This window comes from Amyelois transitella, chromosome 7 (genome assembly GCF_032362555.1).
Source record: "Amyelois transitella isolate CPQ chromosome 7, ilAmyTran1.1, whole genome shotgun sequence".
Taxonomy (NCBI): domain Eukaryota; kingdom Metazoa; phylum Arthropoda; class Insecta; order Lepidoptera; family Pyralidae; genus Amyelois; species Amyelois transitella.
Window position 1 is genome coordinate 9285368 of NC_083510.1, and position 60948 is coordinate 9346315.

Here is a 60948-nt window from a genome sequence, read left to right on the forward strand (position 1 = left end):
ATTTCAAAGAAAGAACGCCGAATTGATTATAAGCCGCGTAAAAATAAGGTTTAGTTCGACAGACTTTGTTATACGGCCACCTCAATTTCATCATAAACCCTTTTCGCATTGGCCTTCGATTTTGTGCCTATTGGACCTTCGTTCTCCGTAAAGGCATGTTATATATAGTGTGTTTTAATGCCTCTTTACTCCTATCTAATGATTTGTCACCTTTTATGGTATGTTAAATTTTTCATTTTAATGCTACAATGCTTGTAGCGACATGCTAAATACTTACACATTATCAAATACAGTGTTTTACGGATACTGATGTGATGAAATATGTCGCAATAATAAACTTCTTTTTGTTATAATTCTGTGCTAATATAATCAATCAATACGTATGGAACTCCTTTGTTACTAAGTGAGTTAGTGACTGACAGACATAGCTTGGCCTACGTATTTAGAATACACAAAGTGATTATCTTAAAACACAAACTAAAATAATAAATAATAAAGTTCATCTAAGTTATTTAGAACTCGGTTCTTTGATCAATTCATTCATTCATATAAATATATCTATATCTCTTGCGGAGTAGACTGAGCCAGAAGATTTGACTGATAGGCCATGTTCAGCTGTTAGGTTTAATGATAGAACTGAGATTTAAATAGTGACAGGTTGCTAGCCAATCGCCTAAAAGAGGAATCCCAAATTTATAAGCCATTCCCATAGTCGCATTTTACATTCATGAGAAAGAGATGGAGTGGTTCTATTGTTTTTTATATTGGTGGCGGGAACAATCCGGTGAAATGTCAAAGTCAAAGTCCAGGGTACCCTAAACGTAAAGTGTTCTAACCCTAAGCTACTGTCTCTCACCCTAAACTTAAGGGAAAATATTCAAAATAGGTAAGTAACATGGTAAAGGTAATTATATGGACAATGACGCTGAAATCCTGTCCCAGGACTTACGTAAATATTAAAGGTCGTTGCGGTGCATTCATGCGGAAATGAAACCTTTTGATCAACTTTTAAGTTTTGCGGAACCCAAGTTTGTTTACATACGCGCAAGTTTATTTACAACAAGTTATTGTACACGACTTTGTCCCCTCAAATTTCAAAAAATTTATCTTTTTTATTATGTTAATCTTTAGACGTAAGAATAATAAAAAGATAAATTTACCGCAAAGTTTTGTGAAAATTCTTTCAGTGAAATAAGTAGTGAAAAGCGTGAAAGAGTAACAAACTCACGTATTCTTACAAAATTTCGCATTTATTGTTAGGAATAACATGATTATAGTAAATACAATATCAATTAATTCATGATTATGGAGAAGGAAAAACATTTTAAGCGAACCTGCACAGTTAAGCTAATTGATGTTTTACAGTGATACAATATGTAACATCATACGTGGATAGCTTTTATGTGGCAAAGTTTTCTTCTATTCCATAACGTATACTTACTATTAGCTTAAGGTCCTTAATTTTTTTATTATACACCAAATATCTTACAAGCATATCAAATTAAAATAAATGAGGCAGGAGAAATCCTAAATAGGCTTTAAATCAGGTAACATCGATTGAAAATGACAGAATTTATAAACAGACATCTGAGGGCTTCCCATTGACGTAATAATGGATTTGGATACGTTTCGTGTTATATTTGAGAAGAATAAAACCTAATAACTGATCAAACTCGTTTATCGTCAAAAATGGGGAAAGTTTTATCGTGCTGGCATTTGTCCCGGATGTAATTATTTGCATTATGGATTATAAAAACAAATTGTATATATGTAGGTACATGCTGTACCAAAATCTCTATTGTATTTCTACGTATTATGTTATTACAATGTCTAAGCTATATTAATTCAAAATTTCATAAAAATCCGTTTGGTAATTTTACGTGGAAGAGTTTAAAACACACAGACATCCACATATCCTTGAAATCTTCCTCATTGATAATATTACTAGTATTAAGTAAGATAATAAAGGAAGGATAAACTCAATAGGTCAGACGGAAGTCGCTACTTGTAAAAACCTGACTCGCATATTCCAGGATCCATGGTCAAGGGCTTACCCTAGGCTCCTCTCCAAAGTGGATGCAACTGGGCATATAGCCACGAAAAAGGAAACTCAGTACAATCACCACCAATATTTTGACGAAGGAGTACACAAGACTACATCTTAACTCGGCCGTTTCAAGATGTATGTATGACTCTGTTCTGAATTATATCCATTAGTTCAATTGATTTTTAATTCAATTTTATTAATTTTATTTCAAGTTCGATGTCAATATTTTTGATACTTACCATAACGGAAGGAGGACCTTATATATATAAACAAATATACCAATAAATAACACATATATACCTATATAATCACATCCATATTCCGTGCGGGGTAGACAGCAGTTTGAAAGGCCATGTTCCGCTTCATTATTGAATTGAGATACATGCAATATATGTATAAAATACTAGCTGTGCCTGCGACTTTGTCCTTGTGTAATAGTTATTTTGGGCATCATTGAAGCCCTCAAGGATGAATAATTTTCCCCGTATTTTTCACGTGCGTGCATCGTGCTGTTACTCGTATATAGCCTAAAGCCTTCCTCGATAAATTATCTATTCAACGCAAAAATAATTTTTAAATTCGAACCAGTAGTTCCTGAGAATAGCGCGTTCAAATAAACAACCAAACAAACAAACTCTTTAGCTTTATAATATTAGTATAGATGATATCATTATTTTGTGTGGCTTTTAGTTTAGTTGATATTTCAAAAACAAAAAAGATGCATGAAACTTAAAACACTGTTTAAAAGTTAACACCTTAGAGAACCTTGTAAAACAGGTTAATTTAAACTCATTTGTTGATTTTTATGATTTAGTAAAGTTTGTATTGACTTATCTGATTAGTTCTGATGACTGTGCAATTTTGGTTAATGCCAAAATAATGAACTTATAAAAACATTCTCAATAAAGCACGCTCACAAACTCTTGCGCAAGCAATGTCAAGTGCAAGTTGATGCGCAGTGGTCGTCAATGTATTGGACTTACTCATAAAATAAGAAATACTCGTACTATACTTACTACTTATTTTTTTACGATGTCGTAAAAGGCGACTAAGGGATTGTCTTATAAACATGGGTTTCTTTTCAAAACGATAGGCTACCAACCTGTCACTATTACCATACGCTATACCTGAACGTGGCCTTCCAGTCTTTGCGAGATTGTTGGCTTTATCTACCCCCGTAAGGGTGAAGACGTGATTAAATGTTTGTATGATAAACACTTAACAATTTAGTAGAAATAAAAAGCCATAATAGTTACCGCACCACAGATGAGGGCTGGAGAAAGGTACAAATGGGGTGGAGACCGCAAACTGGGGCAGAAATATGGATGAGCAACGTACCATATAGACGAATGATCTGGTCAAGATTACTGGAAATAATTGGATGAGTTTAGCTCAAGACCGAGAAGAGTGACGTTGCTGGAGGCCTACATCCTACTACTATTATAAAGGCGAAAGTTTGTATGGATGTTTGTTACTCTTTCACGCAAAAACTACTGAACCGATTACCATGAAATTTGGTATGTAGGTAGCTGAAGACCCAGAATAACACATAGGCTACTTTTTATCCCAGAGTTCCCGCGGGATTGATAGGGTTTCCATGCGGACGAAGTCGCGGGCGGCCTCTAGTTCATTAATAAATGGTAACGGGTAAAGAAGAAAAAGAAAGAAATTACTTTACCAAGTCAATCTTATGTCAGTCAGTAAAAAAAATTATTTGTAGTGATCTCTCTCATCTCTGCGTGGTTGCACCTCCCATAAATATATTTCAGGGACCGGGGTCCGCCTTCAGACTTTTTCTCTTAACTTGGTCCGGTTTTCGGCGTCCTCAATTTTTTGTCCATTGACTCGCATATCATCTTTTGCGACGTCCAACCATTTTATTTGTAGTGATATCGAAAATTATTCACGGATGTAGAATTTAGAGCGCCTTATTTATTAGCGCAAAAAGTCGTAATTGATTTTCGATGGAAGTTGATCCACGTGTAAGTTAAATTAGTTTTGATATACAAAGAGAAAAACTTGTTTATGGAAGATCTTATTTTAAACATATGTATATACCTACACATTATATATGTATTGTTACAAGTATCCAAGACTGTGAATTCAGTGTAAATATCAATAACAAAGATCATAACATCGGTCACGCAGTGATGCACATTTTGGTAAGATGTATTCTATTCAAAAGAACCCTACGGAAGAACCCGTTACCCAAAGAATGACAGTATTGCCAAAAGGTTTGTTAAGCCTGACATTAGAACTAAGCCGCCCATTTAGCGTGTCTATAATGACAGTGGACAATAGCCTTGTGACCACGTGATCACCTCTTGCAAAATTTCACTAACATATGCTTCGGTGCGCAACAATTAGACTATTGTTAACAAATTAAGTCTACGTTTTCATGTATCTTAGAGCATCAGTTGTAATACCAGACTCAAAAAGCGTGATGAGTTTCGAATTCAACCCTGAAAATTTACCAATTACTTTTCTGCTCGGCAAGGTACACTCAGCTTACCTTTCCTGCCATCATGTTAACACACTCTAAGTAGGTCACATCATATTCTTTTTCCTCCTGTCATAAATCCGGGTTACGCTTCACGTCTCTGAAGATAAATAATAAATAAATTTATACGGGACAAATTACACTGATTGAGTTAGCCTCGAAGTAAGTTCGAGACCCAGGCCAATCAGAAAAAGTTATTTTCTCATCATGCGATGGCCGGGATTCGAACCTGGGATCTCCGGTGTCACAGACAAGCGTACTACCGCTGCGCCATAGAGGCCGGCAAGAAGAAAAACCAAGTGCGCCTTTAAACCATGATCTCAATTGAATAAGTAAGGTTTGTACACGAAGCAAATTGTCAAACCTCCGATACCCTCACTCACATCGAATTACGTTAAAACCTACATGGTTATGCCTGTTCCCTTAGTTGCCTTATGCGACATCCATTGGAAAGATCAAAAGCAGTCGTATTCTGTATAGGAAAACCAAAGGGAACCAACACTATATAGGTATCATTAGTAAAATCAAACTCACCAGTTCCATTAAATATAAAACACATAGTACGTCTAAGGTCAAACGAATCTAAAAACTAACGTTAATAATATCTCTTACTCTATCTCCAAAACTAAGTCTCAATCAAATTATAATACCTTTGTAATATCCTCGTATAGGGAATTCAAGGATAGGATGGTGTTAGTACACTAACTATTGTGATATCTGGAATGCTAGTTATCTAGATTTTTATGAGTTTTTTGCCTGTAGGCATGGGAAGTAAGCAGTTTTCATCTTTGATTATTATAACTGATATTTTTTTTTTGTACAATCGATTTACAATTTTTAATTTCTATAATTGTATGGATTTTTATTTATTACGAATGACCTCAAAGACTAATTTTAATAAAAGTCACTCTAATAGAATGAACTGGAAAATAATTCAGTAAGATGCGTAATCTAAATCTTATTTAAAAACATACTTACATATAGTCCATATAGTCACGTCTATATCCCTAGCGGGGTAGACAGAGCCAACGTGAAAGGGCACGTTCGCATGTATTGCTTTATAATGGAATTGAGATTCAAACAGTAACAGGTTGCTAGCCCATCGCATACAAGAGAAATCCCAAAGTTATTCTAAAGTGCTGGAAACCACATGGCAATTTTAATTTTAGTATATTTGTAGTAAACCAAGTTTTTGATAAGTAGTAGATAAAAAATTATAATAAAAGATAATCTATACTCCATTGTATAAATATACGAGTATGTATAGATCTGAGGTAACTAGTACAAACAGCATAACTGATAAATGATGATACAACTTTTGTATCGATAAAACATTACAATCGCACGTCCATTCAGAGCTGTAGGTCTTAAGGCCATCGCACACTTCTAGCTATACATGCCGTACTATAAATAATACCTTGGTGACCGATCGTAGTCGACAAAGTGAAGCAAAACAGTTTTTCTTTTTATTAATTGTTTCAAATGACATCTAAGTTTTTAGTTGTTAATAGTAAAAAATTATGGAATCCTGGAACACCTGATTGTCAATCACATTGACTACTGGGTCAAGAGTTTCGCTGGAGAAATCATGGTAGCCTAGCAATTGATTTTTATAATGAGCACGGGAAGAGCTAGCTCTAGATGAATGTGTCTATTCCCTTAGTCGCCTTTTGTGTCATCCATGAGAAAGAGATGAACTGGTCGTATTCTCAAGTGCCGAGGACCATACTGTATATAAAATAATTAATAATTCTTGCTATGAAATATATTAATATACATTATAGCTAAGTCTGTGACTGGCTTTATCGTCGTCACTGAGGCTGCGTGTAATTGTTTATTATCACTGCGCACGCGCAATCCTGCCGCATTTAGCAAGAGACAAACGAAAGGAGCACTGGCTGGCGCAGCCTCCCGCGCTATTTGAATTCAGAATTCGAATTTCGATTTAAAAAATCGAGTTCGATTTTAAATTGAAAATTTAGCCGCGAGAATTACCTAAATTTGAACATTCTATGTCAAATTTTACTTGTGTTTTTATTTTTTAATTTCGGTTTTGTGCTTGTGTTAATAATTTTATAGATAGTGCTGTTGTGGTTATTCCGGTGTTGAAAGAGGACTTCTTTTCTTCTGAAATATGAACGGTAAGATTCTAATTATGACGCTTAGGTATAGAAAATACTTGTAGCGATTAAGACGATGATTAAGTCATGCATCCTTTGTTGAGAGTTTTTCCGCGTACTACCTGAGGTTTTCTTGGTATTATGAAATAGCTTATTAACTTATGTCATAATCTTGATATATTCATTTAAATGTAAATTTTATTTTATTTTTTTATGATTTATTTATTAGACCCGATACTTTTTTCTGACTATACCATATAAGTACTTAATTTCTTAATTAGAAGACATTAAGTGTTAATAATATCAGGAATCTTAATGGTAATATCCGGTATGTTTTTCTCAAGTCACTTCTCACATTTGCACGTAATATTGAAATTTATATTTGCTATCAAAATGTTCTCACACACGTAGATACGTGAAAACTATTTGAACATTATTACTACACGCGATAGAATCTGACACCTGATTTATGCTGAAGGCACAAAAATTTTACTTACTCAAAAAGTTATGCATCATTATTATTTATATATTTAACAAAATAGTAATTTTATATTTGCGTCAGTAAAAATGGCTTAATTTTTCATTCGGTCATATAAGAAAAATATTGTAAAAGATTTCCTTACGTTTAACTAAAACTAAAATTACAGTGTTAGTGAAACTATTTAAGTGTTACTCTGTCGACATATTGGTGAAACTTTTTTTTTACAGACTTAGCCCGCCGTATAGAATAATATACAGGGTGACAGAAATATTCCGTCTCACAAATAGTAAAAGTATAGGAATATACAAAAAAAAAGAATACATTAACATATTCAATGCTTTTGCTTCAGTAGCAACTTTATAAAAAAGGCATTTCAGATATTTTATATAAAATTAATAAATTACATAAAATAAAGAATTTTTGGAAATCTTAGTGCTTTCCCTAAGTTTCTCAAAGAACCTACTTTTTACGTTCACAAATATCAATGGAAATTTCTAACGGAAGAGTTTTGTATTGATTGTGAAGGCCGAACGGATCTTATAAGTAAATAAAATTTTTATCAACATCTTTTTTTATAATTACTGCCTAAACATCAAAACACTTAATCGTGTTCCCAGTCACACACTTAGCCCCAGAGCCTTCTATAAATGTTGTAAATATGCTGTTAGCATATTTACAACATTGCAAATAACAAAAAAAATTATCATATTTCGAAGAAAACTCTATGAGTACAGCAAAAAACTAATCTCGCACTCATAAAAACATAGTTGATTAGATATTGACCATGATCACGTCTCGTGTGCAAATTCAAATTTGAACAGAACAGGTAGGTACTGCAAATTAATGCCTTACTCCACGAGATTGACGTCATCAAATTTTGTGGATATCAAAAAATCAAATCAATAATGAATAGGATCAAAGGTTAACAAAACGGACATGATTAAACTTGACCGTGATGTAAAAAGGTTCATTGACTTTATTTTGGAAAGCCCATAAAATTATTAGTAGATAACTGTTAAGTTACTAATACTGTTTTTTTTTTTTATATACGGATACAAGTTTGCTTAATATATAAACCCGCGAAGTCTATTGACACGGATTTATGAACCGTTAATTTAAAGTTAATTCGCATGTTTTCAAAATCAACGTTGGATGATACCGTTTGGTTTCTTGTTTAATTTATACTTGATAAAAAAAACCTCCACTCCACTCCTCCACATAATCAGTTTTTTCAAATCATTTTATTTGGTCACATAATAAATCAAAGTAAGGGTAAATTATGAAACACATAAAGAGGACAATATTTTGTTAAACATAACTTTTTTGAAAATTAAATTAATTAAAAAAAAATGCAACCCTTTAGCAACCCTTTATTGCAACATAAATTCTTTCAGGGATTGATTTCCAACCCCTGTTATTGAAGTTCTGTACATAGGCGAAAAATGGTTGCTTCGGGAGAGGCATGTTTAATTTTACTCGAGGCATTAAAAGGGCTGATTACATCAATCAATTACTTTCTGTTCATTATTTAATAATATTTACAAACTAGCCATCCTAGATATGTCAAGTTATATAAAAAAAACTCGTGTGGAAGTGATATTTACGTCATTATTCAATTAAAACCCATGATCGACGCAATTAAAGCCATTATTCCAGTTGAAATGGTTATATTATTACAAATAGTTTACAATTTTCCATAATACACAAGTATTTTTTACGGCTGATAAATATGAGATTTTTTTTATAAATACTATAAAATATAAACATCTTTAATAAAATCAACAATACCTAAGAAATAGATTAAGAATCTACTAGCCTACTTCATTAAGATTTAAAATTAAATGTGATTAGAAATTTACAGTGTGGGTTATTCACACAACGATATAAAGATTTATATCGAAGTTTACAAGTTGTATATAGTCTTATTTACATAGAAATAAAGCCCATTCTAACAACAGGCATGTAAATATTGCTTACACGTGCGCAGGCCAAATACCAGTTAAACATCAAAGTAGGTAGACAGCTATATATATTATTACGAGTATTAATAATTGAAATACTTCCTTTATTTACTATCTCTTAAACTAGGTGGTAAATTTTGTAAATTAAAAAAGTCAAGAAAATAATTATTAAAATAATTTTTCGATGAAAAAAAAATCACGCTACAAGAACATATAAAATTATGACTCAGTAAAAGCATAAAATAAAAGTTAATAAGTAGTATATTAAAAAATAGGAATAGAATAAAATTTCAAGTACTTTAATTATATTTTACTTATAATTTAGCTGTTTGTTAATAATTTTATAACTATTAAGTAATGTACTATCTATACTGACATTATAAAGCTGAAGAGTTTGTTTGTTTGTTTGTTTGAACGCGTTAATTTCAGGAATTACTGTTTCGAATTGAAAAATTTGAAAAGTTTGTGTTAAAAAGAGCATTTATCGAGGAAGGCTTTAGGCTATATAACATCTCGCTGCAACTAATAGGAGCGAAGAAATAATGGAGAATATATAAAAAAGGGGAAATTATTCATCCTTGAGGGCTTCAATGTTGCCCAAAATAACTTTTCCACGCGGACGAAGTCGCGAGCACAGCTAGTTAAGTAATAAAATTAAATAATTATTTACAAAGTAAACAACCACTTACATAAAAAAAAAATAACAACAAATATGACGTAAAAAGAAACTATTTTCGTAAACAAAAAATAAACTTCTTACTAAAATTAGACTAATATAGTCGGCCATCCTAACACACCAAACCGGTTCGCGGACCCTCCAAGCCATCTGGAACCTTCGTGCCTTATAAATTGCAAACATATTACGTCAAATGTTAATGACATTGTCTTTATGTAATAACCTGATCAAGACCTACTTACGATTCACGCTATTTATAAGGGCTACTGCCGTACACTTAAAGTCAATTCTTTTATTGTATTACTTGCAGTTGTCTGCGTCTTCGTATGCGTGGAAGAGTCGCAAATCCCACAGGAATTATATTGTAGTCTTTTTGGCATTTATGAAAAGTACCCGACGTCATTTTCCAAACTGTTCTTAGTCCACGCAAATAATAAAGAGAAAATATTTGTATTTTTGTATGTTTGTAACGAATATACTCAAAAGCTACTGGACTTCGCTAAATTTGGCGCATATATAGAATGGACCTTCGAAAGTGACATAGGTATTTTTTCTAGAATTTTCACGAAAATAAAGCCCTGCCCTAAAGCAAGTTATATATCTATACACAAAATTTCAAGAATATTGCTTCAGTAGATAACGCGTGAAGAGAGATAAAATTTAACCTTAAGAGACAACAAACAAAAAAATATTTGCATGCAGTATTAGTTGAGATTCACAAAACAAAAAAAAAAGTACATACATACATACATACATATTGTCACGTCTATATCCCTTGCGGGGTAGACAGAGCCAACAGTCTTGAAAAGACTAAATGGCCACGTTCAGCTATTTGGCTTTATGATAGAATTGAGATTCAAATAGTGACAGGTTGCTAGCCCATCGCCTAAAAAAAAAAGAATCCCATTTGTGTAAGCCTATCCCTTAGTCGCCTTTTACGACATCCATGGGAAAGATATGGAGTGGTCCTATTCTTTTTTCATTGGTGCCGGGAACCACACGGCAAAAAAAAAAAAAAGTAGAATAACTATAACGAAAAATATAAAACATTTGAGTCGCGCGGCGTGGTAGGTACCGCGCAAACCACGCCTCTTCCTTACAGCGTCATGTTTTGCACTTCATACGGCGCGGGTGAATTTTATATCGGTGTTATTTTTAAATTGTTATATCTTCTAAGATGTTCATTGAAATTAAGTGATGTCAAAGACAATTATGTTCACAATTAAATACTCTTAATCAACAACACATTTATTTGGATAAAGATTAATATTATTACGTTGATACAACTCTTAACAAATAATGCTTTAATAACGATCAAATTTGATTACCATAAAAACGGTTCTAGTGAATTAATCTTACAAGATAGACATATACAGTCGTGGACATTTTTTTAGATTATTTCAAGAAGAATAACTTTCTTAACTCTTTCATACATATATTTTTGGTATCTTGAACCGTTTTCGCAACGCACGCAACGAATTTCACATTTTCTTTTATTTCTTCGCCCCTTATAGTTGCAGCGTGATGTTATATAATTATGTACATAGCCTAAAGCTTTCCTCGATAAATGGTCTATTCAACGCAAAATAGTAAATTTTTCAATTCGAACCAATAGTTCCTGAGATTAGCACGTTAAAAAAATTTCTGGTGTTCGTCCCGCTTGTGTCCTGTTGAGGTTTCGCGTGAGACCACGATCATGTTTTGTTATACCTACATTGTTTGATAAGTGAAACCTCAAGGAAACGAAAAGATTTAAATTCTGCTACATATTATGTGCCAATTATAAAATTGTATATAAAATTTAACCTTTAAATTTAAAATTTAATTTTTTTGTATGTATGTATGAAACTAATTTATATCTAGAAAAAAAGGAGGCGTGCATATATGTATGCAATACGCAATCGAACTTAAAATAACATAGATAAATTTCAGATATCTGAGTTAGAAATAGCATCATTTAAAATAAACGCGAATATATCTCGAACTTTTCCGATTGTATCTTTATAAAAACTTGATTTAAATTTATGAACTAATACTAGGTTTTTTCCGAATAATTTGAAAATGGTCACTACAAAGAACAACATTCTAATAAGTTTTTTTCATGACGCAAATTGATCAATATTTTTAAATTGTTTTATAAAAATTCGGCCAAACCCGTTCCATTGCTGCGCCACGACCAAAAAAAAAATTAATGTAAGTATATAAATTTTAAACGCAATTTCTTGTTCGGACTTTAGTCTGGGGTTTTTGTGCATATTTTGCGTCATCGTTTTTATTATAATCCAATAAAGCGAGCTCATATCTATAGAATAAATCATATTGGAAAAGTTAGACCCGAAAAAACGTGATACAAAATGCTATTCGAAAATAAGTCTTATTCAGTCTAGACAAAAAATGAACGCAAAACGTATGAATTTTGATACAGTTTTCAATGTTTTGACAAATTAGTCCGGAAGGCTTTTACATACAAAACATTTTAAATAAGTAGATACCCCAAACGAAGCCGGCCGCGAAACTAGTATGTATGTTACAATTTGTTTCAGGTTTTAAATTTGGAACGGCCGAATTAACATCAATACAATATACACGGAACAATGACTGATTTCACTTATTGTATAGTTGCGACAGAAATCGTTTGTATTATGTTCTGAACGCTTTGCGCAATATAAACTTCACCCATGACCGCCAATGCGTAAGATTTGATGTAATTTTTGCACTGACATTGAATCTTGTGAAGCCATTCCCTTTACTGAAATTTCCGATATTAATTTATAATAATTTGGATTCTCGCATTAGCTTGACCAACAACAAAGTTTTTTGTACAAATTTTTACGGCGCTGACATTGAATCTTGTGTTGCGCCATTCCATTTTCTGATGTTTCCGATATCAATTTATCATATTGTACAATTTAACATTTTTAGATTCATAGATATATTACATTGAGCAACAGTCATACTTATTGTGTTTTTGTACAGATTCACTGACCGTTCTCTGTTTCAACTTTTTATAAATCCATCAAATTATTAGTAAAAAGACATGATGATAATTACGTTATCAAAGATAAATTCTCGTAGAATTGGAATAAAAAAATAAAATAAAAAGCAAATGTTTTTTGATTTTTTTTTTTGCCCTTCCCCTGTAGCATGCTTTTTATCGCACGAAAAACTATAGATATAAAGACTATACAAATATACGTGAAACGGACCATGAAAGCCATAATTTCTCATGCGACGAAAAATTAAGTGTCGTAAATTTGTTTTAAATGAATATAACGGAATCTGAATTTAGCATGAACCTACAAGTATCTACGCAACTAGAGGAGTGTAGGGAATTACCTAGAAAAGAATGTCCCGATATTCCACGGGAAGGGAAATTATATAAGTTTATTTGTTTTATTAGAGTTATGAATGTGGATGAAGCAAAGGAAATATGCAGAGATCGTGGCAAGTGGAAAGAGGTAGTCTCTGCCTACCCCTCCGGGAAAGAGGCGTGATTTTATGTATGTATGTATGTTTATTTGTTTGTTTGTTGTCTCTTAACGCCTAAGCCAATCTTCTTAAAATTACCGAATACATAATTAAGAGTCTGAAGAGGGACATAGGGTACATCCTGGTAAAAACTCTAGCTTCCTTAGGATCAGCGAAATACCATTATTTTTTGTTGGTGGCGCCGGAGATGCTGCAGGCAAATGCTGTTTTGCAATTCAAACTTTAACCGTGACATTTTATCGCAATCTGTCAAGTCTTTATGCTACAGTCAAAGTGTTGTAGATGAACAATTTGTCATCTCATGCAAATTGTATGTAGTTGCACTAGAGTAATACAATTTTATGGAGGCATCACAATTTTGACGTGACCATTCAAGTGACTAAGTCTTGTATTATAATATGCTAGTTAGCTTATTTAATCGGTTTTATCAAAGAAAATTAATAGTATTCGAAGTGCTTAAATATACAATGTTTATGATGTCTAATGCAATGATTTTCATGAAACTAAATTTGTTATTACATACATACATATAATGACGCCTATATCCCTTGGGGTAGACAGAGGTAAAAGTCTCGATAAGACTGATAGTCTACGTTTGGCTTAATGATACTCGTAGAATTGAGACAAAATATGGCAAAAGTTTTTAAATAATTTTGTAGCAGAATAAACAGTGCAGTGTGGTTCCCGACCCTTTTGAGTGTCACTCCATACCTTTCTAGTGGATGTCGTAAATGGCGACAAAAGGAAGGCTAAAAAACTTGGGATTCTTCTTGTAGGCGATGGGTTAGCAACCTGTCACTATTTGAAACCTTAATTCTACCAGTCTTTTCAAAACTGTTGGCTCTGTCTACCCCGCCAAGGATACAAACGACTATATGTATGTAGGTTAAACATACATACTAATTATCTCTTACGGGGTAGACAGAGCCAATAGTCTCGCAATGACTAAAAAGCCATGTTTAGCTGTATGAACGTCATGTGGGATATAATGACCGTACTTTGATAAATGACAAGCTTATTATATCATCGATCAAGTAGTAAGTAAACAACTCGACATGAATTACTTATAAATAAGTTAGAATGATATTGATGCTCTATAAAGATAAAAAGCATGTATCCTTTTTACATTATTAAATAGAATCAATTTTATTCTCATTTATCATATTGAAACTGAATCAAAATCGAGTAGAGCATTTTTTGTCATCTGTTATTAGCAATGGTATTTCTAAAATCTACTAACATACATTTATTAATCACGTTTATCACATATGGGGTAGACAGAGTCAACAGTCTCACAATGACTGAAAGGCCACGTTCAACTGTATGGCTCAAAGTTCAAAGTTGGAATTGAAAGCCAAAAATGACAGGTTGCTAGCCCATCTCCTAAAAGAAGAATTCCAATTTTTACATAAATACATAAAATCACCTCTTTATCCTTGCGAGGTAGTTAAGTCGACTTTTACGACATCCATGGAAATGAGATGGAGTGGCCCTATTCTTTTTTTATTGTTGTCGGGAACCACACGGCACCTCGATCTTTAAACAGGACTTAAACTTCTTAAATCCAAATTTTATTTGCTTCTCCCTTGATTGAATTTTACTACCTGCATGGGACGCGAAGAAACTGGCACACACTTCAATTAATACACGCGAAAACAATTAGTCATTCGTCTTAAAGATTTGTTTCATTTCAGTTGTGTTTTGACTGACAGTTTTATTCCCATGATGAAAAGGAAAAATCCTAATAACAGAGCATAGTGTTAGTTCATACGTCATTATGTCTTGTCACATACAAAACAAAGCCTGTATTTTGACGTGGTGGAAACCCGTGTAGCCACACCCATACAATAGTAGGCAGGTCTCAATTCATTTTACGGCAGTCTTCAAACTGAATATTACCTGCTCCTTGGCTTTATAAATAGAGGTTGCTACTCCATTGTCAGAAGCTATTCTTTTGATATCTTTAATAATTGTAAAATTATTTATTAATTAAGCCAGGTGAAAAATTTGTGTTTTTAAAAGCAAAGGAGATGGAAATCTATTGAAGTACATTCAAAACTTAAACCAAACACATTGAAATGACACTCAAATTAAGTATTTTCCAAATCTGCCGCCTGAGCAAAATCTCAGACAATAGCTAGTAGGTCAATACCTAAAAGGCGATATAAATTCTAAGCTGTATTTTTAACATAGTTCGTACTAATTCTTTAATTGCACGACTATGTATGTATGTTTTACTTTTTTACATAAAATATTTAAATGAATGAATCTTAATTCTATCATCAAGCCAAACAGCTAAAGGTGGCATATTAGTCTTTTCAAGACTGTAAGCTGTGTCTACCCTGACTGACAACTATAATTATTTATAAATTTAACAAGTTTGATACGATTGATACCAATAAAAATTAAAAATATTATAGTCGATAATTAATGTACAAAATTCCTAAATATTTTTCGTGATCGAAGTCACGTACACGTGATTTAAAAATAATTATATTTCCATTAAATATCGCAGAAGAAATTCCTCCATTGTATCGCTTTTCATGTAATGAGCGCTTAATAGCTCTGTGTTGAAATAATGAAAAGTTATTTATTTAGACTTGCGGAGCACTTTGTAGAGTGCACCGCTAAAATTAAATACACTCAGCCTCTAATTTTCTGTTAAGCAATCTTCAGATTAAATCAAGTAGTCTATCATCTTTCTGTTGCGAAAAAGGTTCCATCGCTTTTGCTATTTAATCGCTTCGAAAATTTATTTTAAAAGCTCAAAATAATGACACATAATTTATATATATAAAATTCTCATGTCACAATTTTCGTTCCCGTAGGTACTCCTCCAAAACCGCTTGACCGATTCTCACGAAATTTTGTTGGTGTGAGAATCGGCCAACATCTATTTTTCATACCCCTTAGTAATAAGGGTTGTCCACCCAAAAATATTTATATGGCAAAACACCGTTTGCCGGGGCAGCTAGTAATTAAAAAGATATTTTCTAAAGCTGGTTCTTTCTAAAAAAAATTACTTTCATAGTACGTACAAATTTTGGATTTAGAAATAATGGACATTAAATTATGGATCCTTAAAGAAATCTGTATTATAGGAGCCACATTAACATGTTCAGTTGCATTTTTTGTACCATTTTAAGAGAGAACAATCAGACAGTTGTATTAAATCAAAAATAAAAAAGAAAACTTTCCACTATGGATTCAACAGAGAATTGTCATCACATTTAAGAATACACTTATCAAGTGATAACATTGAAAATGATGCGGGGCATTTTCCATTAAATCATTTCCTAACTGCAGCCATAATCTGCCCAAATAATTAACCCAATTAACAAGTGAAGATTAAGCACGTCTTTTAAAACAATAAAGTCGTGTCAGTGACAGTAACACAATTAATACGTACCAAATTAAGATGTCACGCCTTACATGTACCGTCCTCGATATAAACGACCTTGCCATTTTATAGTATAGTAATCATATTGCCGCTACGTAGGGAGGATAGCATAAGACCTACAGGTCAAACACCTAGTGACACTTCTGTTTTAATATCTGTAGGTAGGTATTTGACATTTAACATGAAAAATATTAACGGTCAAATATTGCGCTTATGCTGCTGCAAGTAATGTAATAAAAATGGTATGGGTCGGTCAAAAAACCACAAAAATATTGTCTTTATTACTCTTAATTTTTCCAACCATCTCCGCGAAAGCGATAAAAATAAATGTATGTATATTTCAAATTATGGATAGCTTTATGCGTTTTTTATCTATGTAATGTCAATATTTCAATAATATTTTTATTATCATTCCAGTTATTTCTCATTCAATAATTATTTACCATTTTAAGACGATTGTCTTAAACTGGTAATTATCTAGGAGCTATTGAAAGACTGCCCGTGTTGGTGTATTCTAATGCTTACAATAGGAGCAAGTAAAGATGAACTAGAACCGTCTCACAATTTAATTTCAATAAACTAAAACACTCTTTCTATTGACTTGATGTATAGTCACGCCTTCTCAGCTGAGTAGGCAGAGACTATATCTTTCCACTTGCCACGATACCACTTCCTACAATTATGACTCCATTTTATTTACATTTTTAGGGCTCTTTACATTAAGGACACATGCACTCATTATAAAATCATAGCAAAGAGATAATGCCTTAAAGAAATGACCTTTAGAATAATAACACATAATTTTCATAACATGTGATCTTCACTTCGGCCTTTAGGTTTTAATTATGGCGTATTATGTAGCATTTTACACCTTATGCATGCGTCATGTACTTAACGAAGCCAATTTTCAAATTAGAGTACCGTTCTGTTAGATGTGAGATAACAATTTGCCTTTTACCGCAACTGTATGAATCGTCCATATGTTCAACATATTTAAATTTGGGAAAATTATATTAAATCGTACACATACGCAGCATAATTATTATTTGTAAACTAATACCTATTTTACGTTTGGAATGTATAGCGTGGCCCTTCAATTTTTTTTCATAACTGTTGGTTTGTCTACACCGTAAGCGATAAAGATGTAATTATATGCAGAAATGTAATTTCCTGTCGAAACATTAATTTTTTTACCGTGGGAGCAAATGTCATTAGTGTGATCTTAAATCGAATTGTAGTTGACGAATTCACATCATTTTATAACTTTTTGCAGTGAAACATTGCACTATATCGAATGCGAGCAGAAAAACTTGACAATGCATTTCCATTGACATTTCCACATAATTATCTGTTTAACAATCTTTTCAGTGTAATCAAAGTGATTAAACACTTAATTTCAATGAGCATTATGGTGATTTTTATTTGTTTTTTATCAGATGCTTATTTTAATGATGCTGTGTTTTTACCGTGAGAATAGTCATAGTGTACGAGTTAAATGGATCCTAGTACATTTAAAATTAGTTGGAAGTTAAAGATTTTTCACGAATCAATTTAAAAAAATAATGTCAGGAGGAAATTTAACTCACTCAAAAAAACAACGTTTTAAGAAATTTCTTAAAAAAAACCAGCCTTTTGAATTCAAAAGGTTGGTTTTTTTTTCTTAAAAATATTCAAATACTACTTAAAAAGATATCACGTGGAACAAGTCTTGAGCTAGACATGAATCAACAGAAGGTAAGGGAACTTACTCGTATATGATATTTTGTAGAATATTCAGTCATATAAGGATATCAAGATCGCCGGAACCTTTTGCAGTTTATAAGGAAAAAAGGTTATTCTTGAAGCGCATTCATTAAAAACAGTGAGTTGAGCGAATGTCAAATTTTAAAATTTACAACATTTTGTATGAAATCTCCTTCGCCGTTACCTCTTATTAATTACACTAAACAATAAAATCAACATTATCGATGATCATTACTTTTATAAACAAAAAGTCTTTTCGCGTGACCTCTCAAAAGTTAGCACTTACGTCATGGCTTCATTTTAAAATTAAAAGTTGCTTTGAGGCTATGCTTGTACGTTAAAAGGCATAATTTTCCGCTTTTTCTATATCATTGATAATTCTCAGGGAAAAATGTATTTAAAATTGTTTTTCGTATGTTCGTTTACGAATACTATTACTAATCTATGTATAAATTGTAACTGTTCATTCGACAATATATATTTTTTCTATCTAAAAAAAAACTCGAATCCGTTCACGATGCAAATGTGCTGTGTTAGAAAACTCTGGTGTTCTTTGTTAAACCAAATAAAAATTAAAGACAAAAATCATGTTCAATTCGCAAAATTTTGCAAACTTTGTATTAATGCAAATGAACCGCGCCACCGACGCTAAATCTATACTAATATCATAAAGCTGAAGTTTGTTTGTTTGTTTGAACGCGCTAATCTCAGGAACTACTGGTTCGAATTGAAAAAATCTTTTTGCGTTGAATTGACCATTTATCGAGGAAGGCTTTAGGCTATATACGAGTAACATCACGCTGCAACTATAAGGAGCAAAGAAATAAAGGAATATGTGAAAAAAATAAACGGGGAAAATTATCCATCTTGAGAGCTTTAATGATGCTTAAAATAACTATACCACGCGGACGAAGTCGCGGGCACAGCTAGTGAATCATATTAGGTAAGTTCTACAACTACAGGAAATAAGATGACATTGAATATGCCGATATGTGCTTAATATGCATACTACTTTGTTTTTTACACATCGCTTATACTTAACAAACAACAATCAAGTTTTCTTTAATTAAGTGGATACTCTAAGGTTTTCTTCCATAATGGAGATAATTTCTGCGCAGTTTAGCGAATAATATGCAATGGCTTTGTTTACTAATTATACAGTTACAGACGTTGTATAAAAAATAACAGCATCAATTTATATTCTTTAGAGAAAAAAGTGCCGTGTGGCACCAATATAAAAAAGAATAGGGCCACTCCATCTCGTTCCCATTGATGTCGTAATAGGCGACTAAGGGATAGGCTTATAAACTTGGGATTCTTCTTTTAGGCGATGGGCTAGCAATTGTCACTATTTGAATCCCAATTCCATCATAAAGCCAAACTGAACGTGGCTTATCAGTCTTTTCAAGACTATTGGCTCTGTCTACCCCGCAAGGGATATAGACTAGCTTATATGTATGATGTATGTATGTATGTAGACAAAAAAAATTATAATAACTTTAATTTATTTATTACATATAACATTATACATATAGTCACGTCTATATCCCTTCCGGTGTATACAGAGCCGACAGTTTTGAAAAGACTAAAAGGTTCACCTGTATGGAATAAAGATGTAATGATGGAGTCTGAACAATTACTCAACTTTACTATAGGACTTACAAATATATTTAATAACTACTGTAAGTAATGTATAGACATACAAAACTTAAAGTAAGTAAAAAATACAGAATCACTTAATGATGAGATTATGATATGATGAACCCTTATTACTAATAATATTTTTTAACAAATCACACCTATTTCTGAATGTCTCTTTTTGATTTAATGTGTTTATGCAATGTTTGATCTGTGTATTAATATTGGTAAAGAATATATAATATAAAACATATTTGGCCAAATAAACGGCAAAAACATTGACTCTGTCTATATTTCCTGCCGACTTATGCATAATCGTTTCCTAAAACTAATATTTTTAGCACCTTCAGATCGGAAGTGAACTCTATTAATATCTAAACAGACATTCTAAACAACTCGTATTTTATAAAAGCTTTATTATGAAAAAAAAAACTCATGTAAATAAGAATTTAATACGTACATGCATACATATGATCACGTCTTTATCCCTTACGGGGTAGACAGAGCCAACAGTCTTGAAAAGACTGATAGGCCACGTTCAGCTGTTTGGCTTAATGACAGAATTGAGATTCAAATAGTGACAGGTTGCTAGCCCATCGCCTAAAAGAAGAATCCCAAGTTTATAAGCCTATCCCTTAGTCGCCTTTTACGACATCCATGGGAACGAGATGGAGTGGTCCTATTCTTTTTTTTTTATTGGTGCCGGGAACCACACGGCACATTTAAGAATTTAATCACTCCAATTTTTCCTGCATAATAGGCGTGCGAGAAGTTTATCTCTCTTCTTTTATCTCTAAGGTTAACCCAAGAGATAGAGTGTTGATGAGTGAGTGTGATGTGAGTTAATGATTTAACAACGTTCAAGAATAGACCCCCAAATACTAAATGTAGTCTAGTACATACTAAAGAGACCTCCATTTGATTCTTACCTCCACGAACCTGTAAACAGGTTCAGAATCTGCAGGTATCCTAAAGATTTTTTGGTCACCTTTAAATCATCAAAAAGTATATAAGTAACTGAAAAAAAATAATTGCAGATACATTGTTCCAATATTTTATTATATACCCATGCAACTAGGAAGTATGCTAAACATTATGCTAGTTAACTGACAAAAGATCACTTGTTGCCTCTTTGCAATGTCAATGGCACCTACAAAACTGAATGACTCATTGATTAACTCGCAATTTAATAAGTTAGCGCCATTAAATTAATAATTTAGAAAGTTCAGTTATTACTGTCGAATTCCAATGACATAATTTTGTCATTATATTATTAGAACAATTAATACTTAATGGGTTTCCGAATTAGAATATAATAATTCACTTAGAGGCGGATTGTCTTTTAGTGTCACAGTTATCGGTTGGGAATACTCGGAGTCTTTCGTTTTTCTGGTATATAACCAGTAGTGTGTTACTTACACTTTGGTGGATCAGTGTGCTGTCCTATTAAGGTTTGTTTTATTTTAATAACTAACTTTTTCCTGTGGTTTTTTTAAGTTATATATAGTGGAAGAAATAATAATGTTTGCTGAATTGTGTACTTGGAAAAGACTAAAAATAAAATATAAATTTTGGCAATGTCCTTTAAAAAATGTAAAGAAACACCTATAGAAAATGTCCCGAAATTTCCACAAGAATGGGACATAAGTTAGATTATTCCTTTTGAGCCGGCAAATGTTTTACAATATATTTTTTGTTTGACAAAAACTTGTTATGTTACTAGAAAACATTAATACGGATGTGCATATTATTGATTCATATTGATGATATAAAAATGCCGTCATGGGAGATGACGAGGGTTTTTCCATGCGGTAAATTTTATTAAATACTTAATGTATCAAATTGCACTAACAAAAAGTTAAAACGTTTAGGTAAACTTTTAACTTCATATGGCTTCAAAAAAATACTCTTCTTTTCGGATGGAAAGAGTTAAGAATGTGGATGAAGAAAAAGAAGTATGCAGTAATCATGACATGCAAAAATGTAATCGCTGTCTAACTTCCCTTCTGGAAGAGAGACATAGTTTTGTATATACATCTAACCAATGTCCGAAATATAGCTAAAGCAATTCTCCTTATTTAAGAAGTATGGATTAAGTTTTTTTTTATAAGCTAACTTCTATAAGAAAATTTAGGTATATATTCTGTTAATTCAGGTGTACTTCTGACTCTTAGGCAGGACGAAATTAGTTACACCGATTAAAAAAAGGAGCGTGATAAATGTGGATCGTGACAAGAAGAAATATATAGTCTATCACATTTTTAGTGTAGTACCTAAATTTATTCATTCATTCTTGTTACAGGAGCAAACTCAACATTCGACATGTCTATCGTAGACTCCTACAAGCGGTTCATGGAGCGCAATAGCGGTGAGTACTGGTTTGCTGATAAAAAGAAATAGTCTGGTCATTAGTGGATTGAAAAAAGACCTCCTTGAGGTCAACAAAACATGACCAGCAGGAGTAGACAAGTGATTTTCTTTTTATTTATAGCTTAACTTAGAAACTACACACAACTTAGTACACTACATGCTAACTCGTAAAAAAATTGCGAATTTCTTTAAAACAGACTTGTATTTGTGACAATGACATAATTTTAAGACAAAAATATCAGTATTTATGTTCATTTAAACATTAAAGACCGATCTGCATCTATTAATTTAGTAGGCCGTAGTATCCGATAAAATCATGCCCCATACCCAGACGAGTTGCTAAAGACTTGCCATAATGCACAGTCCTTTCGGTTCATCTATTCCTGTCACTATATCTTGTTTTACATCACACTGTTACTCATCCTGTCACTCAATTTATACAGATCCTAAAATAATCTTCAAAGATGCATTTTTTCTTTAAATAAAAGAAACAAGATTTTTGCGCTTGTCCGTTGATGCTCTTTTAGATTCATCTCGAACATTGCTCGTATTTATATCAAAACTGGTTCCGGAGTCATTCACCGGGTTTATAATGGAATATTCTTTAGGTATCTTTTTCAAATTATACTGGCAATAATTTGAAACACCTTTTGACAGAGCACTGAAGCTGTGCGCTCGGGTAGTGGTCTAAGTTCTGTGTTATAATTGGCTAGTTAAGCAAATGAGAATCGAGAATGACCTTCCAAAGTTACTTGTGTGAGCATTAAGTCCTTTTTTTTTGTAAACTTTTCTTTATAATGTTTATTGCTTTCATTTAATTTTTATTTTTAAAAATATTGTTTGAGTTACACAAGTGACATCATTAGAAGGTAGATTATTGCCTTACATAGGATTGGTTTTGTAGGTGACTATAAATGGAAAACCCAAAAAGTACTAGTCATCAGTCAGTCATATAGTCACGTCTATCTCTTGTGGGGAAGACAGAGTCAACAGTCTTGAAGAGACTGAAAAGGCCACGTTCAGGTGTTTGGCTTTATGATATTATTGAGATTCAAATAGTGACAGGTTGCTAGCCCACCGCATAAAATAAGAATTCCAAGTTTATAAGCCTATCCCTTAGTCGCCAGTGGCCAGTCGAATGAGATGGAGTAGTCCTATTCTTTTTTATATTGGTGCTGAGAACCACACTTCACAAAAAGTACTAGTCCTACAAACATTAATCCATCCAAGCAAGGCAAGCCGCCTAGTGAAAAAAATGCCTAATCTTGTCACTGCAAGTATGGGCTTCTTAACGTACTTACAGCTTTGAAACCAATATCTGAGAATGTAACCAGAAAATCGCAATGACGAGTAAAAGAAAGAGATATTGAGCCTCCTTTCCATAGAGGAAGGGAGACACAAAATAATTTCCACTTCCCACGATCCATGCCTTCTTCTTTTGCTTCTTGCGTATTTATGAAACCGAAGTCGTTCTAGTGAAATGTCTCGTTAAGAACACCCTAAACCGAGGTTCAATGAAAATAAAAGTCTTACAACCAGTAGGTCCTTTTAAAATAGGTATATAGGAGTTCAAACAAAATAATTACGAAGTAGCCCTTTTAATAACAAGGGAAATATAATGGTGTGTAAACAAAACGCAAATTAAAATTGTGTAAAAACGCCATGAATTGTGAGTCAGAATTATATAACCACATACATTATCATACTGGTCGGAATAAAAACTGTCAGATATCAATGCAAAAGTTACTTTAAAAAAATTATGAATAATGACTTAACACACGAATAATATTAGTCCAATAAGCATCGATCATATATTTTGTTAATAAGACATGCGACTTAAAATAATAAATTCAGGTTATGTGTTCAATACTAAAATTTAATTTTAATTTACAAAAAATACACCGACACAAATATTACTTATGCCACAGACAGAAGACGCGTCAAACTTATAACACCCCTCTTATTATATCCCCTATTATTCAAATGGCAATATGGCACGTGCTTTACCTAAGCCGTAGATAAATCAAACGCATAATTACATTTAATATTTATGTAGACATTTATTAATGATTATGATACAACATTAAACCGCCATATGTAAAACGCAGATTATGACAGTAACAAAAAATGGTGAGCAAGAAGCAGGTATGGGAATTAAAAACAAAAACATAACCAAGGTCGGTGAGATTTGCAAAAATAAACATTGATCTAGAAAATTACAGGTGGAAAAATTACTACTTATGTAATATGCGTTTAAAAATATGTTTATGTTTGATAGAGTGCCGATGACCACACGGCACATTCTATTTATTTCTATTTATTAAGTTATATTATATAATAAATATTTACTCTGATTGTCACTGTGATACACACGATTGTACTTAAATGTGCGCATGGGAAATAAAAAATATTCACAAGTATGTGGTTGTGTCTATGGGAATAATTTATAAAAAAAAATCCTAATGGCACAACACGAGGAAAACGTGATATGGAGGTAGTTAAAGTAATTTTTGCCTGAATCTCGGCTTCTGTAAATAGAAAATGCACGCTTTTTCATTCCCGTAAGAATTTTAGGAGATTTCTCCCTAGCAGTTTTCCATACTCAACATAGATGGCCGATTTCATTTTATTTCGCAAATGATTACCTCAGAAATTAAGCTTTTAAGGTAGTCCATTTTGACAACAGTGCCATCACACACTAATTGAATATTCTACCAATTAGATGTTATGTTAATTTTAATAAGGCGTATGATGATTTTTTACTTCAATATTTGATCGGCGTGCGTGTGCGCGCCACCCGCAAAATATGACAAACTTTTACGCACTAGAAATAAGACGTGTTTTGAATAAATATTTACATTGGTTTAGGATCAACCTGAAAATACCCAGGCCGATCAGAATTTAACTCTAACTTCATTCGTAGTCGGTTAAAACATCTTACAACGAGATTCTCTACAACGTGTTAGAGTGACAAGAAACGTCGAAGGAAGATAAATCTATTTATTATTATAATGCACCGGTGCATTTCTGCGATTTTATTGCGACATCGCATGCACTTTATACACAACCTCCTACCATTATGTGAGAAATTATACATACATACGTATGATCACGCCAAATAATCTGATTAACCCTATCCAGGATTATGTCCAAAAAGCATACCCCGGGCTTCTTCAGAGAGGTACGGATACAACCAGGGTTGATGCCAGGAGCTCTTCCTGATGTCACCGATTTGATCAAGGGACGTATAATATTATGACGAATAATTGTCAGTACAGATATTTTTAGTGACGTTTTTAAAATCGATAGGTCAAACATAGAAACTTGTTTGAAAATAGAATCAATTATTTACGAAGCAGACACGTGTAATCCAAATTTAAAAATCTTTATTTTTTAACCTATGCTTAATTCTGGCCAAGGCGTAATCTTTTTTTTTTTAAGAATGACCACTTGAATAATTGTTGTTTAGTAAATTTTACTATGTACTTTTAGCTTCGACTATCATGGGGTTGGGTCGGAAGTTATATATATATATTTTTATATTTTAATAACTCTGCTTCTATCTTTTAGGATTTAGCTTTTCTGTGACGTATAAAGACGTCGTCACTAAAATGAAGATTGTTTAGTATGGAAATTTTTTGAGCGATAGTCACGCAAATGCTCCTATTATATTCTCCGATCAATGATTAAGGTCAACTTTGACATTATTGTGTTAAACGTGAATATAATTATCCCCATTCGTACTGTAACAATCTAAATATTATTCGGATTGCTGTATTAGTGACAAAAATTATGATCAAATTATGATTATCAAAAATGGTCCCTCTATAAAACTTAAACCTGGAGTAATAATCTGCGGCGTATCCCTTGCGTGGTAGACAGAGCCAAAAGTCTTGAAAAGACTGATAGTTCATGTTTAGCTATTTAATCTGCATAATTTTTGAAATCGTAACGTAATTATGTTATTCTTCTCGGTAATTTTATTTTATATTATTGCTAACTTTGAAGCTAACTCAACCTGTGATTTTGTCTCGTATATATATTTATTATTCGTACTTACACACCCAAGTTATTATAATAAAATAAATATAAATAGTAATTTTATAACTCACTTAACTACCTTATTTTTTCATTTAAATAATATGTGTCTGGTTTGTTATTTAATAAGAGTACTCGTATTTTACAATCTTAATTACATGACTAATGACTTGATTATAACCAAATGACATTCACAAATCACATGATTTACGAACATGCGTAAATCGCATCTGTAAATATTAAAGCTTGAATGATCGATTAAGTAGTTTTGATATTAACTTACTTTGTAAGTCAGATTGTATCAAAAACACATGATCATGATCGTTCTAAGTACATACTTAACTAGTTAACCGTGACTCGAATCGAATCCTGACCCAGGTCAAATGTGTTAAACCTAGGTATCTCATGGCGTGAATATGTAATTACTGCAAATTTTAAATAATTATTTCAAATTGTTTACAATAAAGCCTCATTGCAGAATCTGTGATTGAAGTTACATTATTACGTAGAATATGTTATGATGAGAATATTTTTAAGCTGCTTAAAGCCCGTTAAATGATGTATTATGTATATTACTGACTAGAAACAGCGAAATTTTCGGAGATTTCTTAGAAATCTGATTATCGCATCAAATGAGTTTTGTCCTAAATAAATAATAATATAAATCTGAGGCACTTTAATAGAATAGGACCACTCCATTTCTTACCCGCGAATGTCGTAAAAGGCGACTAGGGGAGCTAATTAACTTGAGATTCATCTTTTAGGCGATGGGCTAGCAACCTGTGACTATTTGAATTTCAATTCCATCACTAAGCTATACAGAACGTGGCCTTTAAGTCTTTTAAAAACTGTTGGCTCTGTCTAACCCAGAAAGGATACAGACGTAACCATATGTATGTATAATTCTGAGTATCATATAGGTAGAGAATTTTCCTGTTGCTTACTCCCAACTAAATATTTTATCTACTTTTCTTTGACAGATCCAAGGACCGAAAACTGGTGGTTAATGTCCGGCCCTGGGCCCCTCCTCACGATCCTGGCTACGTACCTGTACTTCTGCAACTCAGTGGGCCCCCGGTACATGAGAGATAGGAAGCCGTACGATCTTAAAAACGTCATTGCTGTGTACAATATATCGCAAATTCTTATGAGTATCTTCCTGGTTTACGAGGTAATTAAATGTGAATAAAAATATATTTTTTTTTAAACAGGTTTTGATACTAAAATGTCATATGTGACGTATTTGAGAGAGTGACTCTTGAATAAAGTATTGACCAGGAGTATGCGATTAAACGGTTTCATAAATTTTAATAGCAATGTTTTCAGAGTGCACATCTAAAGGATGCCTGCACATTCAGGCAACTAAATCTGTGACAATGGGGACCAACTCCAAATGAACTTGTATGTTTAACATACAGTTACATTTTAACCTGACTAGCCCAATTCAGGATCGTGATCATTGGCGCACCTTAGGTTTATTTCTAGTAATGAAAACTTACAGGATCATTATGACCTTAAAGACAGTATGTAAAACGTTCTTAAGGTATGGATTGCATTACTATTACCTCCTCTTGCAGTTAAATATGCTTTGTGGTTCCGGGCACTAAAGAAGATTACTAATACTCTATCTCATCCCAAGGATGGCGTGAAAGGCGTCTAAGGATAAGCTGATAAACTTAGGATTCTTTTTGTAGGCGATTAACTAGCAACCTGTCACGTCACTACTTGAAATTAAACTCCATTATGAAGCGATACAGCTTATTGTGGCCTTCTGGTCTTTTCAAGACTGTTGGCTCTGTCTTCCCCGCAAGGGATATAATCGTTATATGTAATTATGTATACTTACTTTTTTTAAATTATTTTGAAGATGAAAACAAGATGATTGATTATATTCTCCAGGGATTAGCATCAGGATGGTGGAACGACTACAGTTTCTCCTGTCAACCAGTGGACTATTCGGACAATCCCAAAGCGCGTAGGGTGAGTAAAAAAACACCAAAGTAAAAGCTACGTTAATAACAAAACCAGCTAATTTCAATGATAACTGTTTGAAATAAAAAAAATAAACTTTATTTCAAACTCCAATTGACATAAGCAAACAAAAAAAAAGTTTTGAATTTTGACCAATTTGCGATTACTTTATTGCGATATGTCTAAGATAAAGAACTTTACCAAGGTTAATAGAAAGAAAAAAAACGAAACCACAATATAATAACCGGTTTCTAATTTATTTACTTATGGTATGTATTATCTCACACAATATTCATATGATTGGTTTGCGGTCATCGCTTTTTACATAAACACATAATACATTATCGTTATGGAATGATGTAACAAATTATAATCTTTCCTTCTATGCCGAAAATTCCCGGGTAAAATCCCCAGTACTTTGCCTCATTGCCAAGTAAATGCGTAAAAGCTTACGTAAATTTTGGAACAAAGTTCTTTCAAGCACACCTTTTGCAAACTGTGTTTAAAATTGATGAGTATCAGTGTTATTTGTCTCGTATATATATTTATAATTTTACTTCAAAGTAACTAAGTATAAAGTTAACTAACAGTTTTTAAACTTAAATTAATTTGTGAAATTGTTAATTAAAATCAAACGAAAATAAGTTTGTTATAAAAATTCCAAAGCTTTTATTCAGATTTATTTTATTTTAACACCGAGCTTGATAACATGAAATATTTTTTCTTGTACGAATTTTTGTATTATTAATAGTTCAAACTTGTAATTATCATAAGCCAGACAAAACTGAAAGAAAACTATGACTGAATTAGACGAAAAATCGAGGGATTTGTTTAGAAAAAATATGCAAATCTGTCACAACAACGACTTTGTTTTTATATCATATTGTAGACCTTGAAAACTATGTTTCATTTGTCATATACCTACTTGCTAAATATGTTCAAACAACTCCTTTAGAAGGTATCCATTAAATCAGTTATTGCTTCCTTAAACAATACTACGTTTTTAAAGAAAAAATTTAAAGCCTTGCATCAATTTTTGAGCAAGGAATGTTACAATGACAATTTATTGTAATATTAAACGTTCTAAATGGATAATCATAATTCTAAAAATACATAAAAGGTCTGGTCCTAACTGAGGCTAACAAATAAATTTCAAATTCTATTCATAATTTAAAATATTACATTCTATCGATCTGGGTTAATTTAGCATTAAGTCTATCTATATTGTACATTTGAGGCTCAATAAAGTTTAAAAAAATAAACTCCATTCATATTAACCATATTGATTTTACAGATGGCTGCAGCTGTATGGTGGTACTTCTCGGCCAAGATAATTGAACTTCTCGACACAGTATTCTTCGTTTTGAGGAAGAAGAACAGGCAGATCTCCTTCTTGCACCTGTACCACCACTTCATGATGCCTATCTGCGCTTGGATCGGAGTCAAGTTCTTGCCAGGTAATTATTGATATATTTTAATTGTGAAGTTTAAGTGGAATTTAAAAATACTTTTGGACAGCTGCAAAAATAGGCGATTGAAGTTATAAGCAAATTGAAGTTTTTTTTTAATTTATTTAAATGATTAAAAGGAGAGTTAGAACGTTGTGCAGAGAAGACATGAAGACTAGAGAACAAAATTTAAGAATGAAGCCGTTATATCAAACAAGTCCTTTCTCATTATGAAAGTTTAGTTTTATTGTAACAAAATAGGTAAATGATGTTGAGAGAAATGAAAAAACTGAAGTATGAAGAGAACTAAAAGTAAAAGTTAAATAAACATTTCAGTGTTTCATAAATGGAATATCTATAACTGAATTGTACATTTATAATCAATGATTTTAACTTGTTACTTTGTTTTTGAAAAAAGATCGAGTAGGTGATACCCCACAAGGCCTTTTGCATTAGAAAGCGTCTATATTGCAACCTAGAGATGTTATGATAAATATATAATAATTATTTCATTACAATTTAAATCGGCTTTTGTCGAGATTTCTCAAATTTACTTTTTACGTCTCAGTTGTTTAACTTAAAAATATTTGTTTTGTGTCGTTTTAATATTGATGTTTACTAATCACATGAAAACAAGAAGTAATTTAAATTTCTTATTAATTGGTTGACGTTAGTAAATTAGTTTAAAGTTATTAAATTCAACAAGTAATTAAAAAACGATATAATTTAGGTCTTCAAATTTCCTGAAGAAAATTCCGCCACATTAATTAGTTTACTAAAAGAGAGATTTATACCTTGAGCTTATAACAATTCAAATGTGATATTTTACTACTTCATGATTTCGTTTGGCTTCATTTAGATTAATTATAACTTTATGTATAACTAACTATGTATCTATGAAAAAGCTGAAAATTTTTTTGAAGTAAAATTTTTTCACTTCTAACTATATCACGCATAAAGCACAGAATGTCATAAGAATTGTAAGAGAACATTATTTCGAGTTTTTTCTTTGATTGGCTTTGACCTATCAGTCTATCTAATACAATTTTCTCCAATCTAGTACAGATCTTAAAACAGTTAGTGTTACTAATTTCTAAAAAACAAATGACCAAAACATATTTTAAAGTTTTGAGAGGTACCTATTACTATTAAAGTTTATAAGGTTCTAAAAGATCGGTGTCCCCTAAAATTTTGACGTAGTAGTTTTTATGGTTATGCTAATAATAATTTGAAGTGACACTTCAAATTATTATTAGCAGTATGCGAATTCAAATACGAGTATCAATTGCTACATAAAAATAAACATTTTGCTACAGGTGGCCACGGAACCTTGCTGGGCGTGATCAACTCCTTTATCCACATCATCATGTACACTTACTACTTCATCTCTGGCCTCGGACCCCACTACCAAAAGTTCCTATGGTGGAAGCAACACGTGACCACTCTTCAACTGGTATGTTATGTTAGGAGTATTGTGATTGGTTGGTACTGATATTAAAAAGTTTAGAGTCATTATATTATTATTTTTTATATATGAAATATTAATAGCAGCCATTGACACTTATTTTTTAAATAAAAGATCAAAATAGTAGAAATTGTGACTTCCAATTTCTTTAGACAAAGCATATTTTAATAATTTAAATATAAGTTACCAATATTTCATTAATTCGCCAACTCTTAAAAGAGATCTTTTAATATGTGTAATTATAAGAACGTCTAACATCTTAAATAAAAAAAAATATTAACTTTAGTAAAGAAATGGCTTTAATGTCTATTTTTTAATCATTTTCAGATCCAGTTCTGCATCATCTTCTACCACAACTTTTCCGTTATGTTCAGTGAATGCAACTACCCGAAAGGCATCAACTTCCTTCTTGCCCTCAACGCTGGTCTCTTCATCTACATGTTTGGCAACTTCTACTATCATAACTACATTAAGAACAGGCCAAGAAAACAAACAGAAATTAATACAGAACAGACAGTCACTGCCAACGGCAAAGCGAAAGAATGCTAGTAATGTTGTCTACCTTAGTTTATATTCTAGAATAGTGTGGCAAGTTCTGCAGAGTACATTAAATATAGTCGAATGAAGTAGACCCGTCTGAAGAAAATAATAATACGCGAAAGAATGCACGGATCATAGCAAGTGGTAAGATATAGTCTTTGCCTACCTCTCCGGGAAAAAGGCATGATTTTATGTATGTATGTAGAATCTTACATTCAACGGAGCAATCCAAACAGTTTTAGTGATATCACACGCAAAGTGATTGTGAACCATAAAATGGACATTACATTTCAGAACTGGTGTTACTATAATACACTTTATCTAATTTATACTATGGAATTTCTATCCAATAGATAGATATTGATAGGTTCTTTAGGTAAAAATTGACAAATATTTTAACATCAATAACTAAGAAATAAAAGCATACTATTAAAATCAGATAGATGGGTACCTATTACAGTCCCAACTTCGACTATATCCTGTATTCTTACTGATATGTATATTTTATCAGTAAAAAGGGACTAGCCATTCTCTAATCTATGTGATAATTATTATTATAGATACTTATGTAGAAAAATATATAAGTTTAGCCTTAAGTTAAAATAAAGATAATCGATATAAGCGGGAGTAATTAAAGCAATGAATAATCAACCCCTTTATTATTGTTTAATATTATTTGTTACATGGCTCCTCTCCAGAGAAGTGAGGATTTAACCGAGATTAACATTAGCAGGAAGTTTAATTAATTAAACTGTCGGAAAAACTTCAGTGTAGCGCTTTCAGAAAAATGATAATTATGCTGTCATACAATTACAATGATAAAAATATTTCCAATTAATGATTTTATAAAAAAAAAATAAGTTGGAAAAAATACTTAAAATTTTTATGTTACTTGTTTCTTATCTTTTTAAAGTTTTTGTAATAGTCCCACCGCCTGTAAGTTACACACTTAATTACATGGTGCACATAATATTCATTTCATAGGGAATGAACCTTAAATAATGAATGTTCTAAGATACTTATATTTATTTATATTTATAGAGAAAATGTACATATAATGTTATTTATCAATGTGTCCTTGTCTGATTATTTTAATAAATTTATTTAATTTTAACAGACTAGGTTTCGGAACCCAAGTATTTTGTTTCATTTATTTTGATTTAAAGTCATTTTCTTCTCAAATATATAAAATCGAATTATTATCGACATGATATTATCTAGCATTTAACAACATAAACATTTATTTTTTATTTTTGTTGCAATTAAAATGTAATGAGCAATATTTTTATATGATTTAGGGGTAGATTGATTTCATTATAGTGTTAGGAATCAATGGTACAATTATATGAATAACTTGTACCTGCTCAAACTTTAAATATTTTAAAAATTAGCTTGTTTTATACTTTGGTTGCTTTGAAAATATTTGGATGTTACACAATATTTATTAAAAATGAGGGAACAATGGTCAACCAATAAAAGATCATGATAAGACTTTTTATTGATAAGAAAAAATTAAAGTGAATATTTTTTTCATTTAGCAGTTTTATTTTATGATAAGAATAACATGAATATAATGACATATTTTCAACCAAATAGAAAAAGAAGGAGTTTATTTATTCTTCTCTATATTACTTGTTTACAATTAGAATTAAAATTGAATTTAGAAAATTTAACTTCAAAATTTTACTACGATTATTCAGTCTAATTCACAAATCTACTTGAAAGTTCAACACCTCTTAAAAATAAATACGTAGGATATTCATCATCATCATCTCGGCGTTGATCAAGATTGGGTTCTGGGTCGTGAACTGTGACCATAAGCCTGGAGTTGGTTAGTCAAGTGGTTACACGAAGTGACTCAATTCTGAGTCTACACCCTTGCAGGACATCATAACACTGCTTCAATTACAGATACATGCGCATGTTATGTCCAGTAACAATATTGTTCCATCTAGCGTTGGCCTCACCTTTCAGTAGAAGAGCCTAAATGCGCCTTTTAATGATCCGGGATTAGATCAATTCTTCTTTTCTTTAATTCTTTTCTTTTATTCAAAATCTGCCCTGAGTAACCTTTGCAGGGGAACCTAATCTATATTACCGGTTCTATCACCATCGATTCGACCACGACTCTGTATATCTGATAACAATAATATTTGTAATATTATAATATCATCATTTTGATTTGAGTTACAAAATTTTGAAAGCTCCATCGCCCTTGAGGTTTGTGTCAAGGTCAAGCCAAGGTGAAGATAGACATTGCCATTTTGATTTTGGGCGGGGAAACGAAAATGTCAAGGTTGCAAATGTGTACATTCTTTTTGATAGTACTTGATATATGTAAGTACTTCTTTTTTATTACATACATACATATGGTCACGTCTATATCACTTGTGGGGTAGACAGAACCAATAGTCTTGAAAAGACTGAATGGCTACATTCAACTTTATGATAGAATTGATATTCAAATAGTGACAGGTTGCTAGCCCATCGCTTAAAAAGAATCCCAAGTTTGTAAGCCTATTCTTTAGTCGCCTTTTACGACATCCATGGGAAAGAGATGGAGTGGTCCTATTCTTTTTTGTATTGGTGCCGGGAACCATACGGCACTTTTTTATTTTTTATTTTCTTTTTTATTTTAAATGCGTATACTAAGTAATCGGAGACTAGATATTCATTAGTTTTAACGCCGATGCTCATATGTAAGGGACTATCTAGGAGTATCGCTGTGCCGTTCACGACGTAATAAAAAACGAAACAGCTTTAGTTTTTCACGCGATAATAACGGCGTCGCGCATGCCTTGCTACGAGGTAGGCTTAGGAGTAGGTAAGGTTTGATTCCACTGATATATCGAGGATGTCAGACGTGAAACGCTTTGTGATACCCATAGAAATATATCCACTCCCCGAGAATACTATCCATCATATATGAATAGTATTCTTTATGGATATGGATGGATAGATTAAGTAACAATGTATATCCATATATATAAAACAGTAGTAAGTGATCTATGTCTGTACTTTAAAGATATTACCAAAAAATCTATGTGGGGGATCTATACAATTACGAAAATGTAATTTTAGTTACGTTTTGATTTTTACACGTAGCTACCAACAAATGCACTTGGTACCTACTTTACACTCACAATATTGTTTGTCATTGAAAAGTACTTATACCAACAAATTTGTTTTGTAAATACGTCTTTTTTAGGAACTGAATTGATTCGGGAATTAAAGTTCAAGCAATGAACTTCTATCCCGTTAAAGAATGATGACAATGCTATGCTCACTAATGAATATTCTAATTTTATTAATAGTTAACAAAAGAGTAATGAATTTGACCCCAACTTGGTTAGTTTCTATTGGGTCCCCGTCTTAACTAGTTCCCTTTAAACGTTATGGGATTATGTTTAAATATATATTTATACTAGAGAAAGATTGGAAGTGAATAATTTTAAATTAAAATGGCTGCGATCATCAAAAAAGCATGGGAAGGATACCAGATTTTATTTGACGATTTTGCAGGTAAGATATATATGTAAATAACAGTCATAAAAAATTCAAGGTTTAGGTGTGGCCGTTAATTATTGTTTATTGAAAAAAGGAAAGTCGAAGTAAGTTTCTGGTGTTTTTCTTATATAACGTATATTAGAAAAACTCCAGGAACTTACATACATACGTAGGTACTTACATAAAAATGCCTTTTTTCCAAGGGTGTAGGAAAGACTGCGTCTTTTCAATTGCTGCGATCTCTAGATACTTCTTTCGCTTCATCCACATTCATTTCTCTTTTCATGTAAGCTTATCAATTAGAATACTTTTGGCCTGACTCGACAGTATAGAAATTTTAAAAATCCTACGAAACTATCAGCCAGACAGTAGCCTTTGGCTTTAAAAGCCCCTTAGGGCGGCTGTAATATCTTCAGAAATAATAATTCACAGAGATTGATTGTTCACCATTTTACGGTGAGGGAAAGACATTGTGACAGCCTAGCCGTGTTATGGTCCCGTGAAAATGCAAGGTTACGAAGGTCAGATGGGACTTGGTCGCTTCGTGTACACCTGAGTTACTCACATTCTAGTTAAAGTGGCTTAGTTTAATCTCAGAGAGGTGAGGACTTGACTTACCGGGAATAGCGCCGAGAGAATGATAAATAGTGTTTTATTATAAATCAGATATTTGACCTGCCCTGGTCAAGTCAGCAAACTTATTACTAACGGTCTATAACTGAGAACACCCAAAGATGAGAATGAGAATCCAGCTGTTCCATATTGTTTGGCTCGACTATTTAAAAACAAATTTTTGACTTTGAAAAACATTGAAGCAACGTCACAGTCGATGTACGCAATAATTTATGCGCACAATTAATTTGACTCTAAAGTTTTAATTTACAGCAAACATCAACTAAGTACGTATTAAAATGCAAATCAAGAATGACTGCTAAAGAAGCTTACTGCAATATGAACTGATGTCTATTCGAAATTTTACTATGCACTATTTTGGTACACATTTTTGCACTAGTATTTTGGACTCTTCTTCCTCCTAGCGTCACTCCTAGTTACATTTCCACCTCAGTGATAGGAATTCGAAGAGTTGATATGTCAGGTTTTTACCTCATGACATCTGCGTACCTCACAGGGGCACATCACCCACATTGGGTCATGATTGTATTGGCGTTTGTGTTATTCTTTTCGATGTGAAAAAACAAAAATCTTACGTAACTAAGTGGCGAGTAGCAAGTCCAAAAATAACAAAACAAAAGTGGACAATCAAAAACGTAATTAATTTTACAAGGCTGTGGTTGTGGATGTCGTCACAAACCATCATTTTATTATTGTTATTAATAAAGTATATATACATTTATATGCAGTATGTTTGAACGTATCTTGATCAAATTAAGGACGTCCTGGTAAAGGGTCAGGTCAAAAGTACCCGAAACCGCCGAGCTTGTATGAAGAGAGTTATGAATGTGGACGAAGCGAAAGAAGTATGCAGAGATCGTGGCAAGTGGAAAGAGGTAGTCTCTGCCTACCCCTCCGGGAAAGAGGCGTGATTTTATGTATGTATGTATGTATGTATGTATGCAGTATGTTATCAATTTTAAATTATTCCCATTTCAGACCCACGAACAAAGCATCTTCCATTGATAGCGAAGCCGTTCCAAGGCATCTTACTGCTCGGACTATATCTTATGTTTGTATTAAAATGGGGCCCAAATTTCATGAAGAACAGACCGGCATACAATCTGGATAAGATCATCATAGTCTACAACGCTTTCCAAGTCATAGCATGCGCTTATCTCTTTGTCAATGTACGTAATATTCTTTGATTTAACATAGAATTTTTTTTATGCCGTGTGGTTCCTGGACCAACAGAAAAAAAAAATAGAATCACTCCATCTCTTTCCAATGGGAGTCGTAAAACGTCGTCACAGTGATGTCTACGTGCTACTTCGAGTGTGACTTTTTTATCGATAATTTAGTTATAACTGAATTAACGAACTTATATACAGGGTGACTTTTAATTCAACTGCATAAATTTAACAGTTAAGTGTACTCATCTAAAGGATATTTAAAAACGTTGAAAGAAAAATATCTATTCATATTTCAGAAAGTACGAAAAAAAATAAAAGTATCAAAATCCACGATTCTAAATACGTCATATCACCTCGACCGGCGGAAAAGCGACGTGTAAGATTCAGAGGTCAACGACACAATTCATTCAGCTGAGCGGTCTCGACATCTCTGTACTTTACTTGATCTTGATACTAGAAAAATAATTTATTTTTCAGACATTTATTTACATGTTTAGTTTTAATTTCGTTTTGTAGTATTGGTCTTTAATGAAGCGTGTGACGTAGTTTTTGAGGGTTTTTTAAATGTGAAAATGATGACGTTTAATTTAAATAAAAATAGGCTCAAACAGCTCAGAAGCATGGGTATAGTCTATGTTTAAAAGGATGCAGTTGTTTTAAATGTCACCCTGTATATCTAACTCGTCTCAATAAAATTGGTATACATATGGTCACGTGTACCTATACCCTCGCGGGTTAGATAGGGCCAACAGACTTGAAAAGACTGAAAGGCCATGTTGAGCTGTATGGCTTTATGATGGAATTGAGATTCAAATAGTAACCAGGATGTTAGCCCATCGCCTGAAACAGGAATCCCAAGTTTATAAGCCTATCCCTTAATCGCCTTTTACAACATCCAAAGGGAAAGAAGTGGAGTGGTTCTATTCATAAGTGCCGGATACCACACGGCACCTTGGAATATACCTTGTTGCCTTCCAAGTTATGTTTACATTCATGTCAAGTGTCTCTCGTTTGTCACGGGATTTTAACGCCCGTTTGCCCAAATGACCGTGAAGGATGATATAATAATGTTCCTTCTATTTTTCAGGCATTGTTTTTGGCCTGGCTGTGGGATTATAAATGGATTTGCGAGCCAGTGGATTTTACTTTCAATGAGAAAGCTATCAAGATAACCAGATTTGTGTATTTTTATTTTTTGCTTAAAGTCATCGATCTTTTAGATACGGTTTGTATACATTTATATTACATTATGTAAATTGAAACCACTTGTATCAAATCTTCGGATTTTTTTATATACGGAGATTAATTTTAAATGTACCTACTCGTAACTATTGCTCTAATAAGATTGAAAATGAATTAAGTAAAAGTTTGATTTACTGTTCCTACTTTATTGCGTAATGTTGTTTTTTTTTTAGGTATTTTTCGTTCTTCGTAAGAAAATAAACCAAGTGTCCTTCTTGCATGTTTACCATCACACGGGCATGGTCGTACTTATATGGGGAGCAGTCACATATTTTCCAGGTGAGTCATATTTTATACGGAGGAGCGTCGTATGGTTTCTGGCGCTAATAGATATAATAGAATAGGACCCGCTTCATCTCTTTCTCCAAGATGTTATAAAAGGCATCTAAGAATATTAGGCACTTTTATCAAATGAAACTTATACCATGATCTTATATGGGTTAGTTTCCCTTGCAAAGGTCACGAAGTCAGAACAAAGCCCTAAGACCTGACTTACTCAATCAAGATTTTTGGCCGAAAGGCGCACGCCGGACTCATCACTGAACAGGTCAGTTTGCACCCGGGATTATCGCCAGGAGAGTAAAGAAGATAACAAAAGATAAAATAAAATCAGGACATAACATTTTTCACCGACTATTTAAGATTCTTCTTAGTTTAGTTGTCTTCTGACGTGTCTTTTTCAAGACAAATACCTCTTGCAAACCCCGTAATAAGGCACGCGCGACGCCGTTTTTATCACGCGAAAAACGGCCACTGTTTCTCTTTTTACTATGACGTGAAACGTGACAGCGATAGTTTTTCGCGCGATAATAATGGCGTGGACGGCTGCTTAATTTTTTTTCTTCTCTTATCTATATACTCAATACTTACAACTTTACTTTTACTTAATAAAAGACTCTATCCAGGTGGCCATGGAACCTTGGTGGGCGTGATCAACACGTTTGTACATGTCGTGATGTACTCCTACTACCTCATCACCGTCTGGGATCCAAGTCTGAAGGGTAACTTGTGGTGGAAGAAGTACATTACTCAACTACAAATTGTAAGTAAAGACATTCTGATAAAAAGGTATACATACATAAAATTACGCCTCTTTCCCGGAGGGGTAGGCAGAGACTACCTCTTTCCACTTGCCACGATCTCTGCATACTTCCTTCGCTTCATCCACATTCATAACTCTCTTCATGCAAGTTCGGCGGTTTCGGGTACTTTTGACCTGACCCTTTACCAGGACGTCCTTAATTTGATCAAGATACGTTCGTCTAGGTATTCCCACTTTGACCTTTCCCTCCACACACTTGACAGTTTTAAAATGTTTTCTTATCATGAACTAAAACTTTGTGTGTTCTTAAGATAGTAATCAAATAAATCTGTACTGTTTATCATTTGTCAAACCATTAGTACTATTAACTACTACACAATTATACAAATTACGTTTCAGCTTCAATTCCTTTGGCTGGTCGTGCATATGGGTGTAATAGTGTTCAAGACTGACTGCGAGTACCCTCGGTGGACTGCCGCCATTTTCTTGCCACAAAACCTCTTCATGTTGATCCTCTTCATAGACTTCTACATCAAAACGTACATCAGAAAACCGAAGGAGAAGAAGAAATTAGAAAATGATATGGCGCGTGTTGAAACTGTAGACCTACCTAATGGAAAACCCCATCAAAATTAAGAAAAGTTATGTACGTAATTAGGGATTCATTCACAAATATTGAATTAATTTATGGAGACCTTTATCTTTAAAAGTTTATGTATTTGCATTTTAATGTACAGATAATGAATATCTGTGTTGATTGTCATATCTAATAATAAAATCAATGTTACCTTTTTCCTCTATATTCCCGAAAACGTCACTAAGTCTAAAGAGCCTAATGAATTATTTACACATATCCACAGAAAGGGATAAAACTCCTAAAGACGCCATAGGAAAACTTGATGCCGTTTATTTCCCTTTCTATGGGACCCTAATTTATCAAGAAACATACCAAATTTTCAGTTTTCTACGCTATGACTAGGTGCTGTTCGTCTGTTAGACAGTAACGCGAGACTTTTATTATTATGAAAATTAAACTGTTCCGATTGAGCTAGCCCCAAATTCCAGATTACGTTATGGGATACTAATTCAACGAAAAACATTACGTAAGATATGTTTACAAACTTTAAAAATCCAAGAGCCCGGATTGCCAATTATTTTTCGTAATATCTATTAACTTTCTAATGTAAAGACACGACTACGAGTGCACCGACAAATGAAGAAGTGAAGAAATTGTTTTAAGGCTGCAGGAAATAAAAATCCAAAGAAATCGGTGACTTTAACCTCTGCCAGTCCTCAGAGAAATGGTTTTACGTATGTAGATCATATGTATCTTCTTCATACCAAATTATATAAACGCACAAGTTTGTGATCTAGCTAATCTTTCGCCCAAACGCTTCTGAACGGATTCGGAGAAAGTCTTACTGTAGTGAAGCTTATCAAATATCATGTTGGCAAAATTTTGACGCGAGTAAAATAATCGACTCGACTCGAATCTTTATAGTTAGCATGTTTAGCCAATCGATGTGAAAGCGATTCAAAATCAGAGCGACAAAATGCTATATCAAATATTTGACGTAAACACGCGATTCCTATTCAATATCTAACTCCAAAGTTATACTTTGATAGCTTAAAAGATTATAATAGGGAGCGTCGGTAGTTGAACGATAAAGGTATCCGAATAAAAAGCATGACGCAAGCGTGATGCAGAGGGAGGCTCAAATTGTACCGCATCCAGGTACCAATGATGGTTTTCTGATTTATTTACATTAGTTATATAACTAACCGATGCTTTTACAGTCAGTAAAAACATGGAAAACCTACCCAGCACATTCAGGTAACTGGTCAAGAGTATCGACCAATGAGGTTGCCTGAAAAGATTGACCACATTCATCAATCTTTTCATACCAGCTCGATTACGCTAATAAAGGGTTGTGGAAATAGAAAGACTAGTAGTCTCTGCCCACTACTCCGGGAAAAAGGCTAGAATGAGTTAGTACGTATTCAAGCTTTACTCTTAATAAAACGTAGCATGGCACACGCGATAGAAACGGCAGCGCGCGTGTATTTTTATCACGCAAAAAAAAAACAACCCTTATTTCAATACAGTATCTTGTCTAACTTTCAAACGGAGTTGTAATTTGCTAATTGTCATTATATTAACTGCGGAAAGCCTCGTCACTGTCATGCTATATTCCCAATAGGTTTTCCCCAGGCAATTTCCTCGAAGTCTGTTAACGCTATACAATTGATACTTACTTGCATACATGTAATCACGTCTTGCGGGGTAGACAGAGCCAACAGTCTTAAAAAAACCGAAAGGCCAAGTTCAGCTGTATGGCTTTAAAATGTAATTGAGATTCAAATAGTGACAGGTTGCTACCCCATCGCCTACAAGAAGAATCCCAAGTTTAAAAGCCTATCCCTTTGTCGCCTTTTACGACATCCAGGGGACAGAAATGGAGTAGTCTATTTCTGTTTTCTATTGGTGCCGAAAACCATCCTTTCATTATTTAATTGATTAGGTTTAATATAATAATTTATTTGATTACGAATCAATATTATAAATGGGAAAAAATATTGTTGAAAGTTATTTTTACAATAGAAAAATAAATTTTATCAGTTTTACAGAAATCAGGATATATGAAATACAAAACATTAATCATGCTTTTTTTCCAGAAGAGAAGGAAGAAACTGCATTTCGTGATGAGCCTGTAATAGATGTATGATTGTAAATGAAGCAAAAGAAGTACGCCATCTTTTGCTTCATTTAGAATCATACATATTTCGTGCAAGTTCGTCGGGTTTGATTACAATTTATTATTATTCCAAGACCTCAGACTAATGCAAAGTTTTTGGCTATTTCTTATACACATACATATAATCAAGTCTTTATTCTTTATGGCAGGTTTATAGGACGACAGCCTTTAAAAGACTAAAAGGCCACGTTCAGCTGTATCGCTTAATGATGGAACTGAGATACAAATAGTGGCAGGTTGCTGGCCCATCGCCTTGAAGAAGAATCTCAAGATTATTAGCATTACCCTTGATTGACTATTCTAACGTAACATTTTTAAGAAAAACTTACATTTCTGAAAATTTATTATGTAAGTGTTATACTTTCAATGTTTACACAAACATTTTAAACGTACGTAAATATGGACTAAAGCGTCTTAAGTTTCATCGCGTGCTTGGTTTATTTTATATGCCGGCCGGTCGATAGTACTGCAGTGCTGTTCTATACATCGGGACGTTCGCACGGTTCCTCTAACCCTATACTTTGATCGAGCATTGTGTTACCGGCTTTCGGGTTCGAAATTCGAACGGTGAGAACTACATTTTTATACTTATTAATTTTAAACGAACGATCATTTTCGGCCAGTGATGATAAAGAAAAAAGTTTTAAGATTTGGGTTTCGAAATCAATTTCAGTTTCAGTTTTTCAGTGGCCGAATTTCGATAAGTAGAGTAGTGTTTCATTTAAATGCTTTATTTGCATAGATTAATATTAATGTGACTTCATTTTCGGACACGTATTTTGTCATTGTTCACTAACAATTACACAATTGAGGAATAATAATAAGACTAATAAGTATATTAAACAATTTTAAAAAAGTATTGACCAGTACTTACATAACAAAAATATTTAGTAATTGAAAAAGGTGGGCATAGCATTTTTTCGTACTATTTCAAAGCTTCAGGAAAACTTTATTATAATTATGTTACTAATAGACCTTTTTGACTCGCAGATATAAGTCTAAGATTTTCGTATACATTATTTTTCACCCATATATTTATGTATAATACAATAGTATGTATTAATTATAGAGTTTCGCGGCCATTCCCAATCATGTCAAGATATACATACATTGATTATTTCTGATTTATAATCTTACGTCTTGGGTATTGATGTTTTTCATAAAAAGTATCTAATATTATTTTATTACAAGTTAATTTTCCTTAAAGAAGGTGGATTTATATACTTATGGCTCCGTTTATATAATTTTTCGATTAAAGTGCAAAAACGTATCTATATAAACAAACTAATACACGAAAAAAGTTATTACTTATTTTATGGTGATAAAAGATCACACTAACCCTGAATCTTAAATCCATCATCAAGTCATTCAACTGAAGCTTAACTAACCTAAATTTAACAATTTAGCCCTTCATTTTGAAAGCAAAGCAACCATCTTTTTTGTTAGAATTCAATTGGTCGTTTGAAATAAAACCTTTTACGATATTTTCCTAGCGCATCTATGCAATTACTCGTATCATTCTATATTCATTAACAAGGCCAGGCTAACGAAGGGTAGGTTTCTACCTCTTTTAGTGTTAACTAGAAAGCGACTGCCCTTAGCATACGCAATTTTAATCAATCTACCTAAATATATAAAATAAAACCGTTTAAAAAAATACATTTATTGGCTGACGCTATATCTGACATAACATGGGCGAAAGCGCTGGGGTTGTCATTTGAAATTGGGCATGTAGATTGTAGGTTCCTTATGTGATTTATATTCCTCCACCTCGGATAGGGGTCATATTATATCTATTAAGTATTTATTTATCCATTTGGATTTATGGCCAATCTAGCCATAAACTCTTGGGTCCTTGGACAAGAAGAATGTTCATCATGGCGGAACTTATAAAAATCCTTTCTTTTTTAATATCTATATATGAAACTTTTCCTAATGGAAATTTTAAATTGAGTATGTAGATTACTTTTGTGCTGTAGGGCTTAGAGGGAAATTCCCGTGGAAACGGAAATTACTGGAATTATTCATTTGACATGGGAAGACATATAATACCTATAAGACAAGACTTATAAGATAAAACATCTTTTAAAATGATGTAGAAAGGTTCTTATAAATCGATGTTGAAGACTTAAATTCAGTCTATAAAAAAATGTAAAAATTCTGTGCAATTTACAACGCAAAGTCACAACTGCAATCTTATTAAATATAAATATATACGGGACAAATTACACAGATTGAGTTAGCCTCGAAGTAAGTTCGAGACTTGTGTTACGAGATACTAACTCAACGATACTATATTTTATAATAAATACTTATATAGATAAACATCCAAGACCCAGGCCAATCAGAAAAAGTTCTTCTCTCATCATGCCCTGACCGGGATTCGAACCCGGGACCTCCGGTGTCACAGACAAGCGTACTACCGCTGCGCCACAGAGGCCGTTATTCGCGAAGGTACGTAGGTAGGCTCTTAGTATAAGATATAGGAATCACGCCATTATAATTTATCAATTGCAACTTTGTAGACGAACTAAGGTAGGTAAAAAAAAGATAGATTTGTCTGATATGATTGATTGATTGACAGAATGATCTTGTATGCAAATTTTGGTTTTAAATTCGGAACTTTATTATTAAATACTGCACTATGGCCATGTCTGTTGCTGTAAAGGTATTTTTAATATTTTCCTCGTAATTATTTTTTCCTAAGCTTGTACAAACTAAAATAAAATAGGGTAAGTGAACTAATTAAAGAGTTTATTTATTTTCTTATTTATGTACACAGAAAACATCGAGACTAATAAAGACAAAAAAACAAAATTACAAAGGTTCAAGAGTTGTGATAAAATCAGTAAATGGCTTACGACTATATACATACATATATAACCCGAACATACATACATAAATAATCGCGTCTATATCCCTTGCGGGGTAGATAGAGCTAACAGTCTTGAAAAGACTGATAGGCCACGTTCAGCTGTTTGGCTTTATGATAGAATTGAGAATTGAATTGTTTTACGTTGAAACCACATCGGAACTGAAGATAGAAAAAGCTTTATCAAAGTTCGTGAATAGGCTTAATGATAGAATTGAGATTCAAATAGCGACAGGTTGCTAGCCCATCGCCTAAAATAAGAATCCCAAGTTTATAAGTCTATCCCTTAGTCGCATTTTACGACATCCATGGAAACGAGGTGCCGGAAAACACACGGTACCACATACCGACCATACTCTATTCTTCATTTATTCAATAAAAATATATGTACAAGTTTAATCTCCCCAAGTAGCAGCTCAGCTCAGCATGTAAATCACGTATCTTAATAATTATTCAGCTAAATAATACAAGCATCAGTCTATTGTTTCGCAATCTCCTTAACAAGTATAATTTGTTTTGTAACCGAGGGCTTGGGATTTCACAATTTGTGACCCTTCGGGAAACATCGGGAACTATCGGGACTCATACTCGTACTTTTGTTATTCATTGTCTATTTATATAGTTTGAAAAATTTTATATACATTTAAGCCGAGTGGTCCTATTCTAATGTGCCGCGTGTGGTTCTCGACAGTTTTGACAGCAGTCATGAAACTAAAAATGCAATGTTATTAATTTGGTGACGAAGACTATTAACAAAATAATAACGGTACCAATAGAAAAAAGAATAGGACTACTCCATATCTTTCCCACGGCTTTGTCTTAAAAAGCAACTAAGGGAAAGGCTAATAACTTCGGGTTCTTTTTATAGGTAACAGGTTAGCAACCAGTCAGTTTTTGAATCTCAATTCCATCATTGAACCATGCAGCTAAACGTGGCCTTTCAGTCTTATCAAGACCACTGGCCCTGTCTAAAGGGATATTTCGGGTTATTTTTTCTTTTATATGCACATTTTCGCAACTCCCGCGAGAACATTCCTCTGTCTCGGATATCGTGTGATTGTCTTATCAACGTCGTGAATAGACCTTCTGGCCAGTAAGTAGGTTTTCTTACAAAATAAAGTTTATATTTTATAGAACATAAATTTACAATGCGGAATTTTTTTTAAGCAAAATGAGCTGAAGCAGATAATTCTGTCTCAATAAATAAATAGTTGTGCCGTGTGGTTCTCGGCACAAATAAAAAAAAGAATAGGATCACTCCATCTCTTTCACATGGATGTCGTAAAAGGCGACTAAGAGATAGGCTTATACACTTAGAATTCTTCTTTTAGGTGAAGGGCTAGCAACCTGTCACTATCGTGGCCTATCAGTTTTTTCCAGACTATTAGCTCTGTCCATGTGTCCATACCGCAAGTGATATAGACATGATTATATGTATATGTACATATAAATAAATAGGTGCTTTATTACCCTTTGCCTAAAGGGCACATTTCTTGATTTGCCATGTGGTTCCCGAAACCAATAAAAAAAAGAATAGGACCACTCTGTGTCATTCCCATTGATGTTGTAAAAGGCGATTAAGGGATAGGCTTATAAACTTGGGTCTCATCTTTTTGGTGATGAGCTAGCTACCTGTCACTATTTGAATCTCATTTCTATCATTAACCCAAATAGCTAAACGTAGCCATTCAGTCTTTTCAAGACGGTTGGCTCTGTCTACCCCGCAAGGGATATAGACGTGACTATATGTATGTATGCATGTAGTAAATCAACAGATCATAAACTTGGGGTTCTTCTTAGGTGTAATGTTATCAAATTGTTATTATCTATGAATTTCAATTACATCATTTAGCTTTCCAGTTAAACGTGGTCATTCGAGTTAAAAAACTTTTAGCACTATCCGAGCCCTAACGGAGCATGACGTATTGAAGTTTGAGTAACGATAGTTTTAACATCAAAGTTTCTTTGTCTACTTTACGTAATAAATTGCTTTCATCCAATTCTATTTTCGCGAGGGACAAAGAAAGGTCAGCCATTGCAATCCAAACTCTTTGTCGCATTGCGGCAAATACTAAAAGAACCTGGGTTATAAGGACATTCTACATAAATACATATAATCAAGTTTACAGGGCAGATAAAGCCAACAGTCTTGAAACGACTGAAATCACTCACGTCCAGCTTATGGCTAATGGCTTAAAAATCCGATTGAGATTCAGTGACTGTTTAATAAAAGCAGAACTCCAAGTGTATTAAAACGTGTGTTTGATAAAATATTCGTATTGAAATCATTAGTTTTACATTCATTCATGTTTTTTTTAATGTAGACAATGTGCATTCGTCCACGATTTAGATTTAAGAGATCTATATTTGTAAATTGACGTCCGGTCAAAATGCTGCAGCGTAGTTTGTTTCGCGCTTTGATAGCGGTAGTAGTTATAATTAGATGTGACGTCAATAAGTGATACCTTGTATCCAATTTTGAAAATATCTATTCTTTTTTATTAGCCTATCTTTTACGACATCCATGGGAAAGAGATGGAGTAGTTCTATTCTAAAGTGCCAAGAACCACACGACACATTATGCTCGTATATAAAACTTGTATACATATATTGATAGTAAATTGTATATCATGATATACAAGTAAGACCTACATGATGAAAACACGGAAATATATCACGATTTCATCCCTTAAGGAACAGACAGAAACAGTGTCGAAAAGACTGAAGTACCACGTTCAGCTAGATTTGAGATTCAGATAGTGACAGGTTGCTGGCTCATCGCCTAAAAGAAAAATGCCAACTTCGCTTTTCCCTTTATAGACATTAACATTTTGCGCGGGGCGTAATTGTTTAATTTTATTATTTAGTAACGTTGTTTCTGGCGATGGTTGACTGAGATTTTCACTTACGCATGTAATCTAATAATAATTAATAATTATTTAATTAATAGATAAATGTAAATTGCGCAATACTAAGCTTACACAAATCTAGTTAGATTTAAAATTATAATATGATACTAAGTAGGTACCTTAATGTAGAAGTTAGTATGTATACTAACTAATACGTAATAAATGTTCGCAACATCCGAAAGGGTAAATATGAAGATCTGGTATATAAATTAAAGACCTTGTTGTACTCATGTTATGCAAAAAAAAAATGAATTTGAATTCGAATTCTATAGTTTTCAAGTTCGAAAAAGCTGTCACAGGTTATCTTAATATGATTGCTTACAACTTCATAGTAATCGGATTAATGTAAGTAGTGTTATTCTATTCCAAATCGTGTGGTTGACCACTTACACTTTTGTAAATAATACAGTGGTTTGTTTATATATTTGACCAATTTTAACTAAATTTGCAAGCACACTTACTTAGTAAAAATACTGTTTTTTGTATCTTTTTAATGAAATGTTATTTAATTTGTCACACACATAATATACTGAGAAGCTCTATGGAATCTTTTATCCCGAAAAAAAAACAACATTCGCGAACAAAGTCGCTGGCAAAAACTACTCCTATATATTTTTTTTAATTTTCTTTTCTTAACATACATACATACATACATACAAATAATCACATCCTTGTCCCTTACGGTGCAGGCAAAGAGAACAGTCTCACAAAGACTAAAATGCTATGGTCAGATTTTCTTAACCATGAGAATATTTTTCAATCCACAAGGTAATTGATATAAACTAAGTTCTTTTAACTACGCTTGTTTTAAATCCATTCTAGTGATAAATTATTCAGATGTAATGAGGTTTTCTATGTATGAGTCGATGACGTCAAACTCTAAAAATAAAGTTATTGAGCTTATTATTCTAAACAGGAGCTTGACAATCAAAAACATTGATTTATGGTCGATATATTTGATTAATACATACACCCTGAAAACTTATTGTTATAATACATTATTTTGACTTGATCGCATTTTTAACGTGTTCAGAGTTGCTTCGTTTTTTAACGGACTTATTCCATTATCTAAGCCCCGGTGTCTTGTAAACAGTCATGTCATATGACTCAAAGGCCACGTGGCAATATAATATAGTTTTCAGATAGGAAAGTTTTTCGCAATATAATTTTCATTTTACATGTAGTTTTAAGCTGAATCCAAGTTTTGAAACCAAACACAGTTAGTAAAGAACATCGGGTGTCAAAAAGTTTAAGTGCACGGATAAAAACACACAAACATATAATTAAATTTTTTTTAATGTTTTGGGAAAGACAGAAACTACAGTCAAATCTTATTGCGGCTGAAATATCTTGAAAAAAACTGCACTTCACATTCAGGCAACTTGATATCTAATCGTGATCAAATACGGGTTAGATTCCCTGCAAAGGTTACTTATGTCATTCAGGATCCTCCGATTAAAAACCTCACTTTCTTGCTTTAGATCAAACAAGTGAGGATTTAACCTAAGTGTCAAGAGAAACATAGCTATCTATAGTTGACCGATCACTGAAACTAACAGCTGGGAATGCAAACTGGGATATGCTGCTATATTTAAAAGGAGAGCGCACTGACCGGTGTACCTGCCAGATTTAAACTATTTATTTCACAGCTGATCAAAGTCCCCCCATTTATAATTCCACAGACAGACTGGCCCATATCACGAGACAAGCAGGTGGTGAATGTACATGATTTTTGCATCCGGCATGATCCACGCTCACAATAATCAAAATTCGTTGCTTATGGGAAAATAACACCGCAGAAAAGACTTATAGCAAAATAAATACATACATACATACATACATAAAATCACGCCTCTTTCCCGGAGGGGTAGGCAGAGACTACCTCTTTCCACTTGCCACGATCTCTGCATACTTCTTTCGCTTCGTCCACATTCATAACTCTCTTCATACAAGCTCGGCGGTTTCGGGTACTTTTGACCTGACCCTTTACCAGGACGTCCTTAATTTGATCAAGATACGTTCGTCTAGGTCTTCCCACTCCGACCTTTCCCTCCACACTCTCCTTGTATATCTGCTTAGTCAACCTGCTTTCATTCATCCTCTCCACATGACCGAACCATCTTAACATACCCTTTTCTATTCCTGTAACTACATCTTCTTTCACATCACAACATTCCCTTATCACGCTGTTCCTTATCCTGTCACTCAATTTCACACCCATCATACTCCTTAACGCTCTCATTTCCACTGCATTTATTCTGCTTTCATGCTTCTTTTGCCATACCCAACTTTCACTCCCATACATTAATGTCGGGACCAACACGCCCCTGTGCACAGCCAGTCGAGCCTTTTTGGATAGTTTCTGACTGCTCATAAAGGCATGCAAAGCTCCATTCACCATGTTCCCCGCGTTCACTCTCCTTTCAATATCACTATCATACTTGCCATCTGATGTAAACTTTGATCCTAGATATACAAACTCTTTCACTTGCTCCACTTTTTCTCCTCCAATCAAAATATTACATGCTGTCATTTCTTTCTCCATTTCAAAAACCAGTGTTTTAGTTTTACTTACGTTCACTTTCATTCCTTTCTCTTTTAAAGCTTCATGCATACAGTTTACCATCTCCTGTAACTCCTCCGCTGATGACGCCAGTATAACCTGATCGTCGGCATAGAGCAGACATTTGACGAGTAACTCATTCATCCTTAATCCACTTTTAGACTCTTTCAAATCTGTCAAACAGCTATCCATAAATAGGTTGAACAGCCACGGTGACGCAACACATCCTTGCCTAACGCCTTTCTCAATCTTAAACCACTCAGTGTGCGCTCCGTTTATCCTGACACAAGCACTCGAATCCTCATATAAGGATTTCAGTGCTCGTATTAAGAGACTGCTCACCCCATGCATAGAAAGTGCTGACCACAATTCATTCCTCTCAACTCTGTCATAGGCCTTTTCCAGATCTACGAATGTGCAATAGACTTTTTGACTCTTGGCCAAAAACTTTTCGGCTATGCACCGCAAGGAAAAGACCTGATCAGTACATCCCATTCCCTTTCGAAATCCCGCTTGAGCATCCCATATTTTGTCATCAGTTTCATTCCTGACTCTATTAATCAATACCTTAGCATACAATTTGCCGACGACGCTAAGCAGGCTTATACCACGATAATTTTTGCAGTCCAGCTGTGACCCTTTTCCTTTGTAAAGTGGCACGATAACAGCCTTACACCAATCTTTTGGTACTCGGCCGCTTCTCCAACACAAATTGAAAAGGCAGTACAACTGACTAGCTACTACGCCTTTTCCTGCTTTAAGCATCTCGACCGACACTCTATCACACCCAGCAGCCTTTCCCGCTTTCATACTCTTAAGTGCTTCCACAATTTCGAACATTTCAATTTCGCCTTCCATCTCATTCTCTTTTTCTTCGCTATAGCAGAAATCTTTCTTATTTCCTTCCTTTTTTTCAAATAAACTTTCAAAATAGTCCTTCCATATCTTTAGTACACATTCTTCTCCTTTCACAACGCTACCATCCTGGCATCTGATCCTAGTCAGCTCTCTGGTTATAGTATTTCCTCGGGCTGACCTTACGGATTTCCAGAATACTTTCAGATTTGACTGAAAGTCTTCTGATAGCCTTTTATCAAAATCCTCTTTATACTCCTCTTTCTTTCTAATCACAGCTTTCTTGACCAAATCTTTCATTTTCTTATATTCCTTACGTGCTTCATTCACATCTTCATCTATAACCTCTTGCATTCTTAAGTTAGCTTTTGCTGCTAACAAATCCAGCCATGCTTTCTTCTTTAATCGCACAAGTTCTTGCACATCTTTACTCATCCACGCATTTTTGTGATTTTTTCCTTTCCTTCTTCTACTTACACCACACACTTCAACAGCTACTTTCACAATTCTTTCTTTAAATTCCTTCCATCCATCTTCAATATCGCTCATTTCATCTAAATCTTCAAATTCATCCTTCAGTCTATTAATATACTTCTTACCTACATCCATATCTTGCAAATTTTCTACTTTTACTCTTTCCAAAGCGCTGGTTTGCTCCCTTACCCCAAAATAAATATAATAAATAAATAAACATATACGGGACAAATTACACAGATACTAACTCAACGATACTATATTTTATAATAAATACGTATATAGATAAACATCCAAGACCCAGGCCAATCAGAGAAAGTTCGTTTCTCATCATGCCCTGGCCGGGATTCGAACCCGGGACCTCCGGTGACACAGACAAGCGCACTACCGCTGCGCCGCTGCGCCTTAAAATGTTCTTAAACCTTTCCCCCTTTTCCAATGTTTAAATTAAAAAAAAAAAAAAACAAATTGTAACTAAAAAATATAGCAAAGAGTACTTTATAACATTAGGTAAACTATTTCCTTCTTAAAGTTTGTTAGCTCATATCAAATTTGATTAAATCCAAATCTGATTAATCAACAGTGTTACCGTCACTTAGCAAATTTTCTCCCAAACAATGGACAATTTGTCCGCACATTTTTCTTGCGAATCGCTCAGATCAATTGTAAGTAACACACATATCATTGTAGACGTTTATTTTTAAGACAAGCTTTCCCCACAAAAGTGCACAGTAAGCATTAACTTCGCATCACAATATCATAACAGCTTTCGTATAGAATCTAGCGGACCTTAACAAATCAGAAACGCTAAGGTTACTAACGAGAGTATAAGTGCGAACCTAAGCTCTCAGCGTTCATCATTCAACCGTTAGAGCATTGACAATAATTTTGACCCACATCTACTAGGTCAGGATTACAATCCAAATTGCTATGGCAAGTGTGTTGCTTCCATCCCGTTTATAAACATAATTGTAAGCGCTTATGTTTGTAGACTGAATTTGCTTTTCAATAAGTTGTCAATATATCTACACAAATATTTTCAAGTGTTAATTACCTACGAGGTAGAGTCTACAGACACAAAAAAACTGAAAGGCCATGCGTAGCTCAATGGCTTTGTTATGAAATTGGAGATTCAAACAATGACAGGTTGCTATTCAATATTCTGATATTGACAATTTTTTAGGTGGGTTGGTCTTTAAAGAAATATGCCAAGCTTTTCCTTTGATCGAGTTTAAGAACCTACAAATCAATTTTAGACTCAGCATTTGTCAATATTTGATCTATTTCCACTTGGGAAAATTTCTGTCCCTTTTTATTTATTTATTTATTTATTTATATATTTATGTACAACAAGAAAAATTAGCAAAAAAAAAACTTAAAATAAAGAAAAATTCAGTACAAGGGCACTACTTATTTCTAGAGAAATTTCTTCCAGCAGCAGCATTTTTATTTTTATGTTTTTTTTCTACTGCATCTCAAAGATGATCTGTAAAAAGAAAACACATATTATTTAAGATGATTTTTTTTAAGGATTGTAAAAAAGCATCTATGACTATCCGTATCTATGCTGCCAGCCTTCTAAACACGCTCCCGTAAGTAACTGCTATGCAGGGATTGTACAATTTGTAAATTTAATTTACGTTTGTAATCATCTATTTTTTATCATTAGTTTTACTTTGTATTCATTGAGTTATTTAGATTTTGTTTTAAATTAATAAAGTTAATAATTTACTACAGAGATAGAAAAGACATAATTGTGAAATGAAGGGTTAAACAAATAAGACCAAAACATTATATATCCCTTAATTTAGATTCGTATTTTGATAACTTATGCACTATATATATTGTCTCATTTCTATTCTCTAAATGCTTTTTCTAACAAAATAGCAAAACAACTACACTACACAATATAACCACAAAAGTCGTATTAATATAACACTAATTGGTAATCGTAATAATGTAGAACCATCATTAAGCTATACAGCTAAACGTGGTGTCATTCTTTGTGACATTGTTCGCTCTATCTTCACCGTAAGGGATATATGTATGTAAGACTAATTTAATAGGGTTTCTAATGATCTTAACACATTTGTACACTTGTCGTCACAAAGCTAAGTACTAAATCTCTAAATCCCGTTACTAATTCACTCTGTGTGACTTGAACTGAGACTAGAATACACGTTGCCTTTCTCAAGCTTTTCAATGTAAGATTACATTAATAGAAGTCTCAGCCTTTGTTGAATGAGACGTGGCAAGATGACAAATTTTTAACTACACTAGTAAGAGATTTAGTTTTGAATTGTTTAATTGTATGTATTTGTTTTAAACCTTACTTTACAATAGTTAGTGGTAGTGTAAGTTCGTATATGGAAATCAATACACACTTTTTTCGGTGCGCAGCAGTGACGTCATTGCCAAGTCTATAATTATTGTTTATGAAACCAAAAATAGTTCGCTACAGCCTTTTATTATATAAGATTTATTACTCGACACCAAAACCGTAAGAGGGATGGTTGGCATGCTTTTATAAAACGTCTCAATCCAATTCGGAGTAGACTGAGCGGACAATCAATAAAGACTAAAAGGCCGTATTCAACTGTATGGCTAATCGATAGAATTGAGATAAAAAAAAACTGACAGGTAGCTAGGTCACCGCCTAAAAGAAGAATCCCGAGTAAGTTTTTATCTCTTATCGAATAATGAATCCCTAACCGACTTTAGAAAAAGATGTAGTAGGAATTTCGCTCAAAAAGAATCCACAAGTTTTTTTTTTGATGCACCAACTATCCTGTTGGGGATGACCAAGAAGGTTGTTTCGAAGTATTTCTTTATTTTTTATGTAATTTTTTGAAGAGTTTTTTTTTTTTTGTTAGTGTAATAAAGAAATATTTCGAAAGAACCTTCTTGGTCATCCCCAACATATCCGAATTAAAATGGTGCACGACTAAATAATATCATACCTATTTTGAAAAATAGTACTATAGGCACAAAGCTGCGGACCTACTAAAACTACTTATAATCTCTGCCTTTGGGAATATTGTTTATTTAAAGTTTCAGCAGTACATTGTAATATTTAAACTACGTATGTGGCTATTCCGTTAGAAACAATATGGCTTTAATAGTTCGACCTGCGATTGTTGGCGGCTAGGAACCCGTACAAAGTTAAGCACTAACTGTTCCTAATAACGAACGTTGTAGTGGTAATATTATTTAGTATTTACAGGAAGGCGTTAATGTTTCTTTTACTAACGTAAATACGACGAGTGGTACAAAATTAGTTGAAGACATTGCGGTTTACATTATTGAAAACTTAGGTAGGAACAGAGGGTAATAAACTTGGGACTCTTCTTTTAGGCGATGTGCTAGCAATCTGTCACTATGTGAATCTCTATTCCATCAATAGCTGCACGTGGCCTTACAGTCTTTTCAAGACTGCCGGCATTGTCACCCTGTAAGAAATTAAAAATGTGATTGTATGTATTTATGTCATTTCTATTCATCTACATATGTTGTTACACAATTAGACATTGGAATAAATACATATAAATTGAACAAATCACAGACTCAGCTCAGTCTTATCAGAGTTCTGGACTTGATTAATAATGGATGGAATACTAACTCTAAGATTTTATAAACTTTTTCAAATTTAGCATAGCATGAAAACTAACAAATAAATAAAGCAGCAACGGAATTACGTAATTTGTTAAAAATTTCAGCCCTCTGGTTCATGATCACGGTTTATGAGATAGAGTTTGGTGACAACCGACGGACAGACAAACAGCGGAGGCTTAGTAATAGAGTCCAGATTTTACGTTTTAGGTACGGAACTCTTATAAAAATAGCAATAAAAAATATCACTGACTCGAATAGTAGATTCAACAGATCAGTGAAAAATGAAGATACCTATTTGCAATCAAAAAATGACTGGCTGGAAATTTATAATATGTAAATTAAAAAACCAATGTATTGTGTCAAATTGAAAATAGATGCCACAGATGAAAAATTTATGCAAAAGAAAGATTATCGGTTTTATTACTTTCATCATTTTAAATTGTTTCTTTTCAGATACAATCGTCACGATGAGCTACCTTGAAAAAGTGGATAAATATTTGGACTCCTTAAAAGTTGGCAAAAGTAAGTTTCTACATAAATTTTATATTTTTTTTTACATATAGGTAGCTTTTTCAGATGCGTGCAGTTCCAGTTTGCATTTTCAAATCTTAGCTCTAAAAATTGTTGTTCATTGAAAACACCAGACAGACAAGTTAACAATTGTTGATGTTTCTAGTTCTTCGTTTTCTTTTAGTAAATTCCTATGATATTCAGATACATTTAATTTATTTTACTTTGAACTTTTTCTGAGAATATTTGTCAAAAGGTAAAGTTATTAGAGTACCTGAAACTGACGACCTTGCATGAAGAGAGTTATAAATGTGGATGAAGCGAAAAAAGTATGCAAGAGTCGTAGCAAGTGGAAAGATGAAGGCTCTGCCTATGTACGTTTGTATGTTGTTTTTACTCGAAATCACTTTCAATTCCTAATTGAGCCAGTTTTAATCATTTTGTTTTCGAAATATTTTCTTGAATTCTTCTCATTCTCCAGGTGCCGTGGTAGACTCATGGTTTATGATGTCAAGTCCATCTCCGATAATCTCCGTTGTGATACTCTACCTCATTGTGATTCGAGTGGGACCACGCCTGATGAAGAACCGTCCTCCGCTGAAGATGAATAAACTATTGGCGTATTACAATGCAGCACAAGTGATTTTAGCCAGCACGATTTGTATAAAGGTATGTGGGATATAGAAATTGTACCTAACCATTATATAATACGGTTTAGTTTCCCCTGTAAAGGAGACAGAAATCGCTTTTTGTAAATCTGACTTACCCATCCATGTTCGTAGTTATTGGCGCACTCCGGGCTTCTCTCTAGAGGTGATTATGTAAGAGTAAAACCAACAATATAAATGCGAAAGCTGTCTGTCTGTAACTCGCGCCTAGAGCACTGAACGGATTTAATGAAATTTGGTGCAGAGATACAGAGGTAGAGAATGAATTTTTATTGTGAAAAAAAGGTGACGCGTATGAATTCGCGGGCAAAAAGGCTTTTTTAGAAAGAATTGGCGCCCCTATTAAAAACTTGCAATTTTCATAACTCAGCATTTGCTTTTTTTATTTTTCAGGCGTTAAGAATGGATTTCTTCAAAGATGGAATACTTTATGCAGGATGTAGATATTCATCTTTAACTCAAAATTCTATGGTAAGAAGGGTTGAAGCGCTTTTTATTTATAAACTTATAAGTTTCAAGTAAAAGCAATCCTAAGATCACCAAATATTAGTTCGAGGTAAAAGATGGTAGATAAAATTGGGATTCTACTTTTAGGAAATGGGCAAACAACCTATAAATATTTGAATGTCAGTTTCATCATAAAGTTGCACGTGATCGTAGCCAAAGACTGTCGGCTCTATTGAACTTGATAGGGATGAAGACGTGATTATATGTAGATATGTATGTAGATTTGTTTTATTGATTTTCATATCAATCTTTTTCAAATAAAACTGAATGAATTTGTTCATATTTTGCAATTTCAACTATAATTTGTGATAATTTTAAGTGTGCTTTTTTCGATATTTTTCAGTTACTGGATTTGGGATGGTGGTATTTCTTTGCGAAGTTCACAGAATTATTGGACACCGTCTTCTTCGTTTTACGAAAAAAGGAGAAACAGGTTACAACATAACTTTACTATTATTATATGTCTACTCTACTGAGTAGAACAAGTCTTTTCGTTTCTTCCTATAAATTGGCTAGGAGTGTATAATTCTTCGTCTTTATCGATACACTCTTGACAGACAGGTCATGTTTGACATGTAATTGTGGAAATGGATGGGACAGATGAAACACGCACGATGCATTGCCATTTTTCTCTGTTCGAAGTCATCCCACTGCATTTGTTAATTAACTGGCCCAAAATAGACTTTATTCGGTCAGTCCAACGCATATATGACTTCCCGCGTGTATAATTACACCAGCAAAACTGCGTGAGACGCGCATGACATCGTTCCTATAGATTTAATTCCATTATGGAATGTATATTGTTTTATATTATTCCGATTTATAAAGATAAAACACATAGTACTATGATACATTTAATCATGAGTTCGAAATCGCGGATAGCAACTATTTTATCGCAAAAATCAAGTTACCTTAATATAAAACATAAAACCCAAAATCACCAAATCAACCCTGACCTGATTTATAATGTGACATCATATTTTACGTTCAAATAAACGAGTTCAACCTAATATTCAAATGTTGGTAAAGTAGGTGTGCCAATTTCTTTCAGTGTAATTTACCTGAATATTCCCAAGGTAACAAAAGTAGGTTATCAAAATTATACATTCTGATGTTAACCTTTGTTGTTTTTTTAAGAAATTAGAATAAACCGAAAACAGATTTTGTAAATGTGAAATAGTATCGATAATGATCCCTGGCCTGTGAAAAAGTACCCGGTATTTTCACTAAAGTTCGTGAAGCTGGATTCAATGCTTTAAGGCTTTTTTACTGTGGTAACCAACAAACAAGTTTTCTTTTGCATATAAGTACAGATAAATATGACTATTTTTAATTAATGTGTAAATCTTGAAATAACATATGACCTTTGAATAAAGGTAAAACTGGTGACACGCAAAGATTAGAGAGAGTCCGAACATTTATTTAATAGGAATATATATCTTAATTTCAGACTTCTCCTTTTTTCAGATATCGTTTCTCCACGTATATCATCATGTGATCATGGCGTTGTATTCTTGGAGCTACCTCAAATTCGCTGCTGGTGGAGAAGGGGCAATTCTTGCTCTTCTTAACTCTATGGTACATGTGGTGATGTACACATACTACTTACTATCTGGACTCGGCCCGCGGTTCCAGAAGTATTTGTGGTGGAAGAAATATGTGACCAAAATGCAACTGGTAAATATTGATTTTAAATATTATTATTACTATAGATTAAAGACATTGGGATTTTTCATTAGGCGATCTATTAATCTTAATTCCATTATTAAATCATCTAGCTAAATGTGGCTTTCCGAGTCTGGTGTCTCTTGCGTCTGTTTTTTGGCATACCTATGGTGTGTATATTACAACTTTTAATATATATATCGTTAATCGTTGTTGATTTTTATAAATTTCTGTTAACAAAGTGATATGAGTAACTAATTTCTTACTTCACTTAAAGAACCAGAAACTATTCTGAACTATCATGCATAAGATAGTGCTTTCAGAAATTTTTATATTTTGTACTGCTTTCTTCATTTACTTTTATCTTTTCCAGTTACAATTTTTATTGATGCTGTCTTACTGTGCCTGGACTCACTTTTCACCTCGTTGCCAGTTCGCCACTGGATTCACTTACTTCATATCTGGCAACGTGACTATCTTCCTACTCCTCTTTTTGAATTTCTACTTCAAGAGTTACAAAATAAAGAAAGTATCGGATAAGACTGAAACAGAACCAAACAATACAAATGGGATCACCAATGGAATTTGTAAGCCTAAAGGTTATGGAACAGACATATATGAGAATGGTGATAATGTTCACATAAAAGATAATAAAGATATCCCAGAATTGGAAGAAATTCCTTATGAAGTTAATAAAGCTTGCGGTGACTACGCTAAAAGAGGCAAAATTTACCTGACAAGGCGTACGGCCAAGGCTGCATTTGGCCCTGAATACGATTTTGATAGTATAATAAAGAAATGATTTACTTTCAAAGACTGTGGTTAGAATGGTTATATTGAGACTGATGTTTGTGATGGAACGACGGTGGAAGTTCTCTTATAGATAAGTTTAATGGGGGATATTTTTTATTGTTAGGTATACCTAATTTATTCATTTAAGCATCTCCTATTTTATTTGACTCTAAATCTGTTGCATTTATATTCAGTCACTCTTCGTCTTATCTAGTTATTGATTTTTAAGTCCTTAATATGAGACAATAAGTTTACTTTGGTAGTAATTTGTAACTCATCCCCGGCCTGCACCAGTGCGACTATATTATATGGAAAAATAAATTCTAAACACCAGCATATCGTAGATTATATTTTGAATGGACGCAAATAAAACAATTAAAAAAATTTGGGCGACATGGCAACTATAGCTTGTACTTTCTACGTATTTTTTTGTAGCAGCTTTATAGTTTCCGTGACGTTCAAAAGATTATTTTGAAGTGAGACGATACGCTTTAAGACAAACTACTATTTACTATAATTGCCAACCGCACAACTAATTGTAACGTAGTATAAGGTTACTGAAATGAATGCCTTTGCTCTCTCGTGTATTTGATTAGGAATTTATTACGTTAATTACTTGATAACTAAGTAGTGAAACTAACATAAGATATTGGATAATAATATAACCCATGTTTGCACCAAAAACATTTTTTCACACTAGACTTCATCACTTAGAGTATAATTTTCTGACTGCCAAGATTGCTATAGGTATATATATTATTATAAGCTCCCCGCATGAAAACTCATTACAATTCAATATATAAAGTTATTGAAGTTATTTAAGCTCACAACGCGACAACAATTGTTACAAGTTCTAAAATTAAATTATTTCACAATTTAAGCTTTCTCAAGTCCAGTAATTTGTATCCATAACATTTCAAGCATAAAGAATTACAGGTTATCTTCAAAATTTAAAAAATGCATGTGATAGGTGCGCATAGTGAAAATGTTATTTGTTGATATGTATTTAAGGTGCCTTGTTTATTTTGTAAATGACAATATCGTTAGATATTGTACTGTGTGAAAGCATGTTTATTCGACCATAAAATGGTCATCATATATTTTTTTATCTACGCGGTAAAAGGATGAAACATAACAAGAAAAATATGTCAGGAAACCATAAAATGCTAATTTACGGCGACACTTCCCATAAAGTAGTTTCAAAGATTAAGGATGCGCCATAATTTGTTTGCCGGATTATTTTTAACTTTATTGGTCCTTTTTTATGTCGAATAAAATTGAT

At 33.2% G+C, this 60948-nt stretch overlaps 3 protein-coding genes across 3 annotated transcripts; all 3 read left to right on the forward strand.

The window, feature by feature from the left end:
- Window positions 1–6429: 6429 nt before the first annotated feature.
- Window positions 6430–33378, forward strand: LOC106130176 (elongation of very long chain fatty acids protein AAEL008004). The gene is made up of 7 exons (XM_013328951.2): window positions 6430–6688; window positions 22358–22423; window positions 27444–27634; window positions 28363–28443; window positions 29729–29891; window positions 31199–31335; window positions 31675–33378. The coding sequence occupies exons 1-7, from the start codon at window positions 6682–6684 to the stop codon at window positions 31894–31896; spliced, it is 867 nt and encodes a 288-aa protein (XP_013184405.2). The 5' UTR covers window positions 6430–6681; the 3' UTR covers window positions 31897–33378.
- A 1965-nt stretch (window positions 33379–35343) lies between these two features.
- On the forward strand, window positions 35344–40119 carry LOC132901918 (elongation of very long chain fatty acids protein 7-like). The gene is made up of 6 exons (XM_060945136.1): window positions 35344–35409; window positions 37006–37196; window positions 38287–38424; window positions 38615–38720; window positions 39347–39483; window positions 39883–40119. Exons 1-6 carry the CDS (start codon window positions 35349–35351, stop codon window positions 40117–40119), a joined length of 870 nt encoding a protein of 289 aa, XP_060801119.1. The 5' UTR covers window positions 35344–35348.
- A 2606-nt stretch (window positions 40120–42725) lies between these two features.
- On the forward strand, window positions 42726–59676 carry LOC106130196 (elongation of very long chain fatty acids protein 7). Its single transcript, XM_060945287.1, has 7 exons — window positions 42726–42806; window positions 55978–56046; window positions 56516–56703; window positions 57096–57173; window positions 57553–57642; window positions 58677–58886; window positions 59248–59676. Exons 2-7 carry the CDS (start codon window positions 55992–55994, stop codon window positions 59674–59676), a joined length of 1050 nt encoding a protein of 349 aa, XP_060801270.1. The 5' UTR covers window positions 42726–42806; window positions 55978–55991.
- Window positions 59677–60948: the final 1272 nt, after the last annotated feature.

Excerpts from the sequence above, each read along its gene's own strand:
- LOC106130176 (XM_013328951.2), top strand. Across the intron at positions 28,444-29,728 it reads ACAATCCCAAAGCGCGTAGG|ATGGCTGCAGCTGTATGGTG; the intron begins GTGAGTAAAAAA and ends TTGATTTTACAG. Across the intron at positions 29,892-31,198 it reads CGGAGTCAAGTTCTTGCCAG|GTGGCCACGGAACCTTGCTG; the intron begins GTAATTATTGAT and ends ATTTTGCTACAG.
- LOC132901918 (XM_060945136.1), top strand. The coding sequence starts at position 35,349 with ATGGCTGCGATCATCAAAAAAGCATGGGAAGGATACCAGATTTTATTT. Across the intron at positions 35,410-37,005 it reads TTTATTTGACGATTTTGCAG|ACCCACGAACAAAGCATCTT; the intron begins GTAAGATATATA and ends TTCCCATTTCAG. Across the intron at positions 39,484-39,882 it reads ACATTACTCAACTACAAATT|CTTCAATTCCTTTGGCTGGT; the intron begins GTAAGTAAAGAC and ends ATTACGTTTCAG.
- LOC106130196 (XM_060945287.1), top strand. The coding sequence starts at position 55,992 with ATGAGCTACCTTGAAAAAGTGGATAAATATTTGGACTCCTTAAAAGTT. Across the intron at positions 57,174-57,552 it reads CTTTAACTCAAAATTCTATG|TTACTGGATTTGGGATGGTG; the intron begins GTAAGAAGGGTT and ends GATATTTTTCAG. Across the intron at positions 58,887-59,247 it reads ATGTGACCAAAATGCAACTG|TTACAATTTTTATTGATGCT; the intron begins GTAAATATTGAT and ends TATCTTTTCCAG.